Raw genomic sequence first — 72,089 nt, 5'->3', positions numbered from 1 at the left:
CAGGGAAACATGACAGTGACAGAGTATGCAGTGAGGTTTAATAGATTGGCCAAGTTTGCTGCAGACTTAGTGCCCACTGATGGGACAAGGAAGGAATGGTTCCTTTTGGAGCTACAGCCTATGATAGCCCAAGACGTCTGAATTACCACCGTGTGGGGTGACCACATATGCCCAGGTGGTAGAGAAAGCCCTTACTACAGAAGGTGCCGAGAAAAAAATATGGCGCAAGAACGCGACCATGAGAGACACTAGGAGGATGGGACCTCCATTTATGGGATTTGGTAGGGGCGGAGGCCCTAGTGACCAGAATTGGAAGGCTTCAGAAACTTTTTCAGCTTCAGGCCCTGACAGGAGGCCACATGGTATACAGATAGGCCGCCAGGGCAGCAATGAGGTCTGGAGGACTTACCTAAAGTGCGCTAGAAGTAGAATGTGCCACATGGGAGAGTGTCAGGCAAAGGCATGCTTTTTATGCGGGATAGTGGGACATTTGAAGAAAGATTACCCCAGAGCAAAGAAAGAGGAGCCCAAGAAAGCACACAACTTGACTCTAGCTCGAGTGTTCGCATTGACATAGGTAGAGGCTGAGGCTAGTCCGTCAGTGACAGGTCAAATTTCTAGTGCTGGAACCTCTTATACTGTTTTGATTGATTCTGGTGCTACACATTCCTTTGTTTCAAGTAGGATAAGTGATAGTCTGTGTAGACCATGTGACTATTATACTGTGGGGTTTGAAACTTTAATGCCTACTGGGGAGTTAATAGTCTCTAGGAGATGGATTGTATCACTGCCAGTAAAAGTGGATGGCAGAGAGTTGTCAGTTGATTTGGTTGAGTTAGTTATTGTAGCGACCCAAAATCACTAGTAAGGCTTAAGGGCCTTGATTATCATGTTGGGAGGGCATAATTGGTATATGTGTGATTAAATGGTTAAACTGCATGATTGTGTGGTGTGCATGATTAATATGATTATATGTTTAAGTGATATGCATGTTTATGAGTATTAGATATGCATGTGGGCCATTTATAGCTTATAATGGCATATTTGTGATTTTGGCTCAATGAGGGCATAAATGTGATTATTTGTGATAAATTGTTGAGACCACATTATTATGTGAATATATTTGCAGCATATGACTCGAGACAGTCCTAGTCAGCAGATTAGCGAAATAGTCACAACGGGATTTAATACCCGGCTCGGGGGAGCCTAGGGGTATTTTTTTGGGAATTTAGAGAATATTTTGAGGATTATTGATATTGAATAAGTATTTAGTAATTAATTAGACATGACGAGATAAATTGGTAAATATTGGGAATACTTGAGGAATTAGTGGGAAATGGAGAAATGACTATTTTACCTTTGGAGTAATTAAAGGGCTAAGTATTACAAAGGAGGGCATTTTGGTCATTGTGTGGACTAAGGGTAAGGTCGGCTAGGCACTAAGGGTACTCAGAACTCACTGAACATATTAGGAAGGTCCAAAATCTCTCTTTCTTTCTCTCCCTCTTCTCTTATACAATTTCTCCTCCTCATCTCTTGGGCTTAAAGGGTTCTTGATGAACTAAAGGACTAAGCTAAGGAAATTATGCTGGGAAGTCTTGAGAAACTGAAGCATCTAGCCAGGGAATTCAGCTGGGAAAACTTAGGAGATTAAGCTCAAGAAGTGAAGATTGAGCTGAGAAGTTTAGCAACAATTGAGGTAAATTCATGTCTTAATTATGTTAAAGAATTTAGAATATTAGGGTGAAATTAAGCTGAGTATTGAGTGCTAAATGTTTACTGAATTGGGATAGTGATTTTAATATAATTATTTAGGTTTTGGTGTCTAAAGTGTGTGATTAAATCCTGAACTCGTAGCTGGGTTCGGTTCTAATTGGGAGGCTTGTTAGGTTTGAGTTTTGAGGAATTTGGCTGGAAAATATGCTGAGGAAACCCGAAAATTCTGGGTGTAAGGGGGTGCGCTGTGACCTAGCTCAAGGGTGTCACGGTCCGTGTGCCCAGAACACCCTGGGTAGCTCTCTATTTTGAGGGCGCGCTGCAACCTTGGGAGGCAAGTCGCAGCCCACCTCCCCTATGGCTTGGGGTCTATGGTTTCCGACTTGGGGCAAACCACCTTAGGGCTAAGTCCCCTATGGCTTGGGGTCTGTGGTTTCCGACTTGCCACCTCCCCTTAGGGCCAAATCGCGGCCCACCTAGGGGTTTTGCCTTAGATTGGTTATTAAGGATAGTGAAGCTTAGGGGGTTCGAACCTAAGCGCTCGGGACAATTTCTACTACTCGGTTTAGTAGGAATTGAGGTCCCAGAGGCTAGTTTTTATCTCCTAAGTATTTATTTGGATTAGAAGTTGACGATTACCCATTGGTCATTGTGACTAGGTTTATTTCCAAGGCTCAGGACTAAGGATCCTACTCGGGACCGTTCTATTATCTCTACTCGGAATTCAAGGTAAGAAAACTTAACCCTTGAGTGGTTGTAATGGCACTGAGATTCCCAATACTTGAATATGTGTACTGTATAGCTGAATGATTGATTTGGCATATGAGAATGAATGGCCTAAGAGGGTTGGGGCTGATAATTTATGCATAGGACATGGCTCGTCCACTGTGAGTCGGGGTCTGCTAGATAAACACTAGACTCCGCCTAAGCAAGACGAAGTCAGTGGAGTAAATAGAGGGCGCGGCCTAAGGGCGTCGACCCTGAGTATTGCATAATGATTGAGATAAATTGTTGAGCGTATATGTTTGTTGTTATTAGTTTGATGCTTATGACGTGTTGAATATTTGGATGACTATTTTATGATTGATTGATTATCATCACTTATTATGTATTACTATTATGGTTTTCTTGTTGGGTCTTAACTCATGGGTACTACGTGGTGCAGGTAAAGGCAAGGGTAAGATGGTTCAACCATGAGTTGGAGAGCTCTGGGGGCGAGGTGTACATTGTTAGCTGCTCGTCCGCCACAGCCGAGGGAAAGTACAGGGACAAAGCCTAAAATTTGTATTTTTCCATTAGAGTGGCCACTGGATTGTATATAACTTTTTGAGAATTTATAAAATTGTTTCTTAAACCCTTTTTTTGGCATCCCATGTACCAAACATCTATTTTAATGAAAATTGACCGTTTACGATCAAAATCTTATAACCCTAACCTGATTGTTGACTTTGGGACCACACTTTTAATCAAATTACTTGATTAGCAAGTCCTACACTATTTTAAATACACAGTGTAACAATCTTGGTTATCCAGGGCGTTACAACTTGGCATCAGAGCAATTTAGGTTCAAGGGTTCCTGAAGAATGGCTGGACATGTACACTCGCCACTAAAAATAAGGTCGACTCAGGGTTTGGTAATTGTATATATGTGATTATATGCTTAAATGTTTGAATGGAATATAAATGCTTTACTGCATTATTAATAAGGAGCATGAGATATTGATAGGGCCTGGCCCTTGACTGATGTGTGATTATTATGAGGCAGTTTTTTTAGCATTGTTGTTGTATGTGAATGAATATTTGAATCATTGTTTGCATCTTGATTGCTTGTGGTTGGTTGAGTTCCAATGGTGGATTATGGAAAGATTGTTAACCTGTCATCGTTGCCTGATCGTCGAGTCATTGATTACATATAAACTTGGATAGTTATGTGTCCAAGGTGATCTATACGACTAGCCGGCACAGGGTCTGAGGCTAGAGATGATGAGTAGGGCCAGAACCCTCCACCAGTCCCTGAGAACTGGCAGCAGATACTTGCAGACATACAAGCCCAGTTACAGAGTCAGGTAGAGCAGATCCGTCTTCTGAGACAGCAAGCTCCGTCAGGGATTGCTACACCTATTTTGCCATCTGCTGTGGCACCAGCTGTACAAACACCTGAGGTTGGGAACAGGTGGGAGCCCTTGTATGAGCGGTTCAGGAGGCAACATCCTCCAACCTTTGAGGGAGGACCAGATCCACTGAAAGTTGAGCAGTGGATGATTATGATCACTTCTATCCTGGATTTCATGAGGGTGGAAGGTAATGACACGGTGGCCTGTGCCACCTATATGTTTAGAAATCATAAGCAAGATAGTGATAGAAATCATACCTCTTGAAGCCTATCAAGTGTCCTTGCTATCTTTTCGTATTTAGAACGATCTTCCTATCCAAGCCGCTCCCACGTACTCACACCAAGATCTTCCAAAGCGTTCTCTACACCTCAAGAAATGTGTGGGCACTTAGAGAATGAAGGATAGTTTATTTGTGATTCTTCTTGATGTACTCAACTCATGAGATCAAGAGAATAGGCCTGAGAATTGGTTCTTTATTTTCAGGGAGAGAGAAAACTATCGTTCTATTTTTCACAGAGCGAATTTTCAGAGTAGTCTCACACTCACTTCTCTTCTTTTTTTGAATAATAATCTGATCAGTCTTACTTAACAGAAAATATTCAAAATTTAAAAATTAAATCTGTAACCATTTTACAATTTAATTTTTAATTAATTAATTATTCCATTAATGAAAAAATCCAAAAACCAATTTTTTGAATTATCCATTAATTAATTAATTAAACAAATAAAATTGAAAATCCCATCCCTGAAAATGCCAGCCCTTACACGCCACACACAGTCCTGGACTGTGTGTGAACGTGTATCTTCCTAATTTCTAGGGATATTGGTTTATCAAATTTTATTTAATTATTTATTCAAATTTCTTTGTCACATAAGATCTAACAACCTGATAGCTAATTCAAATTTGAATTCAAATTAACTATCTTTTTAATTAATTATCAAATATAATTAATTATTTGAATAAATATCAATCTTTTAAATTCAAATCCAATTTGAACTTATCAGATTATTTTCTCCCACTCAAATAAAGATATTTAATTAATTCTACTAATTAATTAAACCCAAAATTTTTGAAAATAAATATTTAATTAATCATAATTTCGAAAATTGCAATTAATTAATTATTTAATTAAATTTCGAAATTTAATTTAATTATTTAATATAATTTTGAAAATTATATAATAATTAAATATTAATTAATTTTGTTAACTACAACTAATTTGTAATTAATTAATTAATCACTATTATCATATAATTGCATATTTGGCCTGAAGAACAAATTTCTTCTTAAATATGTCTTTAAACTATTTTCCCTTCATATCAACTCTTACCTTGAACAGTGTTGATAGAGCCGCTATGGGGACCTATGGACCTATAATTCCAAGCTCCAATAAATTTGAGATTATTAATTAAACTCTTTAATTAAATAATCTTAATTTATTAATCTCATGATTATTCCACTATAAATATGAGATTGAACTCTTGTAATTATAGACATTTCATTTCCTGAGTACTTTATAATCATAAAGCGTCCATTGATTTAATCATTGCATACAACTTGACCCTCTAATAATGGTTCATAATTAATCGGGAATAAAATTACTGTTTTACCCTTTTAATTATGTCTTGTTTCCTTAAGTACCATTGACTCTACTAGTGAAGGTTAATTCATAACTAAATTATGAATTTGAGCTCAATAACCTTTCAGTCCCAAAAGTCAACCCTTAAGAGAACCATCATTCAATCTCTTGCGAGAAGGTATAGATTCCATATCTGTATACTATGTCCCCAGCCATCTATATTAATGAGTTCCCAAAACAAAAGTTTCTAGCCTGATCATTCTGACAGACCCTAACAAGTGAATCAAAGAACTCATATAATATAAACAGGAGTTCATAGTAACTTCAGGATTAAGATCAATTTGTATATGATCATCAGTTGATACATTTAATTAATACTTCGAAACGGTATTTAACTAAGTATTAATAAACATATCTGGTCCAATTCTATATATTCTAAATATATAAAGCACCTCCACTAAAGTGTCCTATCACACTAGTGATCCGAATCTAGATCACATGTATTCATAATACTAGTGGACCGTACTTGCAGTAAGTAATCTAAAGATTCCATAACTTTATTTTACTGCGAACTATTCAAGTTCATTTATCTCAAACACAATCCTCTCGTACTAATACGTGTTTGAGATTACATTCATGAACTTAGGAATTTTCCTGATATTTACTTAATATTATCATAGAATAATATAGTCCATAAAATATATGCATAACAAATTCAATTTATTTATTTATTTCATAAAAACGATGTCTACTACATATGCTTTTAGGGCACATTTCCAACAATCTCCCACTTGCCCTAAAGCAAATGATGCATCTCTCTCATTCCCATATATCTTACATGCTCCTTAAAAGATTTTATGGATAAAGTCTTTGTGAAAGGATCTGCAAGATTATGCTCTGAAGCTATCTTCATAACTGCAGCATCTCCTCGATGAACTATCTCTCTTAACAAGTGATACTTCCTCTCGATGTGCTTTCCCCTCTTGTGACTCCGTGGTTCCTTTGAGTTAGCTACTGCCCCACTGTTGTCACAGTATAGGACTAGTGGCTTATCCACATCTGGTACAACTTCCAGATCAGAATATAACTTTTTGAGCCACACAGCCTCCTTAGCTGCTTCACAAGCCGCTATATACTCGGCTTCCATGGTGGAGTCTGCAATGCTGGTTTGTTTAATACTTCGCCAGACTACTGCTCCTCCTCCAAGAGTAAACACTGATCCAGAAGTCGATTTCCGACTATCTCTGTCTGATTGAAAATCAGAATCAGTGTAACCAGTGGGGTTCAGGTATCCACCTAAATAAACAAGCATATAATCTCTAGTATTTCTAATATACTTGAGAATATTCTTTACTGCAGTCCAATGACTCAATCCAGGATTGGATTGATAACGGCTGACTATCCCTACTGCATAACAAATGTCAGGTCTTGTACACAACATGGCGTACATTAGACTGCCTACTGCTGAGGCATAGGGATATTGTCTCATGTCTTCCTCTTCCTGAGGTGTTTTAGGACACTGCTCTTTGGAAAGGAATACTCCAGAACGGGTTGGCATATCACCCTTTTTGGAGTTTTGCATATTAAAGCGTTCTAGCACCTTATCAATATAAGTTGCTTGAGACAATGCCAAAGTTTTGTTCTGTCTATCTCTAAGAATCTTAATGCCCAGAACATACTTTGCTTCTCCCAAATCTTTCATTTGGAATTGTTCAGCTAACCAGTTTGTTACTTTTGACAATGTTGTTACGTCATTTCTAATCAGTAATATATCATCAACATAAAGAACGAGGAATACTACTACACCATCTTTGATTTGTTTATAGACACAAGGTTCGTCAACGTTTTGTTCAAAACCAAACGTTTTAATTGTGTCATCAAATCTAAGATTCCAAGATCTAGAAGCTTGTTTGAGTCCATAAATGGATCTAAGAAGCTTGCAAACCTTTTGCTCTTGACCTTTTAACTCGAACCCTTCTGGTTGAGACATGTAAATGGTTTCGTCAAGGTAGCCATTCAGAAAAGCTGTTTTGACATCCATTTTCCAAATCTCATAATCCATGCAAGCAGCTATGGATAAGAGTATACGAATGGATTTTAGCATGGCTACAGGAGAAAAAGTTTCTTCATAGTCAACCCCTTCTTTCTGTGTGTAACCTTTAGCTACAAGCCTTGCTTTGAAAGTCTCTACTTTCCAATCCGCTCCTCTTTTCTTCTTGAATATCCACTTGCAACCAATGGGTTTGATATTCTCAGGTGGATCTTCAAGAACCCAGACAGAATTGGAACACATCGATTCCATTTCTTGGTTCATGGCATCTTGCCATTTGTCCTTGTCAGAATCATTCATTGCATCTCTAAATGTCAATGGATCGTCTTTGTTTGTGTCAAACACAAGCATTTGAACTTCGTGTTCATAGCGTGTGGGTTGCTTGCTAACCCTCCTACTACGACGAGGTTCATTACTATTCTGACTAGAATTAGCAATTTCCTCTTGCCGTTTTTCATTGGTTGTTGCTGGTGACTTTTCAACTTCATTTGAGACCATCTCCTCCAGACTAACTTTACTGCGAGGTTTGTGGTTATTCACATAGTCATGTTCAAGAAAAGTTGCATTTGTCGATACAAATGTTTTATTTTCTTTTGGACTATAGAAAATTCCACCTCTGGTCTCTTTGGAATAACCTACAAACATGCACACTTCAGAGCGTGGTTCCAACTTCCCGGTCTTTCCTTTAAGCACGTGTGCAGGACACCCCCAAATTCGAAAATGATGTAAACTAGGTTTACAACCATTCCATAATTCTATGGGTGTCTTTTGGACAGACTTAGATGGAACAACATTTAATATGTATAGTGCACATTGAATTGCATAGCCCCAGAATGATAGTGGTAATGATGAGAAACTCATCATTGATCTAACCATATCTAATAACGTTCTGTTCCGTCTTTCCGAAACACCATTTTGTTGTGGCGTTCCAGGTGCTGTGAGTTGGGATTGAATGCCATGCTCACACAAATGGTCTTTGAATTCAAAATCCAAGTACTCTCTTCCTCGATCAGATCGAAGAACTTTTAGTGACTTACCTAATTGCTTTTCAACTTCTGCTCGAAATTCTTTGAACTTTCCAAAAGTTTCAGATTTTCTTTGCATTAAATATAGGTAACCATATCTTGAATAATCGTCAATAAAGGTGACGAAGTATTCATAACCTCCTCTTGCTTGTACATTGAGTGGACTGCAAACATTCGTATGTACTAGCTGAAGTGGTTCTGTGGCTCTTGAACCTTTTGCAGAGAAAGGTCTCTTGGTCATTTTGCCTTCTAGACAGGATTCACAAACAGGGAGAGATCCAATAGATAGTTCTCTTAAAGGACCATTCTTTACAAGCCTATTTATTCTGTCTAGACCAATATGCCCCAATCTCAAGTGCCATAGATATGTATCACTATCGGAATCAGTATTTTGTCGTTTAATAGATCTTGGATTGACTGTTTTAAATAATTCAGAATTATTTACAGATTTCTCTTTAGCTTGCAGTTTATAAAGCCCATCGATAGATTTTGCAGAACATATCTTAAAACCATATCTTGAAATAACAATCGAATTATTATTAAAAGATATTTTAAAATTTTGTTCATGCAACATAGAAATAGAAATCAAGTTTCTAGAAAATCCAGGAATATAATAAACATTTTCTAAAACAAGAAATTTATTATTATCAAATTCCAAACGGGCTGTTCCAACTGCTGCTGCAGAGATAATCTGTCCACTGCCTACCCTCATAGTCACCTCTCCATCAGCAAGTTTCCTCGTTGAACTAAGAATCGAAAGAGAAAAACAGACATGGTTAGTGGCTCCTGAATCTACTATCCAGGTTGAGGGATTATCTTCCACTAAACAAGCTTCTAACACAAGTAAATCAAATTTGCTTGTATTATTCTCTTTGAGGTCAGCGAGATACTTTGAACAGTTTCTTATCTAGTGACCATTTTCTCCACAATTAAAGCAAGTCCCTTTTGGGGTCTTCCTTTTGGAGGTTTTAGTGTTCTTGTTCTCTTTGCTTTTGGATGACTTTTTAGGCTTCTCACATATTAATGCAATGTTCAAGTTTGATTTCCATTTCATGTAGTTTTCACCAGTCAACTTTTCATTAGCAAGTAAAGAAGATACAGGATTTGAGCTAGACATTATTGCTGAAAATAAATAAATAAATAAAATGAATTTATGCATATAATAAATATCAGTTATTTTCGGAATAGTAAACATGATGCATGAATGCAACAAAAAACACATAAAAAATAATTACTTATTCCACGATTAATTAATTTGAACATTAATGGACCAGCCTTAGGGTAGGTCAGACTAATTCCAAATTAATTTTGAGACAAGCTCTCAAATTTATAAGTTAAAACTTAAATCAATATTTCTCTTTTGACTTATAAACAACCGCTTGTTTGGTCAAGAATACACTAGTCCGCTCAAAAGCCTAATGTACCTTGTGAGTGTAACCCATTATTTTAGATCAATGACTTAACTCAAGAGTGTGCCTTAGGGTTAGTCAAACTTGAAATACATCATTAAATCTTATTCTTGAAAAAGAAGTTTGCCTTGAGAATAACACAGTCGGAAGCCTTCCTTAGGGGGACACAAGCAATGGTGCCGCGAGGCCCTCTCCATGTTACCTCGGTGCTAACTAATAATGGAGACCATGGGACTTATTGTCATAACTCCCTCCCCCACTCACTATTTTAGAACATGTGTTTTCTCAAAACATCCTATGCTTTTTAATTGGTTGTAAAAATAAAGTGATCTATTTTTACCAAATGATATTCTAATAATTACTAATCAAATTAAGCAAAATTAAAATTATAGAACTATGCCCTAATTAGTTCAATTTTATTTTGCTATAATTACTAAGAATATCATTTATAATTTAATAAAACAATTTTATTAAATACTAGAAATTAAACCACTTTTAAAATCTGTTTCCGCTCTTGAACTAGTCAAAAGCTAGATTCATTATTATATGGACCAGCATATAATCACATAGGACAATCCTAAGGCATGTTTCTACTCATATGAGATGCATGCACAAATTTAAATACTGTGTGGGTTATATGTATGGCATGTCAAAAAATGCATGATAAAGTATTAAACAATTTAATCACATTCAAACATTTAAATAAATAAATACTAGTTAAATAAATAAATAAATGCGGGCCGGGTGTCTTGGGTATTTCTAGAAAAATTACAACACTTGCAAAAATATACACAAAAATGTAAGAAACTAAATAAGACCTAAATAGATCTCTATCTATTACTCAGGGCCTTCACACATAGTTTTGATCCATTAAGCCACTTATCCATTTAATTTTGAATTAAAATAACTTTTAATTATCTTAAACAAATTTTAAGAATAATTAACTTGGGTTTGATGCCCAATAAGTTATTAGGCCCAGATTTGAATTTGGGCTCATACAATTAATTCAAAATAAAACAATTTTTAATTATGGGTTAACTTAATTAAACCCATAATTTAAATGGATAATTTTTGGATGCAAGCCCTAGGGTTTAGAAAACCCTAGGGGCGGCTGCACATGGTGGCTCGGCATGGGTGCATGCGGGGTGTGGCTGGGGTGCATAGGCTGGGCAGAGGTGCGGGCACGGGCTGGACGAGACTGCTGGGCAGGTGCACAGGGGCTGCACAGGGGCGCGGGGTGCCTGGGCGAGGCTGCTGGGAGGTGCGCGCGGGTCAGGGGCGCACGGCAGGGGCGCCTGGGCAGGGGCGCACGGCAGGGGCGCCTGGCCTGGGGCCTGGTGATGTGCGCAGGGCACACGGCTGGCAGCACACAGCAGCGGCTGGGCACGCTGCAGGGGCTGGGCATGCAGTAAGGCAGCTGGGTGAGGCTCGGGCTTCGGGGCTCGGAACCCGGGGCTCGGGCCTTACAGAATTTTTCAAATAATTTTAACACAGAAAATTAAAATTACAAAAATTCCTATGCCCCAAAATGGCTTACATTTTTCATCTAGAATTTTAAGAACAATTCCTAAACCCAAAACACCATATAATTAACGACCCTTAAGAAGCAACTATCATCATACATACATCCATCCATTCACATATATTACAATAACATAAGAATGGATATTTTGCCCACACAGTAATTAATGTATGCAGAGATTAATGACCGCTCTGGTACCAATTGTTAGGAACGAGTTTCCTAATATGCAGCGGAAAGGTGGTGTGGTTGGCCCAGTGTACAACAAAAATTTTGTAACATATTTAAACTACCTTTAAATATGCGGATCCATTAATATACATACATTAATCATAAGCAAGATAGTGATAGAAATCATACCTCTTGAAGCCTATCAAGTGTCCTTGCTATCTTTTCGTATTTAGAATGATCTTCCTATCCAAGCCGCTCCCACGTACTCACACTAAGATCTTCCAAAGCGTTCTCTACACCTCAAGAAATGTGTGGGCACTTAGAGAATGAAGGATAGTTTATTTGTGATTCTTCTTGATGTACTCAACTCATGAGATCAAGAGAATAGGCCTGAGAATTGGTTTTTTATTTTCAGGGAGAGAGAAAACTATCGTTCTATTTTTCACAGAGCGAATTTTCAGATTAGTCTCACACTCACTTCTCTTCTTTTTTTGAATAATAATCTGATGAGTCTTACTTAACAGAAAATATTCAAAATTTAAAAATCAAATCTGTAACAATTTTACAATTTAATTTTTAATTAATTAATTATTCCATTAATGAAAAAATCCAAAAACCAATTTTTTGAATTATCCATTAATTAATTAATTAAACAAATAAAATTGAAAATCCCATCCCTGAAAATGCCAGCCCTTACACGCCACACACAGTCCTGGACTGTGTGTGAACGTGTAGCTTCCTAATTTCTAGGGATATTGGTTTATCAAATTTTATTTAATTATTTATTCAAATTTCTTTGTCTGATAAGATCTAACAACCTGATAGCTAATTCAAATTTGAATTCAAATTAACTATCTTTTTAATTAATTATCAAATATAATTAATTATTTGAATAAATATCAATCTTTTAAATTCAAATCCAATTTGAACTTATCAGATTATTTTCTCCCACTCAAATAAAGATATTTAATTAATTCTACTAATTAATTAAACCCAAAATTTTCGAAAATAAATATTTAATTAATCATAATTTCGAAAATTGCAATTAATTAATTATTTAATTAAATTTCGAAATTTAATTTAATTATTTAATATAATTTTGAAAATTATATAATAATTAAATATTAATTAATTTTGTTAACTACAACTAATTTGTAATTAATTAATTAATCACTATTATCATATAATTGCATATTTGGCCTGAAGAACAAATTTCTTCTTAAATATGTCTTTAAACTATTTTCCCTTCATATCAACTCTTACCTTGAACAGTGTTGATAGAGCCGCTATGGGGACCTATGGACCTATAATTCCAAGCTCCAATAAATTTGAGATTATTAATTAAACTCTTTAATTAAATAATCTTAATTTATTAATCTCATGATTATTCCACTATAAATATGAGATTGAACTCTTGTAATTATAGACATTTCATTTACTGAGTACTTTATAATCATAAAGCGTCCATTGATTTAATCATTGCATACAACTTGACCCTCTAATAATGGTTCATAATTAATCGGGAATAAAATTACTGTTTTACCCTTTTAATTATGTCTTGTTTCCTTAAGTACCATTGACTCTACTAGTGAAGGTTAATTCATAACTAAATTATGAATTTGAGCTCAATAACATTTCAGTCCCAAAAGTCAACCCTTAAGAGAACCATCATTCAATCTCTTGCGAGAAGGTATAGATTCCATATCTGTATACTATGTCCCCAGCCATCTATATTAATGAGTTCCCAAAACAAAAGTTTCTAGCCTGATCATTCTGACAGACCCTAACAAGTGAATCAAAGAACTCATATAATATAAACAGGAGTTCATGGTAACTTCAGGATTAAGATCAATTTGTATATGATCATCAGTTGATACATTTAATTAATACTTCGAAACGGTATTTAACTAAGTATTAATAAACATATCTGGTCCAATTCTATATATTCTCAATATATAAAGCACCTCCACTAAAGTGTCCTATCACACTAGTGATCCGGATCTAGATCACATGTATTCATAATACTAGTGGACCGTACTTGCAGTAATTAATCTAAAGATTCCATAACTTTATTTTACTGCGAACTATTCAAGTTCATTTATCTCAAACACAATCCTCTCGTACTAATACGTGTTTGAGATTACATTCATGAACTTAGGAATTTTCCTGATATTTACTTAATATTATCATAGAATAATATAGTCCATAAAATATATGCATAACAAATTCAATTTATTTATTTATTTCATAAATACAATGTCTACTACATATGCTTTCAGGGCACATTTCCAACACAATCAACGATTGGAGTAGCTTTATACGAGATGTTATATGGAAGAAGGTGTAGACCGCCCATTCATTGGGATGAGATGGGTGAGAGGAAGTATTTGGGACCGGAGATGGTTCAGAGAACTGATGAAGCTATTGAGAAGATCCGAGCTCGAATGTTCGCTTCGTAAAGTAGACAGAAAAGCTACACTGATCCTAAGCATAGGGACGTGGACTTCCAGGTAGGGGACCACATATTTCTACGAGTCTCACCATTGCGAGGGGTGAGAAGGTTTGGGAAAAAGGGCAAGTTGAGCCCTAGATTCATTGGACCTTTTGAGATCCTGGAGAGGATCGGGCAGGTGGCCTATAGATTGGCACTGCCACCGTCATTGTCGGGAGTTCATGACGTATTCCACATTTCTATGCTTCGGAAGTACGTCTCAGATACGAATCATGTGTTGGAGTATAAAGATTTAGAATTGCAGATAGATTTGTCATATGAGGAGTGATCGGTTCAGGTCTTAGGTAGGAAAGACAAGGTTCTACGGAACAAGACGATTCCTCTAGTCAAGGTATTGTGGAGGAATAGCAGGGTCGAGGAAGCGACCTAGAAGCTTGAGTCAGCAATGCGAGATCAGTATCCCAAGTTATTCAAGTAAATTTCGAGGACAAAATTCTCAGTAGGAGGGGATGGTTGTAATGACTCAAAATCACTAATAAGACTTAAGGGCCTTGATTAGCGGGGAGGGCATAATTGGTATATGTGTGATTAAATGGTTGGAATGCATGATTTTGTGGCGTGCATGATTAATATGATTATGTGATATGCATATTTATGAGTATTAGATATGCATGTGGGCCCTTTATAGCTTATAAGGGCATATTTGTTATTTTGGCCCGTTGAGGGCATAAATGTGATTATTTGTGATAAGTTGTTGAGACCACATTATTATGTGAATATATTTGCAGGATATGGCTCAAGATGGTCATAGTGAGCGGATTAGCGAAATAGTCACAGCGGGGTTTAATACCCGGCTCGGGGGAGCCTAGGGGTATTTTTTTTGGGAATTTAGAGAATATTTTGGGAATTATTAGATATTGAATAATTATTTAGTAATTAATTAGACATGATGGGATAAATTGGTAAATATTGAGAACAATTGAGGAATTAGCAGGAACTGGGAGGAAATGACTATTTTACCCTTAGAGCATTTAAAGGACTAAGTATTACAAAGGAGGGCATTTTGGTCATTGTGTGGACTAAGGGTAAGGTCGGCTAGGCACTAAGGGTACTTAGAATGCACTGAACATATTAGGAAGGCCCTAAACTCTCTCTCTTTCTCTCCATCTTCTCTTATACGATTTCTCCTCCTTCCCTCTTGGGCTTAAAAGGTTCTTGATGAACTAAAGGACTAAGCTAAGGAAATTCTGCTGGGAAGTCTTGAGAAACTGAAGCATCTAGCCAGGGAATTCAGCTGGGAAAACTTAGGAGATTAAGCTCAAGAAGTGAAGATTGAGCTGAGAAGTTTTGCAACAATTGAGGTAAGCTCATGTCTTAATTATGTTAGAGAATTTAGAATATTAAGGTGAAATTAAGCTGAGTATTGAGTGTTGAATGTTTACTGAATTGGGATAGTAAATTAAGGATAATTGTTAAGGTTTTGGTGTCTAAAGTAAGTGATTAAATCCTGAACTCGAACCCCATAAATTGTTAAGGTTTGAGTTTAGAGGAATTTGGCTTGAAAATATGCTAAGGAACCCCATAAATTCTGGGTGCAAGGGGGTGCGTCGCGACCCAGCTCAAGGGCGCCACGGCCCGTGTGCCCAGAACACCCTGGGTAGCTCTCTGTTTTGAGGGTGCGCCGTAACCTTGGGAGGTAAGTCGCGACCCGCTTCCCCTGTGGCTTGGGGTCTGTGGTTTATGACTTAGGGCAAGCCGCGACCTGCCTAGGGGTTTTGCCTTAGATTGGTTATTAAGGATAGTGAAGCTCGGGGGGTTCGAACCTAAGCGCTCGGGACAATTTCTAGTACCCGGTTTAGTAGAAATTGAGGTCCGAGAGGCTAGTTTTTATCTCCTAAGTATTTATTTGGATTAGAAGATGATGATTACCCATTAGCCACTGTGACTAGGTTTATCGCCAAGGCTCAGGACTAAGGATCCTGCTCGGGACCGTTCTACTATCTCCGCTCGAAATTCAAGGTAAGAAAATTACACCCTTGACTGGTTGTAACGGGACTGAGATTCCAAATACTTGAATATATGTACTATATGGCTGAATGACTGATTTGGCATATTAGAATGAACGGCCTAAGAGAGCCTGGGCTGATAATTTGCGCACAAGACATGGCTCGTCCACTGTGAGCCGAGGTCAGCTAGATAAACACTGGACTCGGCCTAAGCGAACTGAAGTCAGTGGAGTAAATAGAGGGCGTGGCCTAAGGGCGCTGACCCTGAGTATTGCATAATGATTGAGATAAATTGTTGAGATAAACAGAGGCTGAGGGAACACAGACTGTATGAGAAGTTCAAGAAGTGTGAGTTCTGGTTACTGCATGTGACTTTCCTTGGTCACATTGTTAGTAGAGATGGAATCAAGGTGGACCCAGCTAAGGTTGAGGCAGCCAGAGATTGGCCAAGGCCAAGGAATGCCTCATATATCAAAAGATTCCTTTGATTGACTAGTTATTACAGGCGCTTTGTGGAAGGGTTCTCAAGGATTGCTACCCGACTGACGTAAGTGACACGCAAGAACCAAAAGTTTGCGTGGTCAGATAGGTGTGAGAACAACTTCCAGGAGTTGAAGGGGAATTTTATTTCAGATCCAGTACTGAGTCTTCCAATAGATCAGGCGAAGTTTGTGGTTTACTATGATGCCTTGAGATAGGGTTTGGGTTGTGTTCTTATGTAGACAAGGAGGGTAATTACTTATGCATCACGCCAATTAAAAGAATATGAACAGTGATACATTGCACATGATCTGGAGTTAGCAGCAATGGTCTTTGCACTAAAGGTATGGAGGCATTACCTGTATGGTGAGAAGTGTGAGATATACACTGACCATAAGAGTCTGAAGTACTTTTTCATACAGAAGGATTTGAACATGAGACAGAGGCGTTGGTTAGAGCTGGTGAAGGATTATGACTGTGAGATCTTGTATCACCTAGGAAAAGCCAGTGTGATGGTAGATGCCTTAAGCCAGAAAGGTCTAAGATAATTATGCAGTTCGAGGCAGATATCCAAGGAATTGGCAGAGGATATGACTAGAGCGGGGATAGAGTTAGTGGTGGGCTAGTTAGCCAACATCACCTTGCAGTCTACTCTTTTAGAGAGAATAAAGGAAAGTCAGTTAGATGATCCACATTTGATGAATATTAGAGGGGAAGTCCTAGCTGAAGTAGCTAAGGATTATACAGTGTCAAAGATGGGCTTACTAAGATATAAGGGTCGGATTTGTGTGTCTGATGGATGCTGTTATTAAACAAGATATTCCGGATGAGTCTCACACTACCCCTTACTTTTTGCATCCAGGCACTACGAAGATGTACAAAGATTTGATACTTTATATTGGACGCCTGGGATGAAGACAGATGTAACCAAATATGTGGCTAAGTGCCTGACGTGTCAGCAGGTCAAGGTTAAACATCAGCAACTAGTAGGGCTATTACAACCTTTGGATAACTCAGGGTGGAAATGGGAGGAGATCACAATGGATTTTGTGGTTGGGTTGCCCAGGACAGTGGATCAACATAATTCAGTGTGGGTTATCGTGAATCGATACACCAAATTAGCTCACTTTTCATCAATGAGAACGACTTGTACAACTGACCAATATGCAAATCTCTATGTGAGAGAGATAGTGTGTCTTCATGTGGCTCTGTAGTCCATTATGTCAGATCGGGACCCCACATTTACTTCCAAGTTCTAAGGAATTTTGTAGAAAGCTATGGGTACACAATTGAAAATTTAGTACAGCTTATCATCCTTAGACAGATGGTCAGTTTGAGAGGATGATTCAGATACTGGAATACATGCTTCAGGCATGCATTTTGCACTTTGAAGGGTGCTAGAGTAAGTATTTGCCTTTGATATAATTTTTCTACAATATCAGCTATCAGTCGACCATTGGAGTGACTCCTTATGAGAAGTTGTATGATAGGAAGTGTAGATCTCCCATTCATCGGGATGAGATGGGTGAAAGGAATACTTGGGTCCTGAAGTAGTTTAGAGGACCAATGAGGCTATTAAAAAGATTATAGCTCGAATGCTCGTGTCTTAGAGTAGACAGGAAAGCTATTCAGATCTGAAGCGCAAGAACGTGGAGTTCCAAGTGGGAGACTATGTCTTCCTTACAGTTTCACCATTGAAAGGGGTGAAGAGGTTTGGGAAGAAGGGAAAGTTGAGCTCTAGATTTTTTTAGGACCTTTTGAGATCCTAGAGAGGATTGTTCAGGTGGCCTATAGATTGGCCTTACCTCCGGCATTGTCAGCAGTGCACAATGTGTTTCATATTTTGATGCTTCGGAAGTATATATGTGATGAGACTCATGTATTGAGTTACGAAGATCTGGAGCTGCAGGCAGATCTATCCTATGAGGAGCAACCAGTCCAGACAATAGACAGGAAGGAAAAAGTCCTAAGGAATAAAACTATACCTTTGCTTAAGAGGCGACCTGAGAATTGGAGTCAAATATGTGGGATCAATATCCTGAGCTATCCAGGTAAAATTTTGAGGACGAAATTCCTGTAAGGAGGGGATAATTGTAACGTCCTAAATTCTCTAATAAGGCTTAGTGTCTTGATTAGAGGGTCAGGAAGGCAATAATTGGATTAATTATGTGTTTATGTGATTAGATGCATGATTATGTGAATTATGTGAGTTATATTATAATATGACTATGTTTGCATGTTTAGGTGTATTAAACATGCATGTGGGCCCGTTTCTTATTAGAAGTGCATTTTCGTACTTTTGACCCGTTGAGGGTATATTTGTAAATATATGTGTTGTATGATTGAGACCACATTATTATGTGTGTATATTTGAGTTAGTCAGCACAAGACGATCCTAGTGAACAAGTTAGCAGTTTAGTCACAACGTGGTAAAATACCCGGCTCGGGGTGAGCCTAGGGGTATTTTGGTAATTTAGTACATTACTAAGATTTATCGGGTAATGGGAAGCTATTTGGTGATTAATTGAGAAATTGTGAGGTGTTAATTGAGATTGGCGGTAAATGGTGGCAAAAGACGACTTTTTCCCTTGGGGCCATTAAAGAGCAATTGATTTGACCAAAGGGTAGTTTGGTCTTTTCAAAGCCAAAGGGTGACTTAGGCTAGTAAAAGCTCTCAGAAGTACCTCAATAAACACAAAACACTTCACTCGCTCGTGACTCTCTCTCCCTTTTTCTTGTACTTAGGCTCCAAGAGGAATTTACGAGTGACTTGATCATTTTGAGGCTAGGAAAGAGCTTGTGAGAAATTGGAACTTGCTTTTGGAGAACTTAGAGGCTAGTAGGCTTACAGAAACAGCTAGGAAACGAATTGAATAAAGGTAAATTCAGGCTTGAGTTCTGAGTTTTTTTTCTAAGTTTTGAGTTTCTAAAGCTACTACTGAATTTTGAGTTCTGGTGAGGCTTTAGTTTGATTGTTGGGTTTTTTTATGCCGCTTGTGATGTATTATTGTGAGTTTAGAACTCAATTATGGGTCTAGTTGAGGTTTGGAATGAATTTTGAGGAATTTGGCTTGAGAAAACTTTGGAGAAATCTGGGTTCGCAGGGTTGCACTGTGACGCTGTTCTTAGTGCGTCGCGGCCCATATGAAGTAAGAGGCTAGGGCAATTCTCTGAATTGCCTTGGCACCGCGACGCCTGGTGGGGTGCGTTGCTGCGCGTGTCCAGGGAAATAGCTCGCGGGCTCTCTAGCTTGAGATGTGCCACGACCCTTCAGGGGTGCGCTGCGTCGCTAGTTGGGAAAGTTAGCCAAAAGAGGTTTTTGAGTGTGAGGACCCAAACCTAAGGGCTCGGGAAGGGTTCTTCTACCCGTTTAGTAGAATTCGAGGTTTGGATGCTAGGACTCGGTCCGGAAGCCTTTATTCACTCGATATTGATGGCTATCTTTTATTATGGTTGTGACTAGGGTATCGCTAAGGCTCTAAAGGGGATCGTGCTTGAGGGTCATTTTTATTTAGTCGGTTCTTGGACCTGAGGTAAGAAAACTGCACCCAATACGTGATATATGTGATTAGGGATTGGCCCGGTTATTGAAAATGGTTATGACCATGCTTGGACTGTTTTATTAGACATGTTAACTATGTTGTGCATACTTGTTATATATGATGCATGTGTTATCTGTATTATCTGATTAAAAGGTTTGACTTATAAGTCAAGGGTGACAATAGCACGCTGAGCGCAGACCGATATGGTTAGGCCTAATCAGGAGCGTGGTATACGCTTGACCGACCCTGTTGTCGTTTTGAAAATAAAGCGGCAAGTACGCTTGGCAAGCCCTAAGGTTGGTTATATAGAGGATAAGGGAATGGGCCCCAGGGTGACTCTACAGTCTCTTATCCTAGGGCAATGGGCCCGGGGTGACTCTACAGTCACTTATATAGGGAAACGGGCCTTGGTGTGACCCCATACTCACTTATATGGATATAATGAATGTATGAGTAGAGTTATTACTACTAGGAATGCTGATTATGATTCTGTAATATGTTATTAACTACTTATGAGTATGTTTAAGTTTTCTTGCTGAGTCTTGGCTCACAAGTGCTATGTGGTGCAGGTAAGGAAAAAGGGAAGCTAGACTAGCCATGAGTTGGAAAGTTCGGTGGTAGCGTGTACATATGCAACTTGCTCGTCTACCATGACCAGGGGTTCATAGAGGATCTAGGGTCGAACCCTAATTTTGCCACTTAGGTCGAGTTGTGTTGTAATTGACCTTTTGAACTGTAAATGACCATTTAAATGTTTACTTTGGGATCCCATGTATGAACTTAAACATTTTAGTGAAATTATCATTCCTTTTTACCAAATTTGTTAACACTAATATGTTAATCACTTTTAGTTACACGTTTATAGCCAAATGACTTGATTAGCGAGTCTAGCACTATTTAAAGTACACAGTGTAATATTCTTGGTTATCTAGGGCATTACATGTATATCTATTTCTCAACGTCCTTTCACTATTTAGTTACTTTCTGAAATAAGTTATCTAGGTGTTAAACCTGTTTCCACTCCTATGGAACCAAATCTGAAGCTGAGTAAAGATAATGGCACTCCTCTTACTGATCCAAAGAGCTACAGAAGTCTAATATGAAAGCTTATATATCTCACAATCACTAGACCAGATATCTCCTATGTTGTTAATCAGCTAAGCCAATTTCTCCATGACCCTCATGCCACTCATTTACTTGCTGCTAAAAGAATCTTATAGTATTTAAAAGGAATTGCTGGTCAAGGGTTATTATATCCAACTTCTTCTAACACTACTCAATGGTTATGTTGAAACTGACTTTATCTCTGATATGACACTAAAAAATTTTGCTGATGCAGATTGGGGTTCTTGAGTAGACACTAGATGATCTATTTATGGATATTGCATATTCCTAGGGAAATCTCTTATTTCATGGAAATAAATAAAAAAAAAAACCACAATTTCTCGCTCTTCCGCAGAAGTTGAATACAGGGCTATGGCTAATGCTACTTGTGAAATTACTTGGCTTTTGGCTCTCCTGAAAGACTTCAAAGTTTCACATGATCAACCAGCAACTCTTTTTTGTGACAACACAACGGCCATTCACATCTCTGAAAACCTTATTTTTCATGAAAGAACTAAGCATGTGGATCTCGATTATCATCTAGTTCGAGAAAAGGTTCAGTTGGGCAAACTCAAACTCCTTCATGTTACATCTAAAAATAATCTAGCTGATGTCCTTACTAAAGCATTCTTTCCTACTCCACATCAAGGCCTCATATCCAAGATGGGTATAATAACTTTATACACATCTTGAGGGGGTGTATTAGATTAATTTAGATTAGTTAGTTTTATTGTATTGTATAATTAGCTTATTTGACTTCTTGTAACAGAGTTTGACCCCTTGCATTGTATCTCGGTTGTATATATACCCTCCTCATTGTAATTAGTCGATCGATTCCGAAATAAACTCATTTTCTTTTCTCTCCAAGTTTGTCCAATTAATTATATACTTCCACATCTAATTAGATGAGAAAACACTAAAAATACACATTTACTCTCCTCATTATCTCATTTTCAATACTACTTCAAGCTTTTAGTTTGATAAAACTTGTAAGGTTGATAATTTTATGTAGTTTGAACCCAAATGAATGTGTTATTTAGTATTTAAGTGATTTTTTTTTATATAATTTTAAGTTAATATTAAAAATTAAGTTCCAAATCAGTTTAAAAAAAATCATACTTAAACTCAAAATCCAATTAAAAATCTGAATCATTCAAATTACTATTTGGATTAGAATGAATTGGACTTTAATGCTTAATTGAATTTGATTATAAGATGATTTTCAAAATCCAACCGATTGGATTGCATGCCCAACCAACACAATGCTCCACACAATTAGAGGACCTAGGCAGGAAACAAATTCCCAAGCACTTATCGACAATCTTGTCCCAAAAAATGTCATACACATACGAAGGAAAAGATACCTTACCTCAATCGGTGGTCGGGTTCAAAAGCAGCGGCCGGAGTAGTAGCAGCGGCGGTCGGAAGATGATTGGGAGAGTGGGTCCTCCCCCTTTTTTTTTTATATTAATATTATCCTAAGGTTATTTGTGTAAATTTTAATATTAAAAAAAATAGATAAAAACAAAATAAAAGGAGGTCATTCTGTTGCGAAGGTCATCGAGCTTAAAAAAATTCTTATCTGTTCTTCACCTCTCACTCTCTCCCTCCTCTCCACCTGGGCAGCAGCAGAGGACGATTCTCGGCGGCGGAAGAGGCAACTCCACTGCTGGGTGAGATTTCTTTCAATCTGAACTGGGTTTCCAAATATTTACTTCTTCTAGATTTGGAACACTTTTCGCGGAAAAGAAGATTAGAATCTTCAAATTCATCAACAGTGAACATAGATAGTTAGATTTTGTTTTGTTTGCGCTCTTGGTTCGTAAAGAATCATCTTTCATGGACGATATATTCGACTCCTCTCTAAATTTAGAAGAAGCCCATTTGAAAGAAGGCTTCGATGAGGGCTACAAAGATGGGCTTGGCGCTGGTAAAGAAGACGGTAAGCAAGTGGGTCTGAAAACGGGGTTTGAAGTCGGCGAAGAGTTGGGTTTCTACAAGGGATGCGTGGATATATGGAACTCGGCTATCCGTGTTGACCCGACCCAATTTTCTTCTCGGGTCCAAAAGGGCATCAAGCAAATGCAAGAGTTGATTGAAAAATACCCAGTTATGGAACCTGAGAATGAGGGCGTTCACGAGATAATGGACAGTTTGAGGTTGAAGTTCAGGGCGGTGTGTGCTTCAATGGGTGTGAAATTGGAGTATAATGGGTACCCAAAATCTTCTTCAGATGCAAATGAGATGGAATTTTGACAGGAATTTTTTTTGTGGTGATAGAGTTTTGAGTAATGTTTAAGAATCAGCTGTGCCAAACTAGCATTTGAGTTGTAAACAAAATCAGTTTTCTTGCTAGATTGACTCCACTATCTAATTACCCATTTGATCTTTTTGTTTTTCTCCTACAGTGTCTTGTTTAAGTTATTCGAAGCAATAATACAATTATCTCTTTGTTCAGGATTGCAAATCGAATATTGTCTCATGCTATACGACTTGTCGTTTTCTGGGCGTGGTTTTTTTTTCCTCTCTTCACTTTTACTGCGATGTCCTTTTGTATGACATGTCGTTCTTAGAAATTGTTCCATTCTCTGCTTTATATAAATATAACGTTGTTATTTAGTTTGTGATATGGGCAGTTGAGAAGGGAAAGATAATGTTAAAGTCGATGCTTGGTTGCTGTAAGGTGTACATATCTGAAAGCAGAAACAGGGCAGCACTAGAGTCCATTGAAAGAGCTGCCAAGCTATTCCCAGAAGCTCCCATTATCAACAAATTTGAAGATGAGACATACAACAGAGTTGGCTACACACTCGTTTCCAAGTTGGGTCCACAACCATCTTCGGATCCATGTCCCTTGAGGACCTCAGTGCTCGCCATGGTTAAGGCTGCTTTGGAGTCCATTGACCTTGAGTTGCACAGTGGCAGCCATCCCCGGCTTGGTATTGTGGACCATATATGCTTCCATCCCTTGCTGTCTACTTCTCTGGACCGGGCAGCTAACGTTGCCAAGTCTTTGGCTGCAGATGTTGGCTATGTTCTTCAAGGTTTGTATCCTTAAAGTTTGATCCTTGATTAGATTTTGTAGAAGTAATACTGTAGTAGTAGAAATGGTTAGAATAAAGTGCTATTGAAGATGATAAATTTAAAAACCGAGTTGGCAAAACTGATTTACCAGGATAATTATGGTGATTGTGACTGTCAAATATGTAATATAATGCTTCATTATACGTTTCTTGCCAGTAATCTCATCTACCTAATTATGCTAATGCGGTATCTTGTTGGTCTTTTCTTCCTTTATTCTATTCCCTTACTGCTACTTAAAGAAAATTAAGTCTCGACCTTATAAGTATCCATGTTTTCAGTCCCATTGTCTTCCTATATGTGTTCCAGTGGCTTCCTTTTTGGTTTGTTTGGTGCAACTATAATCATAAGGTTTCTACATTTTTCTGCCTCGGGAATCCATTGAAGGAATTATCAGAACTCTTTCTTTGTTATGTGGAAGACAATTAAGTGAAACAATGTATTAATATGCACATTTATTATTGTTTTCTTTCCATTGCTAACAACTTTATATGTAACTTGCAGTCCCTAGTTATTTATATGGAGCTGCCCATGAAGAGGGAAGAACGCTTGATACAATCAGAAGAGAATTGGGTTATTTCACGCCAAACTCTAGTGGAAACCAGTGGGTTGGGGGATTAAAACAAGAGTCCTTGGCACTCAAGCCAGATGAGGGTCCAGCTCAAGTGATACCAACAAAAGGTGTCCTTGTCATTGGAGCAACCCGGTGGGTTGACAACTATAACGTTCCTGTCTTCTCTACCGATCTCTCAGCGGTTCGCAGGATCGCAAAGGGTGTGAGTGGAAGAGGAGGAGGCCTTCCTTCAGTCCAGGCCATGGCACTTGCTCATGGTGAAACTGTCATTGAAGTAGCTTGTAATTTGTTGGACCCAAATAAAGTGGGAGGAGATAGAGTTCAGCTTGAAGTTGAGAGACTTGCAAAGCAAGAGGGTATAAGGGTGGGTAAAGGTTATTTCACTGATCTTTCCCAAGAGGAAATCATCCAAAGTTACTTGAAGTTGGGTTTTGCGTAAGCTGATGATTTATTTTAATTTTATTTTCATCACACTAAAACAGAGACATTATTCCATGTATGAACATCCATTTAAGACATTCAGACCAGATGTTCCTCAGCTTTCTGAGGCTAAAGATTAGAGATTTTGCTTTAAGAGTGAAAGAATTTTAAACTCCCTTTTGTCTGTTAGTCAACTGTACTAGAGTTGAGCTTGTTAAAAAAAAGGTTCTTAAATCACATCATGTTCACAGAAGTTGCTATCAATTTCAAGATATCTTATGAACATGCTTCTTGCTGTAGCAATAAATTAAATTAAAGCAAAAGCCAGTTTCTATGTACGATTATATATTGGCTCATATGAAAGAGAACTTCAATTCAATTCCTTCTCAATGTACATTTTGTATCAATACAAGTCCTTTCTAGAAATTTATTCATAACAAATTCAAATTCAGTTCATTCACTTGATTTTTTTTTTAATTGCTTATTTGATCACTCTTGCTCCATTTTGCTCGCCTCACACATGTTAGACCTCATTGATATAATAACCGCAATCGCCACACTAAAAACAATATGATTTGATTTCACATACTGATAAATAAGGCTTAAATGTTCAAGTCAAATTGCTAAGAGAGAATTCTGTCGTTTCAAAATTGTTAACTGGTTAAACCTTGCAAATGACCATAAATATAAAGAATACTGAGGTTGTTAAGATGTAAAATCACCTGAAATTTGTGTTGTTAAAAGAAAAAAAATGTGACTTAACAAAGCTAGCCTTCATTTCAACATAAAAATGCTCTAAAGAATCTCTGGCTTCTTGTTAACAATGCTTGGGTGGAAGTTCCAAAAGTCTCGCTCGATTATATCGCAATGTTCTACAACAACTTTCTTTCGTTAAGTTTCATTAGATGTTCCTTTCTCATGTTTCAGAGTAACGTCTTCCTGAATAGAAAAAATGAACCCTTACGTTGGGTGGCAGAAATCAACACAAATAAGTATACTAACAAGATTCAGTACAGAATACTAGGACTTCAGCACAAGAAACAAATTATGTTTTAACTTTCTTATAGCTTCTAGGATGCATCACTCCACTATCCTGGAGACATTGTGTTTACGAACATCCACAATTAACAAAATTATCACCTCGGAATAAATAATGACCATCACACATTCATTGTCATATTCATCCAAAATTTGTCCACTTATGATATATGTCATATCTTCAGCCTCAATTATAAGGAAATTATAACAAATGACTCAATAGTTCCATCGAAACTATTTCAAAGCATAAAACCAAATCACTAGTCTTCTGTACTCATCATTATTGTAAAATAAGAATTTCATTTCAAATACCTCGGGAAATGCCTAAGTAATCTTATCCTCATAAAAGCTATCATAGGAGGATCGATCGACACATATATACCTAACTATAGTCAATTGACACCCATCTCAATACTCCCACTGATTAAGAAGTAACTTGGTAACTTTTAAAAAATCAACTATGACATCAAGGTTAATCATTTCTAAGGCCCATTCCACTTTTCTAATGAGAGATCGATATGTCAAAAACATATGAATTATTGTCTCATCCGAAAATCAAAATGGTAGAGATTTTAAGATTGCTTGAAGCTAAAGGAAATATCCAAGAACAATAGCAATAAGCGTGTAAGAACAAAGATTATGATATGTGCTCGTTTCCTTAGCTCTCTCAATGATCTATCAGTAGAAACGATCATATCATGCTAGAATCATTCTAACAAACCATATGACTCATACGCAAGTAAAGACAACCACACCAAGTGTCAAGTGTCACAACCAATTGCATCAATCTACTACCTATGGGATAGAAAAATTGTACGATTTCTTGACATGTAATGTGTTTCTTCACCATCTAAGCATCCTACCCAATAATAAAGTCATCAACAAGATGACTAAATTGTTTGTATGGATCTTAGTATTAATTGTGATTGACACGGGGAAAAAAAATCAAAACTTACGATAGGTAAGCATAACACATTCAATCTATAATTTTAATCTCATAATCATTAAATAAGGTCAAATGTGCATCTAATTATTTTTAACAAAATTTATTACCAAAATAGTCATAAAATATTAAGTAATAATCATCATAATTAATGCGCCAACAACAATCAATAATTTATCACAAATTATCCATACAATATACCAAAAATATTACAATAACATGATTTACAAAATCACAAATGACACATATAACAAAATTATGGAAAGCAAAACAAGATTGACCTTATATGAGATTACAAAATTTGTCGACTTAGACTCACGATAGGTGAGTACATAAGCATCCAAATTTGTTACAACCTCACAATTTTCAATATCTACGAATATGAAATATTATTTCAACAAAATTTATAATATTAAAATTATGAATATTTCATATACACAAGTAGAAATTTAATCAATAATTGTGAGAAGATGCATGCTTATAAGATTATGAAACTAATTATGTGAATCAATAAAAGGTTTCAAAAACTAAACTTTTAAACCACATTATAATCACATGATTAAATCATAAACAAACATATTATAAGCCATGTATTTACTAAAATATTGTGATAACAATGCCAAACTTGATAAATTAAATTTGGAGTCAAATGGTCTGAAAAATTGGCCCAAATCTGCCTTTGTACTCCAAAAACGACATGTAGTCTGGGAAGAAAAACGACATGTAGTTTGGAAGAAAAACGACATGTCATTTTGTTGCTAGGAAAAACGACAATTTACACTGAAAAATGACATGTCGTTTTCTCAGGTTGTCCCTGACTTTTAGACGGGCCGACCTGACTCGTTTCAGACCCGAAAGTCGCACTAGTCGTATTTTGACCCCCGGAGCTCCGTTTTTGATGCTTTTTTTTGGGGGGGGGGGGGGGGGGGGGGTTTGCTCCAAATTTTATTTTCTATTGAACCATAACAAGTATTTGGCCAAAACATTGCTTACAAACTGTAGTATGGAAAATCCAATTTTGTTTGGATTTTTTTTTTAAATCAGTCAAACTATGCCCAAAAGTTGGTCCAATAATCACCAAAATATCACCCACAAGTCATATACATGATACATAAACTCAATACAATATTTATTTGAGGTAAAACTCTATTTCGAAATTTGAATTTATCAAAATTATAATACCATAGAAATCCAAAAATGCCAAAATTGTTTTCACAAATGTAAACTTGATAGCCCCAAATCCATAATGAGAGGACTCTTGATACCAATTGTTGAAAATAATACACGTTAAGTGCAAACAATCAACCAAAACAACTCATAGAACTTGAAGCATATCAATGAGAACATACCTTTAATATGAAGATGCTTTTGGAGCTCTTCCAAAATCTGCAAAAATGTGTGTGAAAGGACCAATGGCAGCTACCATAATCTCATATTACCACTACAACCCATGTCCTTCACTTCCAACACACTTAGCCACATAAATAGTTCAACAACAAGGGAGTTGAATGGATTGATGGGCCTTTGTCCTACAATGGACTAGGCCTCTAGCAATGCATGGTGGATTGAGTTATATTATGTGTGGTGGACTATAGTTTAACGTGCCAATTAATAGTCAAAGGGTGCAACCATGTGCCTCTAGTATGGCTAGTAAATTGACCATCCCATTATGGTCTTATTTAAATGATATGCACTATGTCATGCATATAAATACATGGTTATCCTTATATGTTAATAACGATACTGCATGAGCTATAATTAATTATGTCAGTTTATATAAAATATTCTAACACAAGGGACATGTTAGATCAAAGGAATTTACAAAATCCTAAATGTCAATTATCACAAAGAGACAATTCAAGTCAGTGCTGAACATGTTTGCACAAATATCTCTTTAGGTAAAATGTTTCCTTCTCTTATTTTCACCATGATTAATTTTTATAAGAAACTAAGCTATTTTTAATGTTTAGAAGCTAAAACACAAAGAATAAGAGGATAAGATTCCTCGTGAATGAAAATAAAAAAAATACCAACCTAAATATGAAAAAAAAAAAGAAGATAAAAAACAGACTAAACATCAATAAACAAAGTATTTTTCAATCATTGATTAAAGAAGAAAGGAAGTCCTCAAATTATTTCAGTGCAGAAATACATAGAGGAGCTAGAGAAAAGCACTTGCGTCATGCAATGAATTCTTCATGCCAGAGAAGGCTCCTTAAATTCTTACTATAAAATTGTACATATAAAAGCAAAAGGTATAACAGCGTCCAGTCTCCCTAGGACTATGCCAACTTGATATTATGATTAAGACAATTATGGGAACAAAAAAAAGATACCATACCTTGCTCGTCTTTGATATAACTGAGAATCCTTGTTCATAATAAAGCTGAAGGACCCAAGAGGGGTAAACCGAGTTAAGACTATGTGAAATGGTGTACTTCACAAAGTTCAACTGAAAAGATATGAAACACGACTACCTGTACTCGTCGCTGACCCCACAGGCGAAGACTGAGTCTTAGAACTCCTCTAACACACCCACTGCACATGAATTCACGAGGTTGAGAGTTCACTCATCATTCGGCTTAACAAATTCATGGAGTGTAGAAACCTAGAAAGCAAAACAACTTGACTCTGAGTTTCACTCATTACATTTTAACAGAACTGGTAAATGAAGCAACAAAATTGCATTTCCATTCATCATATTAAAAAAGTATTCTCTTATTTTTCTCTTCTTGTTTGATGGTAAAGATTCACCTATGAAAATGACAGCCGTCAATTCTGACAACAATCCAAGTAGATGGTAATAACTTTGTTTCCCATAAGAAGGACCTAATATGATCTGGTTCAATCTTTCTAATATCATCCACGAAACCACCGAGTTCCTTCAGAAGTTTTGAGTACCCATTCCAAAAGATTTTCCCAACTATATTCTTTGTGAGGATTGCACTTGTCTTTCTCTGAAGTCTCTTAACAGGAGCCCCATTTTCATTGTACTTCACGATGTCTTCTGTTTAATAGGTTTGAGTTCTCAGCATGACAAACCTAAATAGTCTGACAGGGAATGTATCGACCAAATGTGCTTTACATACATATATTTTGTTGCTAAATAAATGCAAGTTAGTAGAAATAAAAGAAGTAAAATAGTTATATATTGAAGATGAAGTTCAAGACTACTTGTGGTCAGATAGGATACCAATTTAGATTTTGTAGCAGGTTAAGATCACCTTTTGTCTTTGAAATATAACGAATTAAACAAGATGGGCTACTTTTACACATTTTCAACTGACCAAGAAAATTACTTTCAACCTTAGGCAACCCTTGTAGATAAATAAGTAGAAGTCATGATGGATGAGAATTCTACAAATATCAAAAAGAAAAAATCAAGTTAAACAGATAATATACACTTCATCAAAACTAGATCTAATCATCTTATGGCAATGACATAATTCAAGTATTTTGACGTCAGCCTGAACATAAGGTCCAAATATAAAAATCACTATATTTGACTATGACATCATATTAAGAAGTTATTCTACTGAGTTTGCAAGAAAAGAAGGGGGGAAAATCTCTCTTTAACAATATTAATTATTTTTAGGAAAATGTAACTTTAAATATGAGATTAATAGGACAGTTTCATTTTAAACAATATAGATTATTACCTCAGTTTTTAAGATGCAGGATCCTTGGCGCACCATGACAGACAACTTTTCATAGCTAATACCAAATTGTTCAAATAGGAAGTCATGCTTCTCCTTCTTTCTAGTTTCCTGTACATTTCACAAGTCACATAAGGCAAAATAAGAATTAGAGTCTGTACATCCTAATTTCAGCACGAGTCATTTATTCAGCTCAAGTACAACTGGCAAGTAAAGGCACGGAAAAAAATGGCCAATGAATCTGTGTATTCTCCACGAAGACAGCACGGTCCCCAAGGTTATGGCACGAACTGGGGTATATAAAGCGATAGGCACGAATTAATAATATGTATAAGGCATATCATCAATGGCACGAGCTCATAGTATATTCAGCTCAGGGCATGCTAAAGATCTGGCGTGTCCTTGGATCCCTGAAAACCCGGACACGTTATATAATCGTGCATGGCCAGACATGGCATGTCTGCGGATCCCTAAAAACCCGAACACGTAATATAATCGTGCATGGTCAGGCAGGGCATGTCCACATGTCCCTGAGGATCCAGAATCAGTTTTATTTCCTGATCAGACCATACCTTAGGATAAATTGGAATATTTATAATAAGTGTAATACAGATAAAAATAGGTGTTAAGTCACGTGATGACCCGAAGACTTGTCCAAGGATTTTCTCTATAAATATTGAGATTTTTGATAGAAAGAGGGGGGAGTTTCTCTATAATACAAAAACTATGTCAAAATTCAGAGAGAAAAACAGTAATAACATAGACTCGTGGACTAGGTGGATTTAATCACTGAACCACGTAAAAAAGACGAGTGTTCTTGGGAATTTCCTTTAGAGAATTCTTGAGAGTCCTTTTCTTATTACGGTTTATAATTAAGCACTAATTTATCCCAGTTATTCTCTTAATTCACTGTTGGCGAAAAAACGCGTCAACAGTTTGGTGCTTTCATTGAGAGCTGCAGATTAGTTCTTTCGTCAGAATTCCAATCAAAGTTCATCATGGTGGTCACTCGATCGAGACACGGCAATGAGATGGAATAGCCTGGTGGGCAGAAGGCTCATCATGCCGTTGTTTCTAATGAGCATAGCCTTGAAATCTAGCAACGGTCGGGAAAGCAACTGATGGGCCACTGCGACACTGGGAGTTTGGCGTCATTGCAGCAGAATCCGAACCCAGATTACTTGACTGTTGTAGAATTGGAAAACATGCAGTTAAGAAGCCATTTGGCCAAAGAAAACAAGAAAATCGAGGAGGTTTTGGCCTGGCTACCCCCTCTTGCAACAGACGTTATCAGAAAGAGGCAAAGTGGGTCTCATAAGTCCCGCAGGAATGACCTATCCAAACCAAGTTGGTCAGGCATAACTGCCACCCCAAGTTCTGTGCCCATGGCACAAGATCACCAAAATGCTCAGCCTAATGGCCCTCCCAGGGGTCATCGACAACTCAGTCGGTCGGTTAGGACCTCGACCCCAAGTTCAGTACCACTGTCATATGCGCCTGGAAACGCCCATGGCAACCCACAGGGAAGGTCCGGGGCAATCTCGCAAAGACAACATGTTCCAGCCAACCCTCCTGCGTCACAATCAGATCGCCAGACGCAGAGAGTTAGAAATGGTGGAGTAGAACGACCGCGGGCTAATTTGGTTCGTCTTGACGGGACAAGAATTGCCTCGCCAGTTAGGCATCCCCCATCACCCATAAGACATCCAACACCGCCTCATTATGGGCGAAATGTTCCTGCTTATGGGGACAGCAGGAGAAATCCTCCTCCCGCTGCCCCTACTTATGCCCTGCGAACGCATCAATGATCCATATCCTCAGCCTCAACCACGAACACTGAGTTTCACTAATGGGAGTTATTGGACTGGGACCATCGAAGTGGAAGATCCAATATGGACCTGAGAAATTACCTGAGTTCGGCTCAGAGCCCTCGGTTCGATCCACAACATGATCTACGAGATCGCCTAAACTCACAGAGGAGAAATTCAGTCCAAAACGAAGGAGCCAGTTACACTCGTCAAGAGGGAGGTCCTTCCAAGGTACGTGATAACAAGAATTTCCCACCAAACCAAGATCGAACTTGGAGGGACAAAAACTCGTCGAACATGTACGGTAGGACGGGAGCTGTTGAAGAGCCCCATAATAACCAAGGAATCAAAGACAAAACCCTCGAAAGGTTAGCCTAGATGGAGGGGTTGATGAAAAGACTCTTATTAGAAAAGGAAAAATATGAATATGATTCAGGGGATGAGCTCGAGCTTTTCGCCCCAAACATTGCGGCAACTGCATACTCACCGGGTTTCCAAATGCCCCATTTATCAAAATTTGATGGAGATGGAGATCTGTCTGACCATTTGGGGATGTTCAACACCCTGATGATGGCCCACAACATCGGGCCCGAGCTAAGGTGCATAATATTCCCCTCAACTCTGATCGGGGAAACTAGGCAATGGTTCAAACCGTACAAAAAACACTCTATCAGCTCGTGGAAGAATTTCTCTGCTGATTTCAAGAGAGCTTTCAAGGCTTCTCAGGCAGCTCGAATTAAGGTCGAATCCCTTGCAAATGTAAAGAAGTAGCCCGGAGAACCTTTGAAAGCATACCTGAGTAGGTTTGCCAACGTTGTGGCATGAGCTAGAGATGCCGACGAGAGTTCTAAGCTCATGGAAATGAGGACGGGAATCCTTGTGGGAGGTGACCTATGGTAGGAGCTATAGAGAAAGGGAGTTAACACTGTGGATGAGTTCCTGAACTGAGCTTAAAGGTGGATTAACCTAGAAGAGGCGCGAGCTTCTGTTGCAGGAACCAGCCAAGCCCTTATTCAACCCGTTGGACCGGCAACAAATATGGCTGGTTCTGCAGCTCAAACCGTTGCCCAGAATAACCAAGGGGCTAATAAAAGAAAGGGAAATGGTGAGGGCGACCAGAGTGGGTTAAAGAAAAATAAATCCGTGGAGAAGTTTAAATCGTTCTATGCAACTTATACCGACCTTACAGATACTAGAGAGCACATCTTCTTGGCAAATTCTGGTCGCCTTCCGTGGAAGAAACCAGAGCCGTTAAAGAATCAAAGGGCGAAAAGAAATCCCTCAAAATTCTATTGATTCCACAATGATATCAGTCATAATACTGATGACTACAAACAACTAAAGGATGAGATTGAGACTCTCATCAGGGCAGGACCCTTGGCTCAGTACGCTCGGAATCGAGTGACTTCCAGACAGCTCGCTGGACAAAACATTCCATCAGCTTCGGAGGCTCCAATGAATCAAAATGGAGATCAGGTGAATCAAGAAAACCCTCCTCTGATAACAGGAGGAGAAATAGTAACCATTTATGGAGGTCCTCATCTGGCAAGCACGAGCAGAGGTGCCCAGAAGAGGTATATCAACGAGCTAAAATCCCACAACGGAGTGGAATTTGTTCCGAGGCCGCGATCATCAAAGCATCAGCGATTGGAGAAGCAACCAATCACTTTTACGAAGGAAGATGCCAGTCATGTCCAGTTCCCACAATACGACCCTCTGGTCGTAACGGTCTAGCTCGCCAACTGGAGAGTTAGGAGGACACTAGTAGATAACGAGAGTTCTGTGAATCTACTCTTTAGGTCTACCTTAGAAAAAATGGGGTTGTCTATAACAGACCTGAAGGAAACTTCCATGATTATGTATGGATTCTTTGGTAAGGGGTCAGTGACCATTGGGATAATCAAGCTAGGGGTAACGCTGGGTGAAGGTCCACGAACTGTCTCCAAGCTCCTGGAATTCGTGGTCATCGATTGTCCAGCGGCCTATAATGCGATCTTAGGCAGACCTGCATTGATGGCATTTGAATCCATAACCTCTATCCGTCACCTAGTAATTAAATTCCCCTCCTCTGCGGGAACATGCACTGTTAGGGGCGATCAGCTCACCGCTAGGGAATGCTATAGCATTTCCACTACGGGAAAGTCAAAACCCGGGCAGCAGACAATGACAGTAAGTGACGAAGGCAAGGAGTCCTAGGAGATGGAAGCTGCTCCCGGGATGGAAGAGGCTAAAAAAGTCAAGGATATAGACATCACCCCAAGTGATGATATCGACCCCTGAATAGGCGAGGAAAATTCAGAGCTCCAGGCTATCGAGGAGGTAAATATAGATCCCAAGGACGCCTTGAGAATCGTTAAAATTGGGAAAAATCTCGATGATGGGAGAAAAAAGGAGCTTGTCAAATTCTTGCAGGAGAATCTAGATGTATTCGCTTGGTCTTATGAGGACATGGTGGGGATTAGCCCGAGCATGATCATGCACACCCTGAATTTGGATAAAAGCGTGCCCGCTAGATCCCAAAAACAGAGGCGTCTGGGAACAGTCCGAGTTAAGGTATTGGAGGAAGAAGTAGCTCAGTTATTAAAGTGCGGGTTCATTCATGAAGTAAAATATCCAATCTGGGTCGTGAATCCTGTCCTAGTCCCGAAGCCAAATGGAAAGTGGCGGGCTTGCATCGATTTCTCCGACATGAACAAAGCTTGTCCTAAGGATTGCTTTCCATTGTCGAGAATTGATCAGTTGGTAGATGCCACCGCAGGGCACGAGCTTATGTCCTTCATGGATGTGTATTCTGGATATAACCAGATCACAATGAATCTTGCGGACCAGGAGTATACTAGCTTTATGACTCCAACAAATGTATACTGTTATAAAGTTATGCCCTTCGAACTAAAGAACGTCGGGGCTACCTACCAACGGTTAGTTAACAGAATGGTCGTTGGCCAAATCGAAAAAAATATGGAAGTGTATGTCGACGACATGTTAGTCAAGTCTAAGATTGCTGACGGCCATGTGCCCGACCTAAATGAATGTTTCGAGATCCGGAGGAAATACAATATGAGGTTGAATCCCCAGAAGTGTACTTTCGGAGTGGCGTCAGGAAAGTTTCTGGGATTCATAGTCAATACAAAGGGGATAGAGGCAAATCCAGATAAAATCAAGTTGCTATTGGAAATGCCTTCGCCCAGATCATGTAAAGAAGTCCAAAGCCTGACTGGAAGGGTGGCAGCCCTAAATTGGTTCATTTCAAAATCCACTGACATGTGCTTACCATTCTATAACTTGCTCTGAGGAAATAAGAAATTCGAATGGACTGAGGAGTGTGAATAGGAATTTCTCACTCTGAAAACACATTTGGCCGAGCCCCCAGTATTGTTTAAGCCAGTGGCAGGGGAGCCCCTATTCCTTTATTTGGCTGTGACAGAAAATGCAGTCAGCGCCATGTTGGTTCAGGAAGAAGACCGGGTTCAAAAACCGGTGTATAATATAAGCAAAAGACTTCTCGAAGCTGAATCACGATATCCTCTGATGGAAAAGATGGCGTTCGGCCTGATATTAGCCTCCAGGAAGCTTAGGCTATACTTCTGATCCCATTCAGTTCACGTCATGACCGACCAACCTCTAAGGTAGGTATTGCAAAAACCTGAAGCGTCGGGATGTCTCTTAAAAAGGGCAGTAGAACTCAGGCAGTTCAAGATACTGTATGTACCACAGACCTCGATTAAAAGCCAGACCCTTGCTAATTTCATGGTTGAATGCACCGGATTTCAAGAGGAGCTCTTGAAAGAACAGGTGCAAGAGTTGTGGAGAATATCCGTGGACGGCTCCTCTAACGAGAACGGGTCCGGAGCTAGAATCATACTGATCTCTCCAGAGGGGCATCGATTCCATACCGCGCTACGATTTGGATTAAAAGCATCAAACAACGAAGCCGAATACGAGGCTTTGTTATCCGGGCTTAGAGTGGCAAAGGAATTGAAAGCAAGGGTCGTCCAATTTTATAGTGATTCCCAGCTTGTGGTCAATCAAGTGTTAGGGGAATACCAAGCGCGGGGTACCAAGATGGCAGCTTACCTAGACAAGGTGAAGAAAGGGCTATCAGCATTTGAGTGTGGCATTGTCGAACAGATCGCGAGCAGAATGCTAACGCAGACGCTTTGGCGAGGCTCGCCACCTCCAAGGAAGCTGAGACTTTGAACGTAGTACTGGTGGAATTCTCGGAAAGTCCAAGTGTGGCAAGAAACGCGATGGGGGTCGAGATGATTGATATTAGGTCGACCCTGGATGACCCCCACGATGGATTATCTTACAACAGGGAAGCTACCTGAAGAGAAAAAAGACACGAGAAGGATACTCTATCAAGCTCCAAGATATGTAATAGTGGATGGAATATTGTACTGACGTGGCCATTCCTTGCCTCTTCTGCTGTGTGTTCTGCCAGAAGAGGCTAAAACCATTTTGTAAGAGGTGCATATGAAGGCTTCTGTGGGGATCATGCTGGGGGGCAAAACCTAGCCTTAAAAATATTAAGGCAGGGTTATTTTTGGCCCACTTTAACAAAAGATTCCATCTCCCATGTTCAGAAGTGCGACAAATACCAACGCTTTGCCACAGTCGCACGAGCTTCGTCAGTCGAGCTAACGATGATCTCATCCCCGGCCATTTGCAGTATGGGGAATAGATTTAATAGGAGTTTTACCTACGGGAAAGGGAGGAGGTCGTTATGCGGTGGTGACAATTTATTATTTCACGAAGTGGGTAGAGGCCGACCCTCTAGCAACCATCACCTCAAAGAGAGTCCTCGACTTTGTGGTTAAGAGTTTTGTGTGCCAGTTTGGACTTCCCAAGAAGATCGTGTCAGATAATGGAACTCAATTCAGCAGTGATCTCTTCATTGATTTCTGTGAAAAGCACGACATAATTAAAAGTTTCTCTTCAGTTGCGTACCCATAGGCCAACGGGCAGGTCGAGGCTGTGAATATGACCCTCAAAGTGAGTCTTAAGAAAAGGTTAGACGAGGCCAAGGGAGTCTGGCTTGAGTAGCTCCCGTAGGTACTATGGGTGTACTAGACCTCTCACCGGACCTCCACGGGACACACCCCTTTCTCCCTCACTTTCGGGAGTGAGGTCGTCCTTCCTGTCGAAGCAAAAGTAGCCACACACAGGCTACAGACATTCAGCCAGGAGCGGAATGAGGAGTTGGTTAATGCATCTCTCGACCTGATTGATAAGAAACGAGAGGATTCACAACTACATCTCACACATTACCAACATAAAATCACTCGTTATTTTAATTCCAAGGTCAGAAGATGTAGATTTGGTTTGGGCGACTTGGTTCTCCAAAGGGTCTTTTTGGCGAACAAGGACCCTAAAGACGACACTTTAGGTCCAAACTGGGAAGGGCCCTATTAGATTGTGGAAGTCATGCGTGAAGGAACTTTCAAATTAGCTCGACTTAGCGGAGAAACAGTCCCACAGACCTGGAATGCCATGCACCTAAAGAAGTATTATCAATAGTGATACCATTCATCTATGTAAGGCTTAGTTATAAAAGCCATTTAACTGAGAAATGAAGGGATCGTCATGTATTTCTTGTTTTTTGTATAGTTTTAAGCTTTTCCCTTCGCAAGATTATTTATATATTAGTTCGTGTGATAACGTTTGTCTAAGTAACCAAGAAAGTTCACATTCTGGTTACTTGGGGGGCATATAACCCAAGATAGATTAAAATTAGAATATGCGAATTAAGGATGAGTTTGAAACATTTAAAATCTTGGATATAACCAGGTACAAAACTATCATGGATACAACCAGATCCAAAACTTAGAAGTTAGTAAAATTGATTAACCGATGTTTTTCTTTTAAGAAAAACACGAGGTGTCAATAAACCTAGCATGAATTAAGTTTAGATCATTTAAAACCCTGGATATAACCAGGTCCAAAACTTAGAAGTTAGCAAAATAAAAAATTCGATGGCTTTCCTAGAAGCTCGAGATATTAGTAAACCTAACGTGAACTAAGTTTGAAAATTTTAAAATCCCGGATATAACCGGGTTCGAGGCCTGACACTTAACAGGTATGATATAAATCAACACATCAGGTTCAAATGTAGCCAAATTCAAAATATCTATCCCGCTTTAATAGTTGAGTCCTAAAATCTTAAATGTGCAAAAATAAGAAAGCATAAACATGAGAGAATTAAGGATAAGATTATAATTAGATATAAAAATTAAAAATAAAATTGTCTCGAGAAAAAAAATAAAAATAAAATAAAACCACAACAAGTTAGAGCTCCGCATCAGACTCCTCTAGGAAGCTCCGAGGAGGTGACCTCCTCAACCTCCTACTCGCCCACAACAGAGACTTCCCTCATCTTCGATGGCTCTTGTAGGATCCGAGCCTTGAATTTCTCAAGATAGGGATCCCACAGCTCGGGAGCTATGAAAGAAAAGTTGCCATCCTGGTTGAATGCCCAGTAATGGTACAACAAATCTTCCATGGAGGACAAGGAGGCCGCATTCTCCTCCTACATCGCAGACTCAGCCTCTTGCAGCTTTGCCTTGGCCTCAGCGACCTTGACCTGAAGAGTGGCCAAGGCGGCCTTCGCGGCCTGCTCACTTTCTTGGGACAATGCAAAGGTGGCCTTGGCATCATGCTCGCCTTTTTGCGTTACTACAAGGGCATCTTTGGCAGCGTGCTTAGTCAGGATGGTCTTTATGGTCTGGAGCTTAGTCTGAAGCTCATCGTTCCTAGCTCGAGCTCAGGCTATGTTATGGTGCTGAGCCAGGGCCGCCTGCAAAGTACAAAGGGGATAGTTAGGCACATATTGGGGGGAAAATTGAAAAGGAAAAATTTCACTAACTTAAAGGAAAAGATCTTATAGTGAGGGTCATCCCCAGAGCTCACTCCAGGATGTTCTCCGGGCTGCACTCCTCTATCGTCCTGAGGTCCCTTGGGTTAGCTTTGTAGACATGCTCCACCATGTGGTTCGGAGTCTCATAAAGGGTCCCCCTGAAGGTGTCGGGATTTTCTCCAGGTCGTGGGGATCCACGGGAATACGAACGGTGGTGGCAGGGGCAGCAGGAGCTGGGGGATCAGCTTGTATGACTTGATCACGTGCAGGTGCAAACCGAGGAGGAGGAAGAGGAGGAGGGGGATCCTATTCTCCTTCACGGTGGAGGCCGGAGCTGCTGAGCTCGTACCTTTCCCTTTAGCAGGGGACTTGGATGTGGTTCCTGCCGTAGGAGGCATTTTCTTCGTATATCAGGGCCTCTTTATGACAGGACCCGAGTTGGACTTCCCGCCCTGGAAAATGGTGCGGAGATCGGGAGCCTTGGGTTGCCTCATTTCTTCCTCTTAAAAGAATAAGAAGGGAGTTAAAACATGGATAAAGTCAGAAATTTACAATATATATATACAACATAATAAAAAGTCCTACCCTCCAGGTTGGGGGAGGAGTCTATTGTCACGACCTCCAGCCTCAGGACTACGTGGGGAGATGGGGAACCTAAGTCTACAATTTCCTGAATCAGGGGAGGTTCAGGCTCAAGTTCTATTTCGGGGCTAGACTCCTCTACATATTGCCTAAGTCTAGGGGCAAGGGTACCCTGCAGCAACGAGAGCCATGACCTGAGATTGGTCCCATACTTTTCAAAAAAGACCGACCTAAAGGATAGGGTATTATCTACGACAACGGTACCCTTAGGATAGCCCATGTCATGGCGTAACACTAAGTGGTCCACACACTGGAGCAAGATTATATTACGGTCTGGATCGTTAGGGTGGCGATGGACGAGCTGGTTTGGATTAAACCTAACTAACCTAAGGTCAGCGACAATCCTATCTAATTCCCTGTAGGGGTATGGGTTACCTTGGCCAGAGGGGCCGACTGCTGCCCCCGATGAAGCTCGCTCTAACTCAGGGTCCCGAGCAGCCTCGGGAGCCCTCCTCTTCCGCACGAGAGGCACTTCGTCTTTTTCTTGCTCCTCGCCTTCAACAGCCTCGGCGTCCCCCTCATGGGTAGGCGGGAGCTTGCGGACCACTGAAAGAATAGCCGATGTTCTTCTCAAGGCTAGAGTCTGGCCTTTAGGGATTAACTTACACACCAGCATCGTGTCATCGGTCACGAGCTGGCGATAGTCCTTCTCACTACGCAGAATCCTAGACAACGTATCATATTGACCCTAGAGGGTCACAGATTTTTCCGTCCTCGTGAATATGGATGCACAAAAATAATACTCAATTAGTATATACATGAGGAGTAGGGACCTCCCACTCGTGCTTTAGAAAAAGATACTTCAACCCCGCCAACAGTCGGTATGAGTTTGGGGGGAGCTGGAACGGCGCCAACTTCATGTAGTTAAGGAAGTCGGCGAAATACTGGTCCAGAGGAAGGAAGGAACCCACCTTTAGGTGCTCGTCGCTCCAAGCTGCGAAGTCATCTTAGAGAGGCGTGCAACTCCTTTCCCCTTCATACGGAGGTCGGGCAATGAGGCTCCTGGACCCGACCTCAATATTGTGCGAAAACATTGTCTTATTGACCCTTCCTTGGGTCGTGATCTTGGAGACGATAATCTCTGCTCATAGAAAGCATTGGGGTCCACCACAATCTCCCTTTCCACCACGGGGCCAAATTGGGGAAGGGAAGACTCAAAGGCGATCTCCTTCCCCTTGCTGATTTGCTAGAAAGACGGACGAGGAGGAGCATCTTTCCGTGGTACATTCTTCTTTGGTGTGCTTTTCTTGGGCACCATTAGATCGCCTAACAAACAAGAAGGATGAATCACTTAGTAGGTGACCTAATATTTTATAAAGTTTATGACTCAAATGAGTGGGGAAGAAGGGTATTCGTGATATACGAGCTGAGTTGGTCTCAGCCCGTTGTGTGATCACACGCATTACCCTACGCTACGCGCCTCAGTTTCCCAATAGACCCCTGATATTTTGGGATTTGTGTGTCAGAGAATCCAGCTGCTACTGACCTTGGGAGGTAGTTTAGAGAAAAGACCACCCAAGGAGCGTGTTCCCTAAGAAATCTAAATTTTTGAACCCTAACCTTTCATCTTCTACATCTGAAATGGGTATTTCCTAAAAAACTTACCATGAACTACCCAAATCTACCCAGAAAATGCCCAGTTTCGTAATATCATTATTTTGGGAGGGGTTCTAAACCTTCTCTATAAGCCTAAGGTTGGAGCCTATATGCCAAAAAGATCAAGGAAACACCCTAATAGGGACTACGGAGAAGTATAAGTGGACATGGTAAATAGAACTCAGAAGTCGATAAAAAAAAGAGTTTAGGTGAAACAATAAAACTTACAGTGTGGACGTCGATGAGAGAAGTGTATTCTGCCAGGATGGGAGTGCTCACTCCTGAGTAGTTGTATGACTTGGTGTTGAGAAGATATCGCAACAAAGAGTTTTGGGGGTTTTCGTTTCTCTGAGAAAGAAGGAGGTTTGAAGATGCAAAAGATGGAAGACAAATAATTTTTTTGAATAAAAGGTGATGAACTATAGGAATTTTCTATTCCTTTTATACGTAAATGGCATAAATCAACATGAGCCACCCGATTTGGCCAATGCAAAATCCGAGGGTTGCGTTTGAAAGACGAAGCGGCAGCAAAAAGTTAACAAGACAATTAATGCAGTCCTCGGAATCCGAACAGACGCCAATTGTAATGTTCCACGTATCCAGTACTTGAGTAGTGGGAAAACATGGGTAATTGCAATGGAAGTCTAAAAGTCCCTACTATGTAGGTCAAAAGATGACGCCATAAAATACGAGCAGGGACTTCGGGGGCAAATGTGCATCCTAATTTCAGCACGAGTCCTTTATTCAGCTCGAGTACAACTGGTAAGTAAAGGCACAGAAAAAAATGGTTAATGAATCCGTGTATTCTCCACGAAGATAGCACGGTGTCCAAGGTTATGGCACGAGCTGGGGTGTATAAAGCGATAGGCACGAACTTATAATGTGTATAAGGCATAGCATCAATGGCACAAGCTCATGGTATATTCAGCTCGGGGCACGCTAAAGATCTGGCGTGTCCTTGGATCCCTGAAAACCCGGACACGTTATATAATCGTGCATGGCCAGACATGGCATGTCCGCAGATCCCTGAAAACCTAGACACGTAATATAATCATGCATGGTCTGGCAGGGCATGTCCGCATGTCCCTGATGATCCAGGATCAGTTTTATTTCCTGATCAGACTATACCTTAGGATAAATTGGAATATTTATAATAAGTGCAATACAGATAAAAAGAGTTGTTAAGTCACGTGATGACCCGAAGACCTGTCCAAGGATTTTCTCTATAAATACTGACATCTTGGATAGAAGGAGGGGGAATTTTTCTATAATACAAAAACTCTGTCAAAATTCAGAGAGAAAAACAGTAATAACATAGATTCGTGGACTAGGTGGATTTAATCACTGAACCACGTAAAAAAGACGAGTGTTCTTGGGAATTTCCTTTAGAGAATTCTTTAGAGTCCTTTTCTTATTACGGTTTATCATTAAGCATTAATTCATCCCAGTTATTCTCTTAATTCATTGTTAGCGAAAAACCGCGTCAACAGAGTCATATTTTTCATAAAACTATTAGTACTGCAAAATTACACAATTAATAATTGTATTTGATAATTAGAAATTTGGAAAGAATGGACCATGCTTTAAAAAATAAAATTAAACAAAAAAAATTTCCTTTTCACTATTCTATAGTATTTAAACTAGAGATATTGAACTATTTTCAAGGGGTGTAAAGGAAAATTGATGAGAATAAAACCTCGCAATAGAAAAAATAAACTTTAAATATAGAAAAACACAAATTATTTTACTCTTGCATGACATTGTTATTATTTTAAATTACTCAATTCGCATAATCGTGTAATTAATATTCACACCTTCAAATACTCTTGTGCTTCCTTTTTTCGTCCTTCCATGCTTAACTAGCTCATGAAAACATGTGGCATGTTGGTTGTTCATATGACCTGTGAAAGAGAGTTCATGAACAGTAATGTCATCCATGGGCTGTCTTACATCCTAATAGTTTCACAAATTCAGAGTGAAAAAATAAAAAAAATAAAATGAAACTTCAAATTATCTTAGTAATTAGAGTTTCATTTTATGGCTTATTTTGGAAGCACTTGAAGATTACTCACAATCATTTTGTCTCCAAGAAAGATATGCTTGAAGGACTTCTATCGATGCTCAACATATTACTCGTGCACGAAAAGATAGTGGATACCTTAACTCCTTATCATGGAAGAATTCTTTCCATTTAATAACATATACCGAGGTTAAAAAGGAAACAACAAGAGACTGTATTTTGCTACAGGGTCAATTTTTAGGAGTTAGCACTTTACAATAACACCTAGAGGAAAAGAAAAAAAATTAACAAGGATCTCAAAGAGAAAACCTACACAATATATATATATATATTTTTGAAATTGCTACACAATATTTTTCAATAGTATATAGATAACACATTTCTAAACCATAGTAGTACTCAATGCTAGATCCATTGTGCATAAACGCTAATACTGTTTTCTTGAGCTAACCTCACTATTCACTTGCAAAAATCTTATCATGGTTATAGTGAAGTCTGTGGTTATTATACTTAACAATCACTATTAGCGTGTGTGTACAAATGTACATAGAATATACAATAATATATATTTGCATTTGTATTACATGCAAGCATGTATTTAAATAAAACATAGCATTATTTTACTGTACTCTTAGTAAATACATGCCTGCATGTAATACAAATATAATTATATATTATTGTATATTCTATGTGCATTTTTGTGTGTGTGTGTGTCTGTACACACACATTTTAACTAGTTCTTTACTACATAACAACAATATCATATGTAGCAAAGAACATTTTAGTAAATTTTGAAAACTAAGAATTTAAACCTTGCGTGCCTTTGATAGAACTTTGTCGTTTTCTTATAAATGAAACTGCAATCAACAAGAAAATAATATGTAAATTGGAATGAAATAAAATAAGCAGATAAATAATGAGTGAAGAGTATGAGAATGATATAGAACATAAAACAAATAGGTCATACCTATACTCATCACTATATCCATAGGTAAACACTATGTTAGGAAACTCCTCTGTCACAGAAACTGCACACGAGTTCATCAAATTCAAAGCTACTCTATCATTTGGTTTTACAAACTCATGAATCTCAGAAAACCTACCAAAACAATGAAACAAAGCCCAAATTTATTAACGAGTCTACTTACTACAATATAACACTTCTAATTGATGTTTACACACAAACCAAAATATTACATAACTAAGTAGTGATACTATTCCCAGCTCCATCCCACCCCCAAAAACACAACCAAGCATTCTATTATCATTTCTATCTAATAGGGGTGTACACGGATTGGTTTGGTACAGTGTAGTAGAATTTTGAAACCAAATGGTTTGGTGTGATTTAGTTCGGTTATAACCATATAACCAAATTATTAAAATTTGGGAAATCACCGTACATACGGTAATTTTACCTTTTTTCTCTTTCTTTTATACGGTATTTTTTTTTGTTTCCCATTTCTATAAAAAAAATTGTTTTCATTTTTATGATTTCTAAACTGAATACCCTAGTTCTCTTCATTTTCTCATCTTCTCTTCTATGCTTGCATAACCAGACCCATTTTTCTAAACCTACTCAAATAGATTTCTAAACCAAGTTGCTTCCACTTCTCTGCAAAACCAAACACAATTTTCTTCTTCTTCTTCTCGGCAAAGCCAGACCCCGCCTTCTTCTCATTTACTTGGCAAACCCGACTGGTTTTTGTCCAAATCAAAGCTCCAAACAACAATGAAACCCGACTGGTTTTGGTCCAAATCAAAGCTCCGAATGATCGCGAAACAGAGGCTAAGACCTTCACTACCATTGCCCAATAACCTTTCTGGTTCTCGAAGACCCTCTTGTCCCTATATCAAAAGCTTGTTCTAGAATAAGAAATTGCTCTCAACTCCAAAGGCTGCTTCTCAAGAAAATTTCTTTGTCAAGTTTCCCACCATTTATATTTTCTCTTAATGCGTCTTGAGAAAAGAATTGCTACCCAAGTCTTGAGTTTTCTTTCTGCTCTTTTGTTTGGTTGCTGCGAAAAGTTAAATTAACGTGAAAATTGAAATGACCTTGTAGTGTTTCAAAATGATTTTAGGAAAGGTTCGTGTAGTGTGTGGCTTAAAATTACCTTTTCTCTTTAGTTTTGGAAATAAGTTTGATTGAATTTGGGTGCTAACTCATAGAAATTGGTTGAGACATTTTGTCGAGCATTGTGTATACGATTTATGTAGTAGCATCTGGTAATATAATCATTTTTCTATTGCCCTGGGTTTTGGTGTTTTGTGTATGTTTACAACACTACTTATTCAACTTGGAGGTTAGCGAGTACCTTTACATAGCAGATGAGGTTAAAGAAGGTGATTTGGTATTAGAAATTGGATTTGAACAGGGTCTTTGACTAATGTTTTAATCACTGCAAGTGCTTATGTCCTCGTAATTGAGAAGGTTAGTGGGAACAATCATAAACACTATACTATGACCTTTAAAAATAATTTTCAATCTATTGAGTTTTAAAATATGTTATTCATCACAAATCACATGATTATCTGTTTATCAGCTTTTCTAAAGTTGTTTTAGTTGTTCTAACTTGTAAATGGAATTAAAATCCCAAACTATTTTGTTATATATATAATATTTGAAATTATATGGATTGATACTCTTATAAATTATATGGAAACTTGTTTAAACATCTGCATTGCTTTGGATTGAGCTTGAATGTGTATATGGGTTGTGGTTCGAATCCTCTTTCAATGAAAAACTTACTAGAAGAGCTTTAAAAAAGTTACTTACTATAATTATTGTTTTATTTGTATTCATAATCATATTGATATGCGCACACTACACTTTTGAGAACTTTTGATAGGTGGTGTTGCATTGCTTTCTAATGTGTGAATCTTGTTTATGAAGTTTCTGTCACATTAAAAATGGAGTATGATATCATTACTGAGTACTAGAGTATTTATTTGAAAAAAAAATGTGAGATAACTCAATGGAAATACTTATATTGTGATTCTTTATATCAAAAGAAAATTTAATTCATATGTTTGAATTGATCAATCCATGCAGAGATAACAATTCTAGTAAAAAAAATTGAAGAAAACTTCACAATAATAAGTCATTAAGAGACCCTTGATGACTTAGTAATAAGTGTTAATTGGTCTTATTTTATTTTTTATGCCCTTATTCATTTATCTTGACATTTGTTCCTTGAATCCTTTTATGGTAATGTTAATACTAATTGTGACTATTAATTTTCAATGCAGCAATTAATTATTTTGACTCACAAGGCATACATCTAACTTTCTCAAGTCAAGGCTAATCAGTTTGAAAGATGCATTATAACTAAACAAAAGATGCTTTTAATTCCAAAAGCAAGGAAAGCAATTGAGGAGGTAACTAGCCATTTTTTGAATGCTTACTTAGTCGCTGCTCAGTGTTAGATATACTTAATAGTTCAAATTTTAATGTATTTTAATCCATTTTTGGTAAATGTATCTATTTTTCTCAGGTTGTAGTAGCGTTAAGGAGTCATTATTCATACATGGTTTTCATCCGCATCTCCTCCATCCTAAAGCTAATATAAAATTTGTAGTTAGTTCTTCTAGTGAAGCAAGAGTGAAGAAAATGTTCTATAATAGCAAACATGAAGCTAGGAAAGCAAAAAGAACAAAAAAAAGGCCAATTAACTATTAAAGAACCTTGTGAATCTGCTCCTGGGGTACATTTTCAATTTCTTTCACTTTACCAATGGTAATTGAGGTCCATATGTTTTAATGTTCTACGTTTATTGTTTGGTAGGTATTATTAGGCTGCTTAGGTTGGTTGTTTATTATCTATTTTGGTGCTTTGTTGCTTTTAGGTTGCTTTATGGGTTGCTATATTTTATTAAGGGTTGCTTTTTATGTTGATATATAGTTACAAGGGTTTATGAATAGGTTGCTTTGTGAGTTTATGGTTTCTATGTTGTTTATGGGTTTCTTAGGAGTTTATAGGAATATTTAGTATGTTTCTTTATATATTGTTGATGAGTTTTATGGATTGCTTAAGACTTTTGAAGGTTGCTTAACTCGTTGATGTGTGTGTTGCTTAATTGGTTGTTGTGTAGATTATTTTCTATGTTGCTATAAAGGGTTTTGTTGTATTATTTCAATGGGTGCTTAAGAGGTTGTTGTGTGGTTTCTTACGATGTTGTTTATGGGTTGTTTCAAAGCTTATAGGGTTGATTTATTTGTTGCTAGTTGCTATATAGGGTTGATGTATTGTTTCAAGAGTTGCTTAAATGATTGTTGTTTGTGTTGCTTAATTGGTTGATGTGTGGGTTGCTTTCTATGTTGCTTTGAAGTTTATAGGGTTGCTTTATTTATTTTATATGTTGTTAACGCATATTATGGGTTGATTATAAGTTTCAACGGTTGCTTAATTGGTTATTGTGTGTATTGCTTAATAGGTTGTTGCGTGTTGCTTAATAAGTTGTTGTGGGTTGCTTTCGTAGTTTTGATTGTTAATTAACATGTTTCTTTGGCTTAATTTATTAATATTTGTAATTTTCTATTTAATTTGGTGTGTTCTTTTGCTATGTTTTGTAGGGTATGAATTTCCTAATTCATTCGAATAATCTTTGTTCTTCAAAAATGTCTCCTACAATCAAACATTCACATATTCAAGCTATCCTCGAAAAGCTTTCAATGAAGCAAGTTAGTGAATTTGGTAATTCATGTTTTGGCCATTTCCTAACTCTGCCAGAGTTCACAATGCAACATCAACTTATCCATAGTCTATTGCTCAGAGAGTTGCAACAACCCTTCAAACTTGAGATTTGGATTGGTATAAGTTGAATGAATGTTCGTTTTGGGATGAGGGAGTTTGCATTGGTCACAAGTTTACGTTGTTTGGGACCAACAGATAAAATGAAATATTTTACGAAGGAAGATGGTCTTTATTCTACATATTTTAAGGACCATTCGAAGATTAATAAGAAAGTTCTTAAGGATTACTTTGATGGGAAACGCTAGCAAAATGATGAGGATGCTTTAAAGATTCATTGATGCATTTTTTGCACAATTTCTTGCTTAGTTCATCTGATACTAATATTGTCCCAAAAAAAGACTTCAATATTATAGATGGTGGTGAGTTTTCTGAATTTTCTTGGGGTAAGGAAGTTTTCAAGGCCACTGTTGAATCTTTGAAGAAATGAATTATAGAAAGAAAAGTAAAAAAGAGAGCAACAAAGATGAAAAGAAAAAAGACAGGTGTTTTTATAGGTTGCTTGGGTTTCCATATGCCTTTCAAGTATGGTTTTTTGAGTGTTGCCCATACTTGAATGGGAGATATTGTTATCTCTCTCATGGATCTATCCCACGCATAGTTAAATGGTCAAGCAACAATCAACCTTCATTCTCAGAGGTGACCGAGTTGTTATCTTTGAATGTTGCAGATATATTTTTATTTTTAATAATATGCTTTTAATGATATAATTTTGTATATATATATTTGACTTTTTTTTTGCAGTTGAAATTGAGGAATCTATATCCTACTTTTGAGGAGAGAAAGAACTCAGAATTGGAAACTTTGTTTCCAAATGAAAAGGATGCTATTGAGGTTGACAGTGGTGTTCCTAAAATTGCTAGAGTTGATCATGGAATTGCAACAACTAATTATATAGTTGCCGCATTAGGAGATGATGACTTTGTGGAGACTCATCCTCGGTCTGTTGCTAGAGGTTCTTCACCTTCTTTGCCTACTATTCATCCTCAGTTTGTTGCTGCTGCCGGTTGTTCGTCTCCTATGAATGATATGCCTTATGTTTCACTAAGTAGCATGCATGCAAAGTTGCGAGCTTTAGAAGCACACAACAATATATTAGAAGAAAGCAACAAGAAATTAGAAGAAAGCCACAAGGTTGTCAGTAATGAGTTGTCTTCATTGAAGAGTCATGTTCAGGAAGACTTTTTTAAGCTTCATAATCTATTTAGTTCCCATTTTTAGGGGAAAATGTATGTATTGTTTTGTGGATATTTTTGAACTTTATGTGTTTTGTCCTATTATTATTTGTTCCTTATTTTTTATTTTTGTTTTGTATTTTTATTGTTTAATAGGATTCTCATGGTAGTGATGATAGTCGTCTTAATGAGATAAGAACCAAGAAACGACATGAAGAAAAGATTGTTGAGTTGAACATTGTTGAAGAAAATGATATTGAGGAGGAGGGCAATACCAACATTGTTGATGATGAAATGGTTGAAAATAATTTGAAAGAAGAAGATGAAAAAGAGGAGGACGAGTCTGAAGAAGAAGATGAAAAAGAGGTGCACCAATCTGATGAAGATAAGGATGAAAGTGAGGGTGATGATGATGATGATGAAGACAATGAGAAGTGTTTTGGAGAAGAAAATGATGGTAAAGAATAAGAGAAAGATGATATTGATGAAAAATATAGTGGAGGAAATAAGGATGAAGATGCTAAGGTTGAGTTTATTTTATTTTGCAAAAAAAAAAAAACTTATAAATATCTCTATATTATTTATATATTTTTGCTTGCTTATTTATATGTTTATTCTGTAGGTTGATGATTGTCATGATATATGTAAAGTTCCATCTCAAGTTTTCGAGGTTGTTGAAGTTGATGGAGTTGTAACTCAGGTTGCTGGTGAGGTTGTTGATGTTGTGTTAGATGTTGGTGGTGAGGTTGTTGAAGTTGCAGCCCCAATTGTCGAGGTTTCTGAAGTTTCTTTTAAATTTGTTAAAGATCCAGAAGTTACAGGAGTTGCAACTTAGGTTCCTGGTGAGGTTGCCAGTGAGATTACTAGTGAGGTTGCTAAGGTTGCATCGACAATTGCTGAAGATCCACAAGTGTCTATTTTGGATTCTTTATCAAACATCAAATTGGAGGAGGCTATGCAAAATGCCAATAAAGTTGTAGATGCGATAAATACAATTGGGGTATAGTTTTAGTCATTGTTTCTTTATTTATTTGTTTTTATTTAAATTTATTTTGTATTACACAGTTTATGGTCTTTTGGGTTATGTAAATGAATTATGTTGTTATGGCTTATGGTTGTTGTCGTTCTTTATCTGGTTGTTTTGGTTGCTATAATGATGCATTTTATGGGATTTTGTTCAAACTACACTTTTTTTAATTCAATTATATTTTTTGTTTCTTATGATTACTTTCTTTACAATTATGTTTTTTTATAGGTATCTCTTATTCCTTGCACAACTATTATCCCTTATGTTGGTAGTAGCAAGAGTAATTTGGGATATGTTACTCTTGCTCTACCAAAAATGACAATTAAGCTTCCACCATGCTTGCAATCACCTTTTTTGAAAACTGTTTGTTCTTCTTCTGGGAAAAGTAGTGTGTTTCAATCTACATGAGGGATGAAGGTTGTCAAAGGACTTTGCCCATTAAATGAAAAAAATGGTGAATTGCCTGACTTTATCGTCGTTCAAGAATTCTACATATGGCTTGATAGAGGAATGAAAAGTAATAACAAGTAAGTGATGTGTTTGATTTAGTTTCTTCTTATCTCTGTTTTGATTATTTCTTTAAATTTTCTAATCGTATATTGTTTATTTGATTTTTAATAGATCGAGATTGTACTCTAAGGAGGACAACCTTAATAATTCCTGGGTTGTAACTTGGGGTTGATGTTATTACTAAAAGGATGTGGTTTCATGCACTTCAATATAGTGGACATCCAATTTCAAAATCAGTAAGTGTTCTTGTTTTTCTTTTATTTTTTGTTTATATTGTGCTATTTAATCTAATTTTTTTAGTTTACTTTATTTAGGTTCTAAAATTTATTATAAATTTTTATTTTCTTTGCAACATGTTGATGTAGTCTTTTATTATTTGAGGAAGAAATGTATGTATTGTGAATCGACTTTTTTGAAGTTCACTACAACTGATACTACCTTTCAAAAGAGGATTGAAGCGATTTATGATTCTTTTTTAAAGAAGAATCGCAATCATGGTGTAATGAATCGCAACCATGTTGTTGATGAGGTTATGATGGGCTTTGAATTGAGTTGCAACATTTCTTGGCTACAAGTAGATCATGTGCTTTTTCTTATTTTAGTTAAGAGTGAAAAACATTGGCTCATTGCTATATTGTCTTTCAAAGATAGGTTGATTAATCTCTATTAACACTTATGTCTATAATACTTTGAGCTGTGATTGTAAGGATCATGTTGCCTTGCTAGATATAGAACCATTTCGTGTGTTGCTGTCTACTTATTTGTCTATCATTGGATTTTTTGCGCATATCGATATAGACTTCTCTTCAGAGCCTTATGTTGGGAGACCTCAAGTTGCTTCTTTTAAAGTAGTTATGGATAATTACATTTCTTGTAGGTTGTCTATGTGAGTTTTTCTTTGTTTATAATTTTTAGAAATCTTAAATATTTTATTATATTTCAATATGTTGTTTTTAGGATATAACTTATGTTAATTTTCTTTTTGTGTTTGTGCAGAGATAGTGTGATATATATGTTCTCTTTTGCTGAGTATTTCATTTGTGGGAAAGAGATTCCAAGATCTGATTTTGATGTCGAATGTCATAGATCTAGGCTTGCTTATTTACTGTACTCACATGCAATGGAAAAACAAGAATGTGGATATGAGAGTGCACGAGAGTATGCTTGTCATGATTAGGAAGCTAGCAAGACACAACCAATAAGACGATGGGTAGTGTTTATTTATGTAGTTGTTGTTGTAAATACATAATGCTTTTTGGTTGTACTTAAGAGTTACTTTTCATACCCAATTTATTAAACTTGTTGTTGACCATGTTAGTTTTCATATCGTTATTAATTTTATTCTTTTATTTATTTATTATTGTTTTGTTGTAATTTATTATAATTTAATGTATTTCTTTGATAATTTCTAAATAATTTTCTTAAGAACAACATATAAAGCAACACTTAATTAACCAACTCAGCAACCCTTAACAGAACCCTTAAGCAACCTATTGTAAACAACCCATTCAACTCTTAAGCAACCCACTATTATCATAAACAACCTGTAAAAAAACTATGAAAACTCTTAAGCAACCCATAAAATATCATGTTATGCAACCCTTAAAATTCCTAAGCAACCTAATATGCCAACATCTAAAGAAACCTTTTTAAGTAACTCTTAATCAACCTATTCAGCAACCTGCAGCTTATAATCCCCAAAAACAACATATAAATCAATCTTTTTAAGCAACCATTAAGCATTCATCCACCCATAGTTTTTATATTAGCATATACAACAACCTTTAAAATTAATTAAGCAACCTATTCAGCAACCCAAAATATGTATTAAAACAAAAACATTTATCAACCCTTAAGGAAACCCGTAATTACCAAAAGTAACATATAATGCTTCCTTCTAAACAACTCTATATGCCTACATGTACAGCAACCCAAAAGTAACCTAAACAACATGTTAAGGAAATTAATTAACAATAAAGTTATAGAGTAATTAACCTTGTATATTATTGAAATTATTAATAATTTTTAAGTAAAACATAACGAAAATGAACCAAAACAATTGTATAGATCAAACAATTGAACTTTTCACATTGTTTAGAAAAAAATGAAGCAATTATGTATGATTTTGTAAGTAAATATCTAATCTTTTTGTCGAGGGTTTCTGCAAGTGTTTTTATTATGTCCATTTTGACCGCAATTCCAGCATTAGTTTTGCTTTTTGGGTTTTTTGTTTCTCTCCCATGAGCTTTGCATCTTCTTTTCTTTGGTCTACCTACTCTTATTTTTCCTTCTGGAGGGTTACTTTCATAGCCTTGATATGTTTAGGTATTTGCCAAGTATCTTCATTGCCTAGAGGGTACATCATTTCTTTGTAGGTTGAAACCATGGTTTCCTTTGTGTAATATGGAGTACAATATTGATAAGGATATTGATTCATTTCTTTAAAAACAGTAATTGCGTGGGCACGAGGAAGTTGATCCATTTGAAACCTGTTGAATCAAGTATATATTCTGCTATTAACATGGTAAAGCAAAGAAATCAACATGTTTAAAAATATAACTAATCCTATAAAAACAACTAAAATAATTTCATTATTAAACCAAAATAAAAGTTTTAACCCTTTAAGCAGCATGTAAAGAAACTTGTTAAACAATGGCTCATTAACCTACTGTAACGCCTTGGTTACCCCAGAACAGTTACGGTGAACGGTGAACCGGAAATTTGACCGCTACCCGAGTCCTTTGGATAGAAACATGCTCTAAGTGTAATTAACAGGTTAAGGTGTAAAACCAATAAAAAGGAAATGATATATTTTATGATAAACTACTCATGAGCTATTCAAAACATTTACAAGTTGTTTATAGTACAAAAAGGTCACTACTGTTTCAAATTTACAACCCCGCTGACCTAAGCGGCAAAAATAGGGTAAACCCCTAGTTCCTCTCAGAACTCCTTGGCCATGGTGGTCAAGCGGCCGCATATGTACACATCACCACCTAAGCTCTCCACTCAAGGCTGGGTGAGATTTTCTTTCCCTTTACCTACACCACATAGCACCCATGAGCCAAGGCCCAGCAAGAAAACAAAATATAGCATGGTATAATATCAACAATGATCATAATAATCATTCAGCCCCCTCTAGCCATGTGACGATAGGGTCACCAGGGCTTAACAGATAAGTGAACCTTCCATAGCTTAAACAGGATAGGAGCATGGTGATTAGTCACCAACATAACCTTCCTCATGACCATAGAGTCATAACCTTGGAACATCGTTCCCTAGCCGCCCTGGCTCTCAGTAACTAGTCTTAGACTAGCCAAGCGCTTATAAGTTTCATCGACCTTAGGGTCGGTCCAGCATTAATGCCTTAGAGCCATTCAATGCTGATATCGATTAGATCTAATCTTCATTCGGCCCTGCGTTTAGGACGCTTATGCCGTTTCTGACTCCTAGGTCAGTTTCCCTGACTAGTCAGTGCCATATACAAGTAAGCAACATTCACTAGCATTTAATATGCAATCCATGTTCACATTTATCAACCAAAAGGCCTCAATAACAATCATGCATGTTACATATACGCTGGGTGCAGTTTTCTTACCTCAGATTCGAGCTAGAATGATTAAAAGAACGACCCTTGAGAACAATCAACCTTTAGTCCTTTAGCGGTCACCTAATCATAACCAAACACGGGACATCATTAATAATAATGATCAACATAGGTTCCCAAACCAATATCTAGCCTCCGGGACATCAATCCAAACTGATCCAAGTAGTAGGAACACTCTCGAGGCCTATAACTAAGTTCCCAGGGTCAAAACATGCAAACGGGGTGAAAAATGGGCAAGGGATGCGGCCCTAGCACCTTGGGCCGCGGCCCCCAGAACTTCCTGAAGCAAGGGTCGCGGTGCCCAGCAGGCACAACATCCCCACCTGCTTCTTCAAGCAAGGGCCACGACTCTCCAAGAACAGGGCTGCAACCCGAAACCCTGGGCCATTCCCAAACACGTTTCCAACTTCCCAAAGCCTCCAAAATCATACCTAAACATTCCCCAATCATCAAATTAAAGTTCCCAATGCTCCAAAAGCCTCAAAACCCAAGGTTCGAACGAACTGAAAACTCAACAATTTATAAAATCTAATTCAAAGCTTAGAAACTCGAAAAACGCAAAACTTAAACTTCGATTAGGTTGTTTCTGGTCAAATCCTTCGGTCAAGAAGCTTCTAATCTTTTCTAGGATCCCTATGCCTCGATCCTCGCTTGATTCCGACGCCTAGAACTCGAGATTTCTTCGAAAAGGCTCAGACGGTAAAACAAACTGACGAAAGGGAGAACGGGAGGTTTTCTAACGTACGTTCTATCTGATAAGCTACTAAAAGCTTAAGTAACCTCAAATAGAACCTAGTGCTCGGGGTCCCAAAAACACCCCCGGGGACATTATAGTCAAAACTTCCAGAATTCCATCCTGATCTCAAATATTCCCAATTTATCATCAAATAACATTCCTATTACCCAATAATTGACCCCGTTATGATAAAACCACTAATCCATTATATATGACCGTCTCATGCCGAATAGCTCGAATATATCTCCATAATAATGGAATCTCATTCACATATCACATTATGCACCCAAATACACAAATATACCTTTAAAGAGCCAAATTATCAAAATATCATAATATTCAAATTTGGACCTACATCCACGCATATAACATCATATCATAATATAATTCACATATACATGCATATTATCAATTAATGGAATAATTAAGCAAGTATAGCCCTCCCGGCCTACTAATCCCGCCATTAAACCACATCGGAGAATTCAGGGCATTACAACTATCCCCTCCTTACAGAAATTTTGTCATCGAAATTTACCTGAACAACTCGGGATACTGATTTTGCATATCTGACTCTAGCTCCTAGGTCGCTTCCTCGACCTTACAATTCCTCCACAATACCTTAACCAAAGGTATCGTCTTATTTCTGGGGACCTTATCTTTTCTGTCAAGTATCTGAACTAGCTGCTCCTCAAAGGAGAGATCTGGCTCAAGCTCAAGATCTTCATAACTCAGAATATGGCTCACATCAGAGACATACCTCCGAAGAGCTGAAACATGAAACACATAATGCATGGCAGCCAATGCCGGAGGCAAAGCCAGTCTGTAAGCCACCTGACCAATCCTCTCTAGGATCTCAAATGGACCTACGAATCTGGGACTCAGCTTACCTTTCTTCCCAAACCTTCTCACCCCTTTCCATTGCGAGACTCTAAGAAAGACATAGTCTCCCACTTGGAACTCCACGTTCCTACGCTTGGGATCTGCATAGATTTTCTGTCTACTTTGAGAAGCAAGCATTCGAGTTCTAATCTTCTCAATGGCCTGACTGGTCCTCTGAACTGCCTCAGGACCTAAGTATCTCCTTTCACCTATCTCATCCCAATGAATGGGAGATCTACATTTCCTACCATACAACATCTCATAAGGTGCAACTCCAATGGTAGACTGATAACTGTTGTTGTAGGAGAATTCTATTAAAGGCAGATACTTACTCCAAGATCCACCAAAGTCCAGCACACATGCCCTCAGCAAGTCTTCTAATATCTGGATCGTCCTCTTAGATTGCCCATCTGTCTTAGGATGTGTTGACTACGTTTTTAGCCAACGACGTGAGAACGTCAAATACGACAAGCCTTCAAGAGAAATAAAAACGACACAGACGGTTTAAACAAGAAAAGTAAATAACACACAAGAGATTTTTATAGTGGTTCAACCCCGATTGTCGGTAATAGCCTAATCCACTTAGAGTTGTGATTTATATATCTGTACTCAAGATCAGATGGACTGAGCCAACTGAGTTTCTTCAGTACTGATGGCAAAAATACAAGAATTCTCTTTCTAGAATACTCAGACCCAATTTTCTCTCTCTAGAATACACAGTCCCAATTTTCTCTCTCTAGAAAGAAGAAGCAGAAGAACCCCTTCTCTAATCCCATAAGCCCTCTATTTATAGGCCTGGGATACTCAACTGATATCCCCTTTAGATAGGGATATTTTATTATTCATCTTATATTTATATTACAAGAAATATTTAAAATACAACTAATTCCTCAATTTGAGTGAGGAATGAGAGATTCCCGGGTGCCTAGACCAATTCTTGCTAGAGTCGTTCAGGGGATTTTGACGTAGTCTCACATGCAAGTTGATTACTCCTTCAAGCTTTCCTTGGACCAAGGTGATACAAGCTTGGCTCTCCTTGGACCAAGGTGGTCCGAGCCAACTCCCTTGGCACCTCACCTCGGGCAACTTTGAGGCAACCTCCTCCATGACATGTCCGATCGGACATGATGGCCTTCTCCTCGGACCAAGGTGGTCCGAGGCATCCTTCTCTCTTGTTTCTCTCCTTGAACAAGTCCGAGCATACCTCCTCCATTCAAGGTCCCTTCGGACCTCGTGGCCTTCTCCTCGGACCAAGGTGGTCCGAGGCATCCTCCTTGGCACCTCACCTTGGACAAGTCTGAGGCACCCTCCTTTAGCATCTCCCAACTATGTCCGATCGGACATTGTGTAGGCTCTCCTTGTCAAAAACTAAGCCTCCACTCTTGACTTGCATGGGACTCCTCCTCCTTAGCTACCTACCTTGGACACGTTCGAGCCAACACTTAGGAAACCTTGGGAGGCTTACCTCAAACACACCCTTGGGGTCTCCTAGGACCACATCCTCCTTGGGGTCTCCTAGGACCATTTTATCCTTGGGGTCTCCTAAGACCACTTTCTTGAGTTCTCCTCGGACCTCATCCTTGGGTTCTCCTAGGATCACTCTCTTGGGGTCTCCTAGGACCACTCCCCTTAGCTCTCCTAGAATGCATTCTCCTTAGCCTCCTAGGATGCATTCTCCAATTTTTGGGTATAACAGGATGATAAGCAATGCTGAACTTCAGTTCTGTCCCCATGGCTTTCTGCAAACTCTTCCAGAACTTGGAAGTAAAAGTAGGGTCCCGATCTGACATGATCGACCTAGGTGCTCCACGGAGGCGCACGATCTCTCTCACATAGAGATCTGCATACTGGTCAACTGTATAAGTAGTTCTCACTAGCAGAAAGTGAACTGACTTGGTTTAGCGATCCACTATCACCCAAATAGAATCATGCTGACCAATAGTCCTGGGTAAGCCTACCACAAAATCCATTGTGATGTCTTCCCACTTCCACTCTGGGATATCTAGAGGCTGCAATAACCCTGCCGGTCACTGATGCTCAGCCTTGACCTGTTGACATGTTAAGCAGTTAGCCACATACTCCACTACATCTCTCTTCATCCCTGGCCACCAATATAACGATCTCACATCCTGATACATCTTCGTGGTGCCTGGATGCAAAGAGTAAGGTGTAGTATGAGATTCATCCAGAATCTCTCGCCTCAACGCAGTGTCTAACGGAACACATATCCGCCCCTTGTATCTCAACAAGCCTAACTCAGACACTGAATAATCCCTGGATGCTCCAGCCAAAACATCCTCTCTGATCTTGATCAGCTGTGGATCACTCAGCTGACCCTTTTTAGTTCTTTCTAACAGCGTAGACTATAGCGTAATATTAGCCAACTGGCCCACCAGCAACTCTATACCAGCTCTGGTTATATCATCAGCTAACTCCCTGGCTATCAACCTCATACTATAAATCTGACCCGGACCCTTCCGGCTTAAAGGATCAGCTACCACGTTGGCCTTTCCTGGATGATACAGAATCTCATAGTCATTATCTTTCACTAACTCCAGCCAATGCTTTTTCCTCATATTAAAGTCTTTATGGGTGAAGAAGTACTTCAGGCTCTTGTGTTCTGTATAAATCTCACACTTCTCTCCATAGAGATAGTTTCTCCATGTCTTCAAAGCAAAGACCACAGCTGCTAACTCTAAATCATGAGTAGGATATCTCTTTTCATACTCCTTCAACTGACGAGAAGCATAATCAATTACCTTCTATGATTGCATCAAAACACATCCCAAACCCTGATGAGAAGCATCACAATAAATCACAAACTTCTCCTGGTTTGTCGGAAGACTCAGAATCAGAGTTGTAAACAATCTCTGCTTCAGTTCCTGGAATCTGTTCTCACATTTATCTGACCACACAAATCTCTGACTCTTGCGTGTCAGCTCAGTCAATGCAATAGTAATCTTTGAGAACCCTTCCACGAAATGCCTATAATAACCTGCCAATCCAAGGAAACTTCTAACCTCAGAAGCATTCTTTGGCCTTGGCCAATCTCTGACCGCTTCGATCTTTGCTAGATCTACCTTAATCCCCTCCTTACTGACAATATGCCCAAGAAAAGATACCTGAGATAACCAGAACTCACATTTCTTGAACTTAGCAAACAGTCTGTGTTCCCTCAATCTTTGTAGAACCAACCTCAGATGCTGCTCATGCTCTGATTCAGTCTGAGAATATACCAGAATATCATCGATAAAGACAATCATAAACTGGTCTAGATAATCCTTGAACACTCTGTTCATCATATCCATAAAAGCAGCAGGGGCATTAGTCAATCCAAAGACATAACTAGGAACTCATAATGCCCATACCTGGTATGAAAAGCAGTCTTGGGTATATCTCCTTCCTTGACCCTCAACTGATGATAACGAGAACGAAGGTCGATCTTTGAGAATACCTTTTTACCTTGCAACTGATCGAACAGATCATCTATCCTTGGCAAAGGATACTTATTCTTAATTGTCAGCTTACTCAGTTCTCTATAATCAATACACATCCTCAGAGAACCATCCTTCTTCTTTACAAACAGAACTGGCGCACCCCAAGGTGAGAAACTAGGTCTGATAAAACCTAAATCCAACAGTTCTTGCAACTGCACTTTTAATTCTTTCAACTCAGTTGGGGCCATTCTGTAAGGCGCTCTAGACACTGGCTCCGTCCCTGGTGCCAGTTCTATAACGAACTCAATTTCTCTATGCGGTGGCAAACCCCACAACATAAAAATCACAAGGTCTACACAGTCTATCAATAACACTACTAGCAACAAAAGAATGTGTAGCACCAGAATCAATCAATACATTATAAGGGGTTCCATCACTAAGAAGCTGACCTGTAACAACTGAGGGAGAAGCCTCGGCTTCTTCTTGAGTCAACGCGAACACTCGAGCTGGGGCCGAGCTGTCCATTTTTCTAGGTTCTTCTTTTCTTTCCTTAGGGAAATCCTTTTTAAGATGACCCACTGCTCCACATGAGAAGCAGGCCCTTGCCCTACACTCTCCCAAGTGATGCCTCTTGCATCTGGGGCACTCAGGATAAGACTTCCAGGCTTCACCACCACCTGGACGACCCATAGAAATACCACGGGGCCGCCTATCAGGACCTGGAACTGGGAAGGTGTCAGGAACCTTCCTCTTTTGATCACTAGGGCCAACACCCCTACCTGAACCCATAAATGGAGGACTTGGCCTCCTGAATTCCTTTCTGGCTACACTATCCCGCCAGATTCTATTCTCTGCACTCTCAGCTGAGAGTGCCTTCTCAACCACCTGTGCATAGGTAGTAACCCCTGCCATAGTGGTGATACGTACATCTCGGGCTAATCTGGGTTGTAGCCCCTGAAGGAATCTCTCCCTCCTGGTCCCATCAGTGGGTACCAATTCCATGGAAAACTTTGCCAAACGATCAAACTTTAAGGCATACTCAGTGACTGCTAAATTCCCCTGAAGTAGCCTAATAAACTCCTTGGCCTTCGCCACTCTAATAGCATCATTATAATACTTTTCATTAAATAGAGTCTGAAACTCTTCCCAACTCAGGGCACTTACATTCTTGTTCTGGGTAATCACTTCCCACCAAATCCGGGCATCCTCTCGAAACATATAAGTGGCACAGGCCACCCTCTCATTACCAGTTATCCTCATAAAGTCAAGGATAGTGGTAATCATGCTCATCCATTGCTCAGCCTTGGCAGGATCTACACTGCCTCAAATACTGGAGGTTGTTGCTTCCTGAACCTTTCATAGAGAGGCTCCCATTTATTTCCAACCTCAGGCAGTTGCCCAGCTGCTGGCACCGACACAGGAGGTGCCTCTAATACACTAGCCACTGCAGGCACTTGCTGCTATTTCAGGAGACGAAGCTCTTCTCCCTGTCTTAATATTGTAGCATGCAGATCACTGATTATCTGCTGCCAGTTTACAGGAGCTGCCTGTGGAATCTGAGACTGGTCATTTTCTTGACCCTGACTGTTATTATTATTCTGGCCCTGATCACTCTGGCCAACTGAAGTGTCTATCTGCTCTGGATTCATAATTCTATCACGGATACCTTTCTGAAATAATGATCAATATGGCCAGTCAGGTAGTAATAACTAAACCTCTTGCCGCCTTACGGTCCAAGAACAAGCAGACAATTATCACATTCCCCAGTCATACAATTATTCAGGCAGATACATGTTTATAGCATTTAGCACTCAACATGTATCACATAATAGTTCATAAACAACAGTACTAATAAGTATGTTCCAGCAATCTCAGTACTAATAAGCACACAGTTGCTGAGGATATAATATTTCAGGGCACAGGTTTAACATGGTGTCTCATGCATACAGGTAAAGCATATATTCTATATTTAAGCAGTTATACATATAACTACATAAATAGTTACCAAACCATGAGTCGAGCTTGACTTCAGTGATGTGTGTACATGCCCAGCCAGTCTATAGGAACCCTAACCTTGGCAGGCTCTGACACCAAGTTGTAACGCCCTGGTTACCCCAGAATAGTTACGGTGAACCAGAAATTTGACCCGCTACCCAAGTCCTTTGGTTAAAAACGTGCTCTAAGTGTAATTAACAGGTTAAGGTGTAAAACAAATAAAAAGGAAAGGATATATTTTATTATAAACTGCTTATGAGCTATTCAAAACATTTACAAGTTGTTTATAGTACAAAAAGTTCACTACTGTTTCAAATTTACAACCTCGCCGACCTAAGCGGCAAAAATAGGGTAAACCCCTTAGTTCCTCTGAGAACTCCTTGGCCGTGGTGATCAAGCAGCCGCATATGTACACATCACCACCTAAGCTCTCCACTCAAGGCTGGGTGAGCTTTTATTTCCCTTTACCTGCACCACATAGCACCCATGAGCCAAGGCCCAGAAAGAAAACACAATATAGCATGATATAATATCAACAATGATCATAATAATCATTCAGGACTATCAGTCCAAAACAGATAGGTGACAGTCGCAAAAGTCACAAAAATGGGCACAACCCCCTCTAGCCATGTGACGATAGGGTCACCAGGGCTTAACAGATAAGTGAACCTTCCATAGCTTAAACAGGATAGGTGCATGGTGATTAGTCACCAACATAACCTTCCTCATGACCATAGAGTCATAACCTTGGAACATCGTTCCCTAGCCACGTGACAAGCGATCACCTAGGCCTTTGGCCCTAGCTCTCAGTAACTAGTCTTAGACTAGCCAAGCACTTATAAGTTTCATCGACCTTAGGGTCGGTCCAGCATTAATGCCTTAGATCCATTCAATGCTGATATCGATTAGATCTAATCTTCATTCGGCCCTGCATTCAGGACACTTATGCCGTTTCTGACTCCTAGGTCAGTGTCCCTGACTAGTCAGTGCCATATACAAGTAAGCAACATTCACTAGCATTTAATATGCAATCCATGTTTACATTTATCAACCAACATGCCTCAATAACAATCATGCATGTTACATATACGCAGGGTGCAATTTTCTTACCTCAGATTCGAGCTAGAATGATTAAAAGAACGACCCTTGAGAATGATCAACCTTTAGTCCTTTAGCGGTCACCTAATCATAACCAAATACTGGACATCATTAATAATAATGATCAACATAGGTTCCCAAACCAATATCTAGCCTTCGAGGCATCAATCCAAACTAATCCAAGTAGTAGGAACACTCTCGAGGCCTATAACTAAGTTTCCGGGGTCAAAACATGCAAACGGGGTGAAAACTGGGCAAGGGCTGCGGCCCTAGCACCTTGGGTCGCGGCCCCCAGAACTTCCTGAAGCAAGGGCCGCGGCCCCTAGCAGGCACAACATCCCCACCTACTTCTTCAAGCAAGGGTCGCGGCTCTCCAAGAACAGGGTCGCGGCCCCCAACCCTGGGCCATTCCCAAAAAAGTTTCCAACTTCCCAAAGCCTCCAAAATCATACCTAAACATTCCCCAATCATCAAATCAAAGTTTCCAAGCTTCCCAATGCTCCAAAACCCTCAAAATCCCAAGGTTCGAACGAACCGAAAACTCAACAATTTACAAAATCTAATTCAAAGCTTAGAAACTCGAAAAACTCAAAACTTAAACTTCGATTACCTTCGATTAGGTTGTTTATGGTCAAATCCTTTGGTCAAGAAGCTTCTAATCTTTCCTAGGATCGCTATGCCTTGATCCTCGCTTGATTCCGACGCCTATAACTCGAGATTTCTTCGAAAAGGCTCAGACGGTAAAACGAACTGACAAAAGGGAGAACAAGAGGTTTTCTAATGTACGTTCTATCTGATAAGATACTTCAAGCTTAAGTAACCTCAAATAAAATATAGTGCTCGGGGTCCCAAAAACACCCCCGGGGACATTATAGTCAAAACCTCCAGAATTCCATCCTGATCTCAAATATTCCCAATTTATCATCAAATAACATTCCTATTACCCAATAATTGACCTCGTTATGATAAAACCGCTAATCCATTATATATGACCGTCTCATGCCGAATAGTTCGAATATATCTCCATAATAATGGAATCTCATTCATAGGTCACATTATGCACCCAAATACACAAATATACCCTTAAAGAGCCAAATTATCAAAATATCATAATATTCAAATGTGGACCCACATGCACACATATAACATCATATCATAATATAATTCACATATACTTGCATATTATCAATTAATGGCATAATTAAGCAAGTATGGCCCTCCCGGCCTACTAATCCCGCCATTAAACCACATCGGAGAATTCGGGGCATTACACCTACAAGGCAACATGTTAAGGAAGCTTATATATTAAAGCATCATGTTAAACCATAAAGCAACATTTTAGACAATCCTATATATCAACATATACTCATAAACAACATATAAAGCAACCCCTAATCAACTTATTCAGCAACCCACAATCATTATTATCAACAAATTTTAAGCAACTTATAAGCAACATTAGCAACAAATAAATCAAAACTTTAGCAACCTATTCAACAACTACCAATCATTGTAAGCAACATATACATTAACTAATGCAACTACTTAATCAATTCTTAAGCAACCTATTCAGCAACTAGCAATCATTATAAACAACATATACAAAAAATATTACAACTACTTAAGCAACTCTTAAGCAACATATTCAGCAACTACCAATCATCATAAGCAACATATACAACAACTGTTACAACTACTTAAGCAACTCTTATGTAGCCTATTCAACAACCTGCAACTTATAATCCTCAAAAGCAAAATATAAAGCAACATTTTTAAGCAACTCTTGATACTCTTAAGCAACCTTATACATCAACATGTTAGGAAACCTTAAAAATTCTAATGTAAACCTATATGTAAACATAAGCAACATATAAAAAAAAAATATTATCAATCTACAAACCAAATCAACACATAATATTCATTAGCAACATATAATGCAACCATGATAAAATATTTAAATAACAAATTGAATTATGGTGTTAAACTTGTTGCATGTGCAAGTTCTTGAATTGAGATCAACTATTGATTTCTTGCCATCATCACGAACTTCATACAAAATATGATTTGTTGGGTGCACCTGTTTTTTTTTATTAAGAGTAATATTGTTAGTTTTGTATGTGTAATGAAGTTAAATTAAATAAAAAAGAAGTGTGCATTTTTAAAGGAGAATAATATCGTTAACTTCAATGAGTAGATGGAGTTTTCATTCAGGATCACTTCATGCTTGTTAGTCAACTTTGTGGAGGTTACTTTTGCTATGATCCTATTAGTCCAACTCCACTGTTGCACCAAAGCTCGTAAACACTCTAGCATCGTACAAATTGGTAGCTCTCTTACTGCTACAATTGCAGAATTCAAAGATTCTGCAATGTTCAATGTCATGTTTGAGTATCTATTGTTTGGGGAGTGAACCCTTGCTCATTTATGATACCAAATTTGTTTTAGGTGAGGTCGTAGCCTTTTGTCAATCCTATCAAGTTTTGTCATTTTGTACTCAAACTTTTTCATAGTGTATGCATTTGCAGCTGCAAAAAATTGTATCCTTGAACTTTTTTGAGTTCTTCTTGAACTTGGTTTTCATGTTTTTGAGCAGATGGAAGGTGCAAGTCCCATGTGGTACTTCTGGGTACACTTTTATGGTTGCTTTTATAAGGCTTTCATGTCGGTCAGATACGATGCTCATGTCTTCTCTTACACCATAAGCTTTCCTAAACATGTCAAAAAACCACTCCCAAGAATCATCGTTTTCTGGATCAACTACATAGAATGTGAGGGAGAAGATTTTACCTTCAGCATATTGAGTTGCTGCAACCAATAATGTCCTTCCATATGTTGATGTTAAGAAAGTCCCATCAACTATTACAACAGGTATGCAATAGAGCCAACCTTTCATTGAGGCATTCAATACTACAAAAGCATATCAAAACATGCCATCTTCATATGATTTTAGTTCAATATAGGATCCTGGATTTGTGCGATGCAACATATATAGATAACTAGGCAATTCTGCATAAGATTCAGATGTTTTTCCTCTCACTTTTTCAATAGCTTTTTCTCTAGATCTCCAAGATTTGTTGTATTTGACTGCACTTCATGATCATGTTTCAAGTCCTTAACTATATCAGTAGTTGTGTATTTTGTTTTGATATTTGTGAACTTGTGCTTGATCATATCTGCAATGATTGTCGAGGTTGCTTGACATTGGTCTTTTAATCTTATCTCCAAAGTCCAAGTGTGAATGTGGTTGAACTTTCTAATTATGAATTGATTTGTGTTTCCATTCCTTGAGGATCGTAACATCCACTTGCAAATTTTTATCAAGGCAAGAAACTAGATACTTCTTTTTTCATGACTCTTGTACACAATACTGGAAATGATTGTTGATCGCATAATGGCTCAAAACGATCTTCAATGTTTCTTTGTCCATATATGTTTGAGACAAAGTGATCTCTTGGTGATGATTGTTGGTGATGACTAAATCATCATCAATGTCAATAACTTCTTCTTCATTATTTATGTTTCTTTCATCTATAAGTTCTATAATTTGATTAGAGACCAGTTTTGCATAATCAATACAGTTTGCAACCTCTTCAACAACACAATCAACAACCAGTTCATCATCTGAATTTGATGATGCTTCTTCTGTTTGTGCAACTTCATTATATAGATAATTAAGTGTTGATGTACTCCTAGTTGAGAAAAAAGATTGTTGCATTGAGTTGATTTCAATTGTGAGACACAATGGGTATTTTGTGATATTCGTTTCCTTTTTCTTCAACATTAGTAGAACTTCAGTTGCGAATCATCAACTATTTTTAAAGAAGGGTATCCATCTCTAACTTGATACTATATTGTCAATAGTGTTGATTTAAGTTGCAGCTTCAATTCATTACATATCATATCGATCGGGTTGTTGTAGTTGCAGTCATTTCGAATTACTATCCCACAGACATCAAAGTTGATATAGTTTTTGTTTTGATCCCATTGCCCATTGTGCTGGAGTAAAATTGCAATGCTATTGATTTCCTACAACCAAGATAAACCTTGTAAACAACTTATAAAATTGACAATAGCTTGTTCTCCCAGTCACTTCCAATTGCGTGTTTTATGAATATTATTGCAGCAACATAAGCATTTAGAGAAACTCATTTAGATTCAACCAAATCAATCTACAAAATATACAAAAAATAGAAAAACTCTTAAGCAAGATTTTCAGCAACATTTATAACCCCTTAAGGAACTAGTCAACAACCTAGGCAGCATCCCAGAAAATCAGATTTACCTCGTTTGAAGAAATTGACAATTTCTTGCTCTCCCACTCACTTCCAATTGCTTCTTTTATGAATATTATTACAGCAACCTAAGCATTTAGATAAACTCATTCAGATTCAACCAAATCAATCAACAAAAAATACAAAAAATAGAGAAACTCTTAAGCAAGTTTTTCAACAACATTTATAACCCCTTAAGAAACTAGTCAGCAACCTAGTCAGCAACCCAAAAAATCAAATTTACCTCCTTTCAAGAAATTTCCAATAGCTTGTTCTTCCACTCACTTCCAATTGCTTGTTTTATGAATATTATTGCAGCAACCTAAGAATTTAGAGCAACCCATTCATTTTCAACCAAATCAATCAATAAAATATATATAAAAAATCTCTTAAGCAATCTTTTCAACAACCTTTATAACCCCCTAAGAAACTAGTCAGCAACCCAGAAAATTAGATTTACCTCCTTTCAAGAAATTGACAATAGCTTGTTCTCTCACTCACTTCCAATTGCTTGTTTTATGAATATTATTGCAGCAACCTAAGCCTTAGAGCAACCCATTCACTGTCAACCAAATCAATCAAAAAAATATAAAAAAGATAGAGAAACTCTTAAGCAAGCTTTTCAACACCTTTATAACCCCTTAAGGAACTAGTCAGCAACCTAGTTAGCAGCCTCGAAAATCATATTTACCTCCTTTCAAGAAACTGACAATTGCTTGTTATCCCACTCACTTCCATTAGCTTGTTTTATGAATATTATTGCAGCAACCTAAGCATTTAGAGCGACCCATTCAGATTCAACCAAATGAACCAATTAATTTTGTTTTTTTTAAGAAACCAAATTTTATTGGTGGGTGGCTGAATTTTATTTCAATTTAGGGTGGTAAAATCTAACTTAGTTGAATTAAACAGATTATAAGTGAATAAGCTTTGAACTTACCTTAAAGTTGCTGAGATTTGAGTGGTTAGGCTTGATTTTGAAGTCAAAATTCAATAGGATTTCAACCTAATTGCAACAGAGATGGCCATGGCTGTCACAGGAGTAGATTTAGATTTGATGGGAGAATGATTTCCAGTTGATTTTGAAGGTTTAAATCTCCGACAATGGCTGTCACTGGAGTTGGAAGAGAACAAAATTTGAAACCGTGTAGATGGGTGAGGTGGAGTTCGTGTAGATGGGAGATGTGGAGACCGTGTAGAAGGGAGAGTGGGAGACCTAATATCTCTTGCAAACAGTATAATTGAATTAAAGCATTAAAGTACTATTTTTATGAATTAATTTTTTAGTTACCATATTTTTGCAAAAAACATTATGTATTACTGTAATTACAAAAAAAGCTCTTAAAATTAAATTTTTTTTATTATAAAATAATTAACTAAGCAATTGTATTTAAATAATAATAAGTTTAGCTTTACTTTTAAGACCATAAACATAAAAGTCTACAAGAAAATTAGTGTGTTTGGTTTTATAAGTGTAAGTATTTTAAATCACTTTATAAAACAGGGAAAAAGAACTGTTTACTTTCTAAACAATGTGGGACTTTACATTTCTCTTTTCTCAGTTTTGGAAACTTGTAAGTGAATTAAATACTACTGAAAATATATTCTTAATAATTAAATTGTTTGGCTTGGATGGCTGGGTAGAATTTATATTAACTCAAGTGTAAGGGTTAAAACCCTTGCACCTTCATTTCTAAAAAAATATATTTAGAAAGAATCACAGTCCGGACCAATTTAATTGGTTTTGGAAAGTTAGAAACCATGACCAAACCATTAAAGTTAAGCGGTTCGGTTAAACCGAACCATCAAAAATAGTTTCATCAATCACGGTTTTTGGTGGTTTGGTGCGGTGCGGTTTGGGTTCCAAACAACGGTTTGCGGTTTATATGAATACCCCTACTATCTTAGAGTTTGGATTGGGGTTCATGTTTAAGCATACACTATATCCTACACAAATTTGGACCCAATGTGTATAGAAATTTATTAGTGATTCACAATAAAGCCTTGCAATTTTGACTCGTTCCTTTTTAACAAACTTGTTAGAATCCCAAAAACAAGTCTATAAACTCCAACTAAACAAAACAAAGCATGTTACCTCTAAACCGCCATTAATCTGAAACACACTTAGATAGCTAAAAAGACAGCAAGAGCAACCAATGTAGGAAGTTATAATACAAATATAGAGACATCTCAAGCTAAAAAAGAGATAATGACTAGAGGTAGACCCAATAGTCATAAAAGATCAAAGTGATTTTAGATTATACCTTAAAAAATCACGATCATCAACTCGAACAACGATCAAATTGGGAAACATTACTTCATCTTCTACTTCGATTGACTTGACTTACTCATATTTTTTGTTTGCCATATTTTCTTTGACACCTTGTTTGTCTAAGTGAAAATGGAGTTTGGAAAGAAGAAGTGAGATTTTAAAGAAAATCGAATTTGATGGAAGAAAAAAAGTGGGTTTTGAAGAAGACTAAATTTTATTGGACAGCAATAAAAGAAAAAGAAAAGAAAAGAAGGGTTTTTGAAGAAAAGTGAATTTCATGAAAAGTAATGCAAGGAAACTGAGTTAGTGTTAACTCGATTTTTAAGAACAAGAACGGTGGCACCGGATAGGTATGAAAGGCGGAGGCAGAGCAGGGTGATGGTTGTTTTGGGTGGAGGTAAAAAGCGTCTTTGTTGTTAATGGTGACAGGTCGTTGTTTGTTATTGTTATGTTAAAGCTTTGTTCTTATTGTTTAAATATACTGCCCCACTGTCCACCTTCGTAGAAGCAATGTCTCCATCGACCTGAGTAGAACCCACCGCTTAGCCACGAATCTATGTCGCCAACATCTGCCTCTATAATAGGTGAAAATCTTTAAAAAAAAAAATTAGTGTTGCAGTGTTTGTAATAGGCAGACATTTTAGTGAAAGTAAGAATGAGAGCATGAGTGAAATCTCTCCAACAATAGTCACAGGGAAAATGAGTACAGAGCTTAGTATTTAAACTAGTTATAGGAAAAGTAAAATAGTAACATCCAATAACTGTTAATTACTAACAGACTCCAACAAACAAAAATAACTTCCCTAACTAAAATAACAAATATCTAATGGCTGAAGCCCCCTAAAGATGAATTGTAAATACATTACGATGTCATCTTGTCTTTGAGATACTTGAAATGATTTAGAAATAAAACCTTGGTGAAGATGTCAGCCATTTGTTCATGTGTTGAAATGTGTGGTGTTTTGATGAGCCTAGCTTGTATCTCTTTTCTAACTAGGTGACAATCAATTTCTATGTGTTTCGTTCTCTCATGAAAGACAGGATTCACTGCAATGTGTCGAGCTGCTTGTTATCATAGTAGAGTTCTATTGGTCCATTATGATAAATTTTAAGTTCCTTTAAAAAAGAAAGTAACCATACCACTTCACAAGGTGTATTCGCCATAGTTCTATACTCAGCTTTAGCAGAGGACCTAGAAACAATATGTTGCTTTTTACTTTTCAAAGATATTAAGGAACGACCAAGAAAAATGCAGAAGCCTGAAGTGGATCTCCTTGTATCTTCACAAGCTACCCAAATTGAATATCTATAAGTTTTGAGATGAACTTCAAACTCTGTCATAAACAAAAGTCCTTTACTAGGACATGTCTTGACATATTGCAGCAACATCTTAGCTACCCTTAAGTGAGGTAATCTTGGTGTTGCAAGATGTTGGCTAGTCTTGTTGACCGAGAAGGACAAATCAAGTCTAGTTATTGTGAGATACTACAACTTTCCAATGTTCTTTTCTATAGTCGAGAGGATCTTCAAGAGCTTCTCCATCATCTTGGCCAAGTTTTAGATTTGGTTCCATATGTGTACTTACTGGTTTGCACCTTCAGAATCCAACATAAAAAAGTTGAAGAGCATAAGGTCTTTATGAGTCTAAAATCCCTTTGTCTGATCTAGCTACTTCAAGACCAAAGAAATACCACAGGTTGGCTAATTACTTCACTTGAATCTAGCATTCAACCTTGTTTTCAATGTCTCAAATTCTCTCCTACTATGTATAGCCTTTGGCAACTAATCGAGCCTTGTATCGTTCCACAGAACCATCAACATTGTATTTCACCTTATAAATCCACTTACAACCTACAATTTGCTTATTAGAGAGTAAACTAACAATAGACCATGTGTTGTTTCTCTCAAATGCAGAAATTTCATCACTCATGGAAACTTCCCATTCAGGTATACCAGCTGCTTGTTGATAGTTTGCAAGTTCAAAATTGCTAGAAATAGAGACCATAACAATTTTAGAAGCATATGACAACTAGGTGTAATCAAGGACTTGAGAAATGGGATGAGTTGTGACTGGAAGTTTTACCTAAGAAATATTAGACAAGGCAACAAAATTATTAGCTAGATAACAATGCTAATCATTAAAATAAGATGGTTTTCTAATAAGCTAGATATGCATATTTGAATAATTGAAAATAACATCAGAAGCTGGCACATTTTTAGGAGGAACAACATCAGAAGTAACAATATTTGAAGAAACAGGTTCGGGAAGAATTGAATGAGAAAAGAATAATTAAATGCTCAGATGACAAATTTGATATAGAATCAGAAGGAAAATTTTCCTCATGAAACTGAACATCCTTTGAATAGAAAATCCTATTAGTATCTTGATCAAGTAATTTATATGCCTTCATGACAAGTGGATAACCAAGAAAAATACATGAAGTTGCTCGAATGGAAAATTTGGACCTGAGATTTAGTAAAGTTGATGAATAAGCAAGTCAACTAAAGGCTTTTAGGTGCTGGTATAAATGTTCTT

At 37.9% G+C, this 72,089-nt stretch overlaps 1 protein-coding gene and 1 pseudogene across 4 annotated transcripts; one reads left to right on the top strand and one right to left on the bottom strand.

The window, feature by feature from the left end:
• Positions 1 to 22,443: 22,443 nt before the first annotated feature.
• LOC133803623 (uncharacterized) lies at positions 22,444 to 25,377 on the top strand. 4 transcript variants are annotated; one of them, XM_062241742.1, is made up of 3 exons: positions 22,444 to 22,841; positions 23,789 to 24,212; positions 24,754 to 25,377. In XM_062241742.1, exons 2-3 carry the CDS (start codon positions 23,822 to 23,824, stop codon positions 25,260 to 25,262), a joined length of 900 nt encoding a protein of 299 aa, XP_062097726.1. In that variant the 5' UTR covers positions 22,444 to 22,841; positions 23,789 to 23,821; the 3' UTR covers positions 25,263 to 25,377. The 4 variants fall into 4 exon arrangements, with proteins under 4 accessions (XP_062097726.1, XP_062097719.1, XP_062097711.1 ...); XM_062241735.1 differs by having other exon boundaries at positions 22,445 to 22,841; positions 23,805 to 24,212; XM_062241727.1 differs by having other exon boundaries at positions 22,445 to 22,841; positions 23,627 to 24,212.
• Positions 25,378 to 29,404: 4,027 nt separating this feature from the next.
• On the bottom strand, positions 29,405 to 69,649 carry LOC133829905 (tRNA(His) guanylyltransferase 1-like; annotated as a pseudogene).
• Positions 69,650 to 72,089: the final 2,440 nt, after the last annotated feature.

Source organism: Humulus lupulus, chromosome 1, assembly GCF_963169125.1.
Source record: "Humulus lupulus chromosome 1, drHumLupu1.1, whole genome shotgun sequence".
Taxonomy (NCBI): domain Eukaryota; kingdom Viridiplantae; phylum Streptophyta; class Magnoliopsida; order Rosales; family Cannabaceae; genus Humulus; species Humulus lupulus.
Note: the sequence above shows the minus strand (reverse complement) of the source record. Positions and strands in the feature narration are given on the sequence as shown.

Excerpts from the sequence above, each read along its gene's own strand:
- LOC133803623 (XM_062241749.1), top strand. The coding sequence starts at position 23,008 with ATGGACGATATATTCGACTCCTCTCTAAATTTAGAAGAAGCCCATTTG. Across the intron at positions 23,362-23,788 it reads CGGTGTGTGCTTCAATGGGT|TTTGTGATATGGGCAGTTGA; the intron begins GTGAAATTGGAG and ends GTTGTTATTTAG. Across the intron at positions 24,213-24,753 it reads TGTTGGCTATGTTCTTCAAG|TCCCTAGTTATTTATATGGA; the intron begins GTTTGTATCCTT and ends TGTAACTTGCAG.